The following is a 71,635-nucleotide window of genomic DNA, read 5'->3' as shown; positions in this document are numbered from 1 at the left end:
AACATACTTCATAACTCATGCAATCTACCAAAACACATCTAATGACCTACATATGGTAGAGCGAGTTAGAAGTGAGTTACCTTGATATCCTAGGCTTCTAAAAACACCCAAGGTTCAACCAAGAGTGAGCTTGTTCTTTCCCCTAGCTTTAGAGTTTTCTCCAACTTCTCTCACAAGACAAGAATCAAACATAAATGTTATGAACATTTTTAGGAAGCTTAGAAAGGAGTTTAAAACGTTTCTAAATGTCTGAATCTTTAAGAAATGAGTTGGTTTCGCTTAGGTTTCTAAAACCCCCACTAAACCCATATTTTGGATGCTATGGTGAAAAGAAGAGATTGAAGGCTTGAATTGAAGCTCTAAAGTTGAGGATTAAAATTCTTACCTTCAAGTTGCAAAACTAGGGTTTCAAGGCTACCGAGTTATCTTCTTTAAGGAATACAAGAGGAAGGAAGATGAGAGAAAGAGGAAGGAAGAATATAGGAGTGGAGAAAAATAGACAAAACTCTTCCACGTTAACATCATCATTCACTAAAAAGATTCAGCCTTTGGGAGAGTTTAGGGGTAAATTGCTTCCTTGGTCCTCTTAACTTTGGTCACCACTTAAAATACCTATTTTTAACACATATTGGGCCAAATCCAAGCCTAAATCAATATTCACTTGGTCCAAGCTTCTTATAAGTTTAATGGATTCATCTAAAACGCTCTCGTCTTAACCCAAAACTATTAAATCGGGATTCAGGGCATTACAACTCTCCCCTTCTAATTAAAATTTCATCCTTGAAATTTACCTGGATAGAAAATGTGAGGATACTGAAGTTGTATGTCCTCATCGATTTCTTAAGTTGCTTTCTCAATGCCATGGTTCCTCTAGAACACTTTCACCAAATGAATCCTCTTGTTCCTCAGCTCTTTCACATCTCTTGCTAGGATTCTGATTGGTTCTTCCTCATAGGTCATGTTTGGGCTCACTTTGATCTGCTTAAGGGGTATAACATGAGAATGGTCGAAACGGTATTTTCTAAGTATGAATACATGGAACATATTGTGGATGTGTTCCAGCTCTGGTGGTAAGACTAACCGATAAGCCACTGGTCCAACTCTCTCTAGTACCTCATAAGGTCCTATGAAGCGCGAGGTTAACTTTTCCTTGCAACTAAAACGAAAAGCTTTCTTCGATGAGAAAACCTTAAGGAACACTTTGTCCCCTACTGAGAACTCTATATCATTACGCTTCAGATCTACGCTTGATCTCTACCTATATGAGGCTTCTCTCAACCAGCTCTAAATTAGTTGAACTTTTTATTCAATTTCTCTGATCAAGTCTGGACCCACTATCTTACCCTCACTAAGCTCTATCCAACATAGTGGAGTTCTACACTTGTGCCCATACAATGCCTCATATGGAGTCATCTAGATGCTCGACTAAAAACTCTTTTTGTACGTGAACTCCACTAAAGGAATGTGGTCCTCCCTACTACCCTCAAAATCTATAATGGTGTACTTAAGCATGTCCTATAAGATATGAATAACACGTTCTGATTGGCCATCTGTCTAAGGGTATAAAGTAGTGTTGAAGTTTAGTTTGGTGCCTAAGGATTCATTAAGGGCTTTCTAGAAACTGCAAGTGAATCAAGGATCTCCATAAGATAGGATAAAAATTGATACTCTATGCAACCTCACTATCTTATAGATGCACAATTGAGCTAACCTCTCTAAGGTATCGTCCATCATAACTATGAGAAAAAGGGTTGATTTGGTCAAACGATCTATATGAACCAAACTGCATTGTGTCTCTGTCTGGTCATAAGTAACCCGATCATGAAGTTTATAGTTACTATGTCCCATTTCTATTGAGGAATATGAATGGGATGAAGTAAACATGAAGGAACTTGGTGTTTCATTTTAACTTACTGACACACTAGACATCTAGTGACAAACTCTAACATTTTCATTTCCATGCTCGACCACCAGTACAACTGTTGAAGCTCTTGATACATCTTATTACTACCTGGATGAACTGAGAATGGGTTGCAATGTGCTTCATGGAGAATTTTACTATGAAATTGAATGTCTACCGATACACACAATTGACCCCTAAATTACAACACATCCTTATCCTGTAACTCAAAGCCTGGTGCCTCACCTCGACGAACCTGCTTAACCTGAGCCTTTAGCTGATCATCTGAACTTTGTAGCCTCTTGGTCTAACCTACTAACTCTAGCTCGACTCGTAACTCGGCTAACAACCCACTTTTACCAATAAAGCTCAATTGTGTAAAGAGAGTTCGTAACTCTGACATTGACTTTCTGCTCAAGGCGTATACTACAACGTTTGTCTTACCCGGATGGTTGTCTATCACGCAATCATAGTTTTTGATTAACTCGAACCACCTATATTATTTCAAGTTTAACTTCTTCTATGTGAGTAGATACTTAAGACTCTTGTGATCAGTGAATATGTGACATTTATCACAAAAAATATAGTGTCACCAAATCTTAAAGCAAACATAATTACCGCTAGCTCAAGGTCATGAATAGGGTAATTACGCTCATGAGGTTTAACTTGGCAAGATGCATAAGCCACAACCTTGCCTTCCTGCATTAAGACACACCCAAAACCACTCAATGAAGCATCACTGAAAACTATGAGGTCTTTACCCGACTCTGGTTGGGTCAATACTAAGGCCTGAGTTAGGATGGTCTTTAATTGTTCGAACCTCTTTTATCGCTTCTCGTCCTATATAAAGGAAACTCTCTTCTAAAGTAACTTGGTCAACAGGGCAGCTATTATTGAAAAGCCATGAACGAATCAATGATAATACACTGCTAAACCTAGGAAACTGTGCACGTCCAATACATTCTTAGGTGGCTCCCACTCAATTATAGTCTGAATCTTCTAGGGGCAACTCGAATTCCATCTTTAGACAAGACATGACCTAGAAATGAAACCTCTGGTAACCAAAACTCACACTTCCCAAATTTAACATACAATTACTAGTCTCAAAGTGTCTTAAGGATGATGCGAAGATGCTGATCATGCTCCAGCTCTGATCAGGGGTATGTTGGGCTCGATCGATCAAGTGAAAATCGCCAACATGGGGTGAATTGGCTTTGATAGAGTTTGGTGGAAACTTGAACAAAAAAATAAAACTTTTAGCACAAATCGATTTATAGTGGTTCGACCTTCTCAATCAAAGTCTATATCCACTAGCTTAGCTTTCTACCACTAATGATTTCAACAAATTCACTAATTTGTTTGTACCTTTAAGGATAAGGTGTAACCTTACAACTTTATCTTTTCAATGGCTAAGATAGAACCACTCTAGTTTTTTTAAGGATAAATTATAATCACTCTTTTTTACGAGGTTTGATTTAGGTAAACAATAATACTTCACTAAGTATGTGTTTATAAAGATTTAAGCTCACAAATAATGAATACAAAGATATTTAATAAGGCTCAATACACTATACACAAGAGAAAATAGAAAAATAAGAATGAAAGATTCTTTTCTCTTGATATTTAAGCTTGGATAATTGTAGTGTAACATCCTCAATATCGGGTTAGTGATTTAAGTGTAAGATTTTTATTTCAATGACCAAACTAAATAAATTGAAAAGTGAAGGAATTAATTGAAAGATGTTGGTGTAGGATTGATTAATAAATGAAGAAGAAGTAAGAGGGTAAAAGGGTCATTGAGCAAATAAAATATGGGTATTATAATACCCATGTGAATGAATTGAAGAGATAAGTTCCGGATTACTCATCCCCCTTTTCTCTTCATCATCTTCCTCTTCAACGTGAAACCCAAGCTCAAGGTAAGAATCTGAACTTTGGTCATTTCTTTGATTTTTAGCTTGGAAATTGAAGTTTGGATTTTATATAAGCTAAAGGAAAGCTTATATGACATTAAAACAACAAGATAAATGTTTTAGAGATAGATTTGAAAAATGGGTTTTTAGATGAAATTTTGATATGGATGAGTTTTTGAAGTTTGAATAAGATTTTTGACTTGTCAAGAGGTTAATTAAGGAATATAGAGTGTTATAATTGATTAATAACATGTTTGGAATTTGGGTATGATTATTGGTTTTAAGAATTTGAATGAAGTATTGGAAATAATAAAGTGTTGAAATGATAGAAGTTAGTTAAAATGGTTGTAGCTAAGTTTGGTAGTATGAGAGAAATTGTGTATGAGAAAATTTAGTAAGAATGGAGGATTTTCGGATTTGAACAGTAAAATTTGCAGATTATGCGGAGGGAATCGATACCCCCTGGGGGGGAATCGATTCCCCCTAAAGGAAAAGTTGAGATTTGGTTCATTAAATTTGTTTAAGTTGTTAGAGGTTAATTGCAAGGTTTAGGATTTTGATAATTGTCTCGAAAATTATGTTCATGTAGATATCGAGCCTAAACGAGTTCCGGAACAAGGGACGAGTAAGATCGATCGAGGGAAAGGCAAAGAGATTTAGGTGAGTGCATATGCATATCATGATTATAGAAATACATTCAGGTCTAGACTTGTGATAAGTCTAGATTTTATATCTTGATACATGAATAATAATATGACTTCTAAGTGTACATTACTATGATCATATGTTATGTGTGTTATATGCATTGTTTTACCTGATTTATGTATTACATGAAAATGTGAAAACAATTATGCAACATGGAGTTATATGATTACATGAAAAGATGATATGAGCTATGTGATAAAGGTAAGAAGTTATATGTCTACGCGATATAAACTACGTGAAATGTAAAAGCCCATGTTATGTAGATGAGAACTGTAGGTATAGTTGGCATGCCAAGAGTAGAGGGTCTAAGCGGTCTTTCGGGACAAAAATTCTACGTGGTCCTTCGGGACGTATATGTATTCTTTGGAGCATGTATGATGTCTTTTGAGACATGTACTTGATCCTTGGTATATGTATATGATTCTTAAGGAATTTCTATGTGGTCCTTAGGGACATATTATATGGCACTACGTGGCACTTCGGTGCATCTCTACGCGGTCCTTTCGGACAAATTCTACGTGGCACTTCGGTGCAAATTTATATGAGCTGTGGTGACAGCATAGTGCACAACCTCACAGTACTCACATACCTCGGGTTCTCAATATTGTATCATGGGCTATTGAATCTATTGAACTTACGAAATTTATTATATGAATTTATGATGATTAAATTGAGAAGATTATTGATAAGGTACATTGTTATGTAGCTTACATTGTTTGCATAGATGTTTTCGTTACGTTTTATTTTATTATAGCATCATTGTTATATTTCATTGTTATTATTATTATGCCTCACTAAGTCTATGACTTAGCGTGTAAGCGATTTACACGTAGGTACGAAGAACCAAGATTAGCAGAAATAGAAGTGGCAAAAACAGCAACACTGTTAGAAGATCAGATCAGAAGTAATTACTAAAGTATGTATTTTGATTGTGTATAATATGTTGGTAAGTAAGAAATAAAATAAGTTGTTAGTACTAACGCTCTGATCGACTTTTCTAATATTTTGAACACATTTATGTAAATGTAAATGTATAGTAATGAACGGTTAAATTTTTACGAGTTTTATGTACGTTTTACGGAAGTACTGTAGCAGTACTGTAGCAGGGGAATCGATTCCCTATAGCAAGGTACCGATTCCCTATTTGCATTCTGGAAAATTTGTGTAATCGGTACTGTAGCAGGTTACTGTAGTAGTTACTATTCACGATACTGTAGCAGATTGTTGTTCATGTGTATTTTAATATACACAAATACGTTTTTGCCTTAAATTTTATAATAAACATAATTCAATAATATATTATAGTACTTTCTTAAAATAAGTTCAAATGTTTTGTTATTTTGTAAGGAAAAATGTTTTAAAAAGGCAATGTGACATCTCGGACTCGTATTCGAATCGGGTACGGGTTGGGGTGTTACATTTAATGGCATCAGAGCTAAGGTTTAGTCGATTCTCGGCATAAATCGGAGTCTAGAGTGTCGTATAATATATACATGCCAACAAATAGTGAAAACTTCTGATCTGATGGAATAGTAAGTATGTTGTTTTGCTAATAGAATTATATGGTTGTATTTTTATAGATGTCCAGACAAGGTAGTTCTAAGAATGAAGCGGGAGATGATAAACCCGCTGAAAGCAGTAATTCACCTATCCTGGCCAGGCATAGTAAAGAACAGACACCTTCAGGAGTGCCTGTAGCTGATCAAGATGTGTTCTTTAGAATATTAGATGCAGTATTGACGCGTTTCTAACCTCCTGCTCCATCAACTCCCAGAGTAAATGTAGCAAAGGAGTTGAGAGGATTAGGAGCTCCCGAATTTAAGGGAGAAGCCGAGAAAGGTTCGGTTGCAGCAGATCTTTGGCTGAATGATTTGAAAATCATGTTAGATGGTCTTCACTATTCTGAAGTAGAGAAGCTGGATGGAGTTGTGTCATTACTAAGGGGTCAAGCGAGGATATGGTGGATGAACGTCACTATGAGGATGTCAAGTGACCAGTTGATGTGGTCTCTGTTCTTGGAGGAATTTAAACACAAGTATATTGGAGATCAATTCATCAGACAAATGAAGCAGGAGTTTATGAATTTGAAGCAGATGAATCGCTCCGTATACGAATATGAATGTGAATTTAATAAGCTGAGTCGGTTTGCTTCAGAGCTTGTGGCTACAGAAAAAGATGCTTGTGAATGGTTTGTGGAGGGCTTGCGCCCTAGATTGAAAGAGATGCTGATAGTATTGAACTTGTCCTCATTCCAAGAGGTGATTAATCGTGCTAAAGCTCTTGAAAGATCTCAAAATGAGAGATTTGGGGACTCAAAAGTTCAAACATCTAAGAGGATAGGTGCTTTTTCAAGCACATCACTACCAAAAAGAGGAAGAGATTCAAGATTCTGACCTCAAGCTAGATCAGAATCAATTGCATCTTCTGCTAGAGGAGCAAGTCAGATGAGAGCTCTACAAACACAATCAGTGGGATCTGGTATTGGGAGATCCACTCCAGGTCAAGCAAGACAGTGTCAGCATTGTGGGAAAAATCATTTTGGAACATGTCGAATGGCTTCTGGAGTCTGTTTTCAATGCGGTGAAGCCAGACATTTCATTTGGGATTACCCATTAATGGTTGGTGAGCCTGCACCACCTGAAAGAAATGTTTCTGCCTCACAAAGAGGACGAGGAAGAGGTAGAGGAAGGAATCAATTTGAATCCTCTACACAACCTGAAATTCACTCCACTGCACGAGTATACAATTTAAAAACAAGTAATGATCCAAATATTATAGCATGTACTTTCCAACTGTATGATAAATTAGTATTGGTGTTGATTGATTCGGGTTCCAATTATTCTTATATTACCAGTAAATTAGTAAATAAATTGAGAATTCCATTAGAGGCTATGAGTAATGAGGTGATAGTAACTAACCCTTTAGGGCATAGTGCTCGGGTAAACCAGGTTTGTAAGGGGTGTCCTCTAAAGATTCAGGGAATTGAATTTCCTGCTAATATGATGGAACTACCTTTTGAGGAATTCGAAGTGATTCTGGGAATGGATTGGTTGTTTCGTTATTATGGAAATGTTGATTGTAGATTGAAAAAGGTAAACCTGAAGAGTCCAGAAGGGATAGAAGTAAATGTGATTAGTGAAAGAATTAATCCTTTAACAAATGTAATATCGGTAATGGCAGCAAAGAAGTTGATGCTACAAGGATGTCAAGGTTTTCTTGCAAATGTAGTAGATACAAGAGTTAAAGAGAAAGGGTTAGATGAGGTTCCGATAGTTGAAGAATTTCCTGATGTGTTCCTTGCTGAGTTACCAGGATTACCTCCAGATAGAGAGGTAGAGTTTCAAATTGAAGTTATGACGGGAACAGCTCCTATTGCAATGGCACCTTATCGTATGGCTACGAAAGAATTGCAGGAATTAAAGAAGCAATTGCAAGAGTTGCTAGAAAAGAGATTTATTAGACCAAGTGTCTCACCATGGGGAGCTCCGGTTTTGTTTGTCAAAAAGAAAGATGGTTCAATGCGTCTTTGCATTGATTATAGGCAACTCAATAAAGTGACCATCAAGAATAAGTATCCTCTTCCCCCAATTGATGATTTATTTGATCAGTTAAAGGAAGCTTCAGTGTTCTCGAAAATTGATTTACATTCAAGATAAGGATATTCCAAAGACGACATTTAGAACGAGATATGGTCACTATGAGTTTATCGTGATGCCATTTGGAGTTACGAATGCACCAGCTGCTTTCATGGACCTCATGAACAGGATTTTTCATCCCTATTTGGATCAGTTTGTTGTTGTCTTTATTGATGACATATTGGTGTACTCGAAATCCCAAGAAGAGCATGACACACATCTAAGGATCGTTTTGCAAATTCTAAGAGAAAAGAAGCTTTATGCCAAACTCTCCAAATGTGAATTCTAGTTGAAGGAAGTGACTTTCCTTATACATGTGATTTCTGCAGAAGGAATTCGAGTGGATCCCCAAAATATTAAAGCTATTTTAGAATGGAAAGTTCCAAATAATGTATCAGAAGTCTGGAGTTTTCTAGGGTTAGCTGGTTATTACCGAAGATTCGTTAAAAACTTTTCGATAATAGCATTACCCCTAACCAAGTTATTGAGGAAAGAGGTAAAATTTTCTTGGACTCAAGAATGTCAGGAAAGTTTTGAAAGACTAAAGAAGATTTTGACAGAAGCTCCTGTATTGGTTCAACCTGAATCCGGTAAGAATTTTGTGGTATATAGTGACGCATCCCATAATGTGTTGGGATGTGTGTTGATGCAAGATGGCAAGGTGGTAGCATATGCATCGAGGCAATTAAAACCGCACGAAAAGAATTATCCAATGCACGATCTAGAGATGGATGCAGTAGTGTTCGTACTTAAAATTTGGCGTCACTACTTGTATGGTGAAAAATATTATTTATATACAGATCACAAGAGTCTAAAGTACTTGATGACTCAGAAAGAGTTAAATTTAAGACAGAGAAGATGGGTGGAATTTCTCAAGGATTATGATGTTGTGATTAATTTTCATCCGGGAAAAGCAAATGTGGTAGCGGATGCCTTAAGCCGAAAGATGTTTGCAGCCTTAAGAGCTATGGATGCTAGACTATCATTAAGTGAAGATGGTGTTATCTGTGCCGAATTGACTCTTAAGTCATCATGGCTAGATAGAATTAAAGAATTGCAAGCTAGGGATGAAAAGTGTTCAAAGAAGCTACAACAAATAAGGAATGGAGAGTGTACAGATTATGAGATGAAAGCTGATGGGAACCTATATTATCAAGGGAGGCTAATAATTCCAAATGATGATGAGTTAAAGAATGATCTATTAATGGAAGCTCATTGTAGTCCATTAACGATGCACCCAGGAGGAAACAAAATGTATATGGACCTCAAGAGTCGATATTGGTGGTTTGAAATGAAGAAAGACATTACAGAATTTGTATCTAAGTGTTTGACTTGTCAACAAGTCAAAGCCGAGCATCAAGTTCCGTTAGGATTATTGCAACCGCTTTCTATTCCACAATGGAAGTGGGAAAATGTGACAATGGATTTTGTTACGGGGTTACCCTTGACTCCGAACAAAAGAGATTCAATTTGGGTAATTGTCGATCGTCTGACTAAGTCAGCGCATTTCCTTCTGGTTAGAACAGATTTCTCTATGGAAAAGTACGCAGAAATGTACATTAGAGAAATTATCAGATTGCATGGAGTGATCGTTTCTATAATTTCTGATCGAGATCATCGATTCACTTCGAGATTCTGGAAATCCCTACATGAAGCATTGGGAACTCGCCTAAACTTTAGTACAGCTTTTCATCCTCATACTGATGGACAATCTGAGCAAACGATCCAAATCCTAGAAGATATGTTGAGAGCTTGTGTAATTGAATTCAAGGGATCGTGGGAAATATATTTGCCACTTGCCGAATTTGCTTACAACAATAGTTACCGGTCCAGTATCAAGATGGCACCCTATGAGGCTTTATATGGAAGAAGATGTCGTACGCCATTAAACTGGTATGAACTCAAAGATCGAAGTGTTCTTGGTCCGGATTTGATTCAAGATGTGGAAGAGAAAGTTCGAGAAATTCAACATAATCTCAAAGTGGCATTTGATCGACAAAAGTCCTATTCTGATCTCAAAAGAAAAGAAATTGAATTTGAAGTTGGAGAAAAGGTTTTCTTAAAAGTTTATCTTTGGAAGAAAGTATTACGATTCGGTCAGAAAGGAAAATTGAGTCCTAGATTTATTGGGCCTTATGAGATTGTAAAGAGAGTAGGACCTGTGGCGTATCAGCTAGCTTTACCCCCTGAGATGGAAAAGATACATGATGTATTTCACGTTTCAATGCTTCGAAGATATAGATCTGATCCCTCTCATATCGTGACACCAGAAAAGATTGAGGTTCGACCTGACTTGACTTATGAGGAAGAACCTGTTCAAATATTAGCTCACGAAGTGAAACAACTAAGGAATAAGACTATTCCTTTGGTCAAAGTTCTATGGAGAAATCACAAAATAGAGGAAGCAACGTGGGAGCGTGAAGAAGATATGAGATATCAGTATCCTCATTTGTTCGTGCAATGAAAATTCGAGGACGAATTTTCTTAAGGGAGGGAGATTTGTAATATCCTCAATATCGGGTTAGTGATTTAAGTGTAAGATTTTTAATTCAATGACCAAACTAAATAAATTGAAAAGTGAAGGAATTAATTGAAAGATGTTGGTGTAGGATTGATTAATAAGTGAAGAAGAAGTAAGAGGGTAAAAGGGTCATTGAGCAAATAAAATATGGGTATTATAATACCCATGTGAATGAATTGAAGAGATAAGTTCCAGATTACTCATACCCCTTTTCTTTTCATCATCTTCCTCTTCAACGTGAAACCCAAGCTCAATGTAAGAATCCGAACATTGGTCGTTTCTTTGATTTTTAGTTTGGAAATTGAAGTTTGGATTTTATATAAGCTAAAGGAAAGCTTATATGACATTAAAACAACAAGATAAATGTTTTAGAGATAGATTTGAAAAATGGGTTTTTAGATGAAATTTTGATATGGATGAGTTTTTGAAGTTTGAATAAGATTTTTGACTTGTCAAGAGGTTAATTAAGGAATATAGAGTGTTAGAATTGATTAATAACATGTTTGGAATTTGGGTATGATTATTGGTTTTAAGAATTTGAATGAAGTATTGGAAATAATAAAGTGTTGAAATAATAGAAGTTAGTTAAAATGGTTGTAGCTAAGTTTGGTAGTATGGGAGAAATTGTGTATGAGAAAATTTAGTAAGAATGGAGGATTTTCGGATTTGAACAGTAAAATTTACAGATTATGCGGAGGGAACCGATACCCCCTGGGGGGAATCGATTCCCCCTAAAGGAAAAGTTGAGATTTGGTTCATTAAATTTGTTTAAGTTGTTAGAGGTTAATTGCAAGGTTTAGGATTTTGATAATTGTCTCGAAAATTATGTTCATGTAGATATCGAGCCTAAACGAGTTTCGGAACAAGGGACGAGTAAGATCGATCGAGGGAAAGGCAAAGAGATTTAGGTGAGTGCATATGCATATCATGATTATAGAAATACATTCAGGTCTAGACTTGTGATAAGTCTAGATTTTATATCTTGATACATGAATAATAATATGACTTCTAAGTGTACATTACTATGATCATATGTTATGTGTGTTATATGCATTGTTTTACCTGATTTATGTATTACATGAAAATGTGAAAACAATTATGCAACATGGAGTTATATGATTACATGAAAAGATGATATGAGCTATGTGATAAAGGTAAGAAGTTACAAGTCTACGCGATATAAACTACGTGAAATGTAAAAGCCCATGTTATGTAGATGAGAACTGTAGGTATAGTTGGCATGCCAAGAGTAGAGGGTCTAAGCGGTCTTTCGGGACAAAAATTCTACGTGGTCCTTCGGGACGTATATGTATTCTTTGGAGCATGTATGATGTCTTTTGAGACAAGTACTTGATTCTTGGTATAAGTATATGATTCTTAAGGAATTTCTATGTGGTCCTTAGGGACATATTATATGGCACTACGGTGCAATTCTACGTGGCACTTCGGTGCATCTCTACGCGGTCCTTTGGGACAAATTCTACGTGGCACTTCGGTGAAAATTTATATGAGCTGTGGTGACAGCATAGTGCACAACCTCACAGTACTCACATACCTCGGGTTCTCAGTATTGTATCATGGGCTATTGAATTTATTGAACTTACGGAATTTATCATATGAATTTATGATGATTAAATTGAGAAGATTATTGATAAGGTACATTGTTATGTAGCTTACATTGATTGCATAGATGTTTTCGTTACGTTTTATTTTATTATAGCATCATTGTTATATTTCATTGTTATTATTATTATGCCTCACTAAGTCTATGACTTAGTGTGTAAGTGATTTACACGTAGGTACGAAGAACCAAGATTAGCAGAAATAGAAGTGGTAAAAACAATAACACTGTTAGAAGATCAGATCAGAAGTAATTACTAAAATATGTATTTTGATTGTGTATAATATGTTGGTATGTAAGAAATATAATAAGTTGTTAGTACTAACGCTCTGATCGACTTTTCTAATATTTTGAATACATTTATGTAAATGTAAATGTATAGTAATGAACGATTAAATTTTTACGAGTTTTATGTACGTTTTACGGAAGTACTGTAGCAATACTGTAGCAGGGGAATCGATTCCCTGTAGCAGGGTACCGATTCCCTATTTGAATTCTGGAAAATTTGTGTAATCGGTACTGTAGCAGGTTACTGTAGTAGTTACTATTCACGATACTGTAGCAGATTGTTGTTCATGCGTATTTTAATGTACACAAATACGTTTTTGCCTAAAATTTTATAATAAACATAATTCAATAATTTATTATAGTAATTTCTTAAAATAAGTTCAAATGTTTTGTTATTTTGTAAGGAAAAATGTTTTACTATGATCAATGTGACATCTCGGACTCGTATTCGGATCGGGTACGGGTTGGGGTATTACATGTAGTAAACTTCTTTAAGTGCCATTAGATTGTTTTTGTAGTGTGGAATGAGTTGCTAGCCGTTTATGGCTGTTGGAGATGAGTTATAGTCGTTGGAAGCATTCATTTCTCAAAATTGTGGCTACTTGCACATAATATTTCAACACTTTAAGGAGAGTTTCAAAACTTTTATGCAAATTTCAAAACTACTGAGAAATTATCAAAACTTTTAAATACATGTTTTTTGGAAGCTTTGAAACTTTGATTAAAGTTTCAAAACTATTACTTAAAAATATGACCGTTGAAGAAAATCATACCATTAAAACTGTTTAAGGGGCAAAGTTTCAAAACTTTAGGTAAAGTTTCGAAACTCACTATTCATAAACAGTACCTATGCATGAATAGTGTCGTGAAAATTGCCAAATATTGATTGAATAATTTTTCATATTTTAAAAGCTTTAAACACTTTAAACATATTTTAATTAACTAAAAAAATTCATATATAAATCAATTTATAAAAACATATTTTTTAAGTTATTTTAGACTTTTAATTATTTTTGAAATATTTGATTAAGTTCAATTAAGTCCAAAATCATTTTATCATTCATTGTTATTTCAAAATATAGGTTCAACAGAGTACATTTGGATATTGTCTATGAACATCACTATGTACTGATCTAGGTAAGGGTGAAAGACTCGGTTCATTAGGTCATGAATGTTGTCGGGGTGTTGGTGAGTCCAAACAACATTAATAAGAACTCATAATGATCGTATCTCATATTGAAGGCTCTCATCAGCTGGTCGAATAGGTCATCTATCCTAGGAAGTGGGTAATGGTTCTTTATGATTAACTTGTTCAACTATCTGGATTTGATACATAGCCTCATTGACCCATCATTTTTCTTAACAAACAAGATCGACGCACCCTACAGAGAGATGCTCGATCAGATGGAGCCATTCTTTAACAACTCTTGAATTTGGGCCTTTAACTCCCTTAGTTCTGTTGATGTCATACGATGGAGGCAATGAATGCCGGAGCTGAACCAAACATTACATCGATACCAAACTCTAGTTCAGGATCAGGCGGTAAACATGGTAACTCCTCTAAAAGCACACCAGAGAAATCTCTTACTGTTTGGATATCCTTGAGTGTTGAAATTGAGATTCTAGTGTCGACCACATAAGCCAAGAAGGCCTCACAACCCCGGTCAATCATCTTCTAATCTTTTATAGCTGACATTATCCTCGAATGGTTAAAATTCTCGCTAATCATCACCAACTTGGTTCAATCGTATGTCCTAAGCTTAAGATGTCTGGCTTTACACTTTAAGCTAGTGTTGGGCTCGATTAGCTAATCCATACCTAAGATCATGTTGAACTCTCAAAAAGGTAACTCCATTAAGTCTGCTAGGAATGACTGACCCTTAATTTCTACTAGGCATCATATGTGAATTTTGTCTAATAGGACATCTAGACCTAGAGGGATCGATACTCGAACTCCTACCTCTAAGTCTTCTATTAGGATTTCTATCTCTTGGACTAGGTTAGAGTAAATGTAAGATTGGGTGAAATTAGGATATATCAAAACAATAACTAGAAGGAAAAATATTGTGAAAGTACCTGAGATCACATCGGTTGTATCACACTCCTCATGGGCTCTCACTGTGTACTGTCTGGAGGCTACTTTCGACTCTACATTAGTTACTGACATGGCTATCCCTATACTCTACTATCCAGATGTAGTACTATCGCCCCCTATCGACCCTCGACCTCTCTATATGGATGGTATTAACCTCTGAGTCATCGCTGGAGCCACTATCTAAGTCCCTGAACAATCTTGGAAAAAGTGATCTAAGGAGCCGCAATTGAAGCAACCCCTAGATCGCTGTTGGCATGCCCCTAGATGTCTTCTTTCATACTAAGAATAAACAAAATGAGTAAAAAATCTCACTAAGTCACTAACACTAACTCCAGAGACTAAGGTTAGATGTCTCATCCTAGACTCGGATCTACCCCTTCGATTCGAACTCTATCTAGTCCTCTTTGACTATACTGTTGGGGTCTCCACAAACCTTACTATCTTTGTCCTTTTTGGTCAGATTTTGAGATGGCTTCGCTGTCTTGGTAACCCTCCTAGATTGTCTCATAACCTTGGTTGACTGTGGGGCCCTCTTACTTAGGACTCTCTCTACCGCCTTCGCTTGTTGCGATAATTTGGCAAAGACCCTATGAGGGTCAGTTGTAAGGTACGAAAGAATGTCAAGGCACAAGCCCTCCCTAAATCTACGATAGCAGTGTTTTTTTGTATTTACTAACACTTGGGTGTATCTACTCACCCTGAGAAACTCTATCTTATACTCCATCATGGTACGATCCTCTTAAGTTAAGTGTAGGATCTGCTCCCTCAAGTCATCGGTGTAAGCCTCACCGATGTATTTCTATATGAAACCTGATAAGAACATCTCCCAAATTGGCTTTTCTAGCTCTAGTGTCAACTTTAGCGTCTCACATCATTTGATGACATCACCCTTGAGTAGGGCAGTGACACATTCAAGCTTACCCTCTAAGGTAAGATACATCTGTTTGAGGGTGTGGAGAATCTTCTTAAGCCACTGGTATGTTGCTATGGGATTGTCATCCCCTTAACCAAAGAACTTAATAGTTTTATATCTATGGAGCCTCTCGACTGGTACTCTTGGGCCACTACTACAGGTTAGGCTAGAGATACTGGTGGGATAGGTGGTGTAATTAGGGTACTAGGGATAACCCTAAAAATCTTTCTAAAGGTGAAAGTGAGGTCCTTAAAGAATATCACATTCTCGACCCCTATGTCTACGGGTACCTCCTGGTGGTCTGTATCTGAGACAAGCTCATTTATAGTGTCAGTTGCTAACGAGGCATAACTCTTATCTCTACCATCCTGACTAAAAGTTGGGTTGTTTTCCATGAGGTTTTCTCTAAAATTAGAAAGAAAATGAGGTTATTATCTTCATTAAAATCTTTAAAGTACTCTTAACTCTTTAGAGGCATGTACATTTATAGAAGCTAACTGAATCTAACCCTCGGGTCCTAAGACAGACTGAACTTGACGCTCTGATATCATTAAATGTAACACCCTAATCAAATCTGACCTAAAGATCATTGGATCATGATGTCACTCGGAACCACCAAAGTGGCTAACCTAAAATTTTCTTTTTAAATAAATTATAATACACCATTTAAAAGAAATCCATCAAAAATAAATAAAACGTAATAATTCAGTTTACTAATATGGGGGAGCTCCTAATATTTAAAATAACAAAATATTGAGTTTAATACAAAACAAAGTTACGAATGAATAACAATACGGTCTATAATAGTACATGCCCTCTAATAAAAATCAAGACTTGCTTTGAAGTCTCTACTGAGCTAGAACTGCTGGTGACGATAATGCTCTTCGACGAGTCTCCTAAGAAACTACGCACAGAAACACATTTTGAACGTTGAGCTTGTGAGTTCAGTACCTCACTAATAATTGTAGTATACTACATGCATTCACTAAATGTGCATGCTAAAGGCATAGGTATAAAGACATGAAAATATCGATCTAACATGTTGATATAACCATCATGATATGGTTGAGGGTTTTGCATCTCGGAGCTCACACACTCCTCTAGTTTTTCTAAAATGTCATTGGGTATTTGGGTGAGATCTAGAGCAGCATTGGAAACGTACACCTGACCAACTTACTCTATCGAGTCTTGGGGCAGCTGCGCCCAGCTGGCGACTGAAGTACCTTGGTACTAACTGGGATATCCAACTATAAGGTCATATATGCTAAAGTAACTCAGTTATACTGACTGTGTCCCGAGCGTTAAGTAACACTAGTTTTATATCGTCCTAGTTGTTATGAGGTATTATTATTCTCACTTGTAGTTTTATTTCATGATATTATGTTGTTATTGGGTCCCTCAATTCTATCCCTTAAACCTTTTGGTATCTTATCCAAAATTGTTCTTAGGTACCGATAATAAGCTTCTTAGTATAGATATTGGTCTCTGGGTATCAATACTCACATCTAGTTATCGATACTACTGACAAGTTAAATGTTGATAGCAAAGGGCTAGTATCGATACTCCTTCTTGAGTATCAATACTTCTGGTATGGGGTATCGATACTTTCCTGAGTACCGATATCAAATTTGGCTTTGATGTTTTAAAAAATGTCTAAGCATCGATACTCCTATTGAGGAGTATCAATACTCTCATGAGTATCAATACGAATTTGACTACTGATTTTTTGCTATGTGAACTCCATATCTATACCACCCTGTGAGTATAAATACCTCATCTACAGTATCGTTACCCATTGCATGAGTATCGATACTTCTATGCCCAAAACCCTTTATTTTTAACACCTAAAGAACAATATTGATAATGTTCTTCTAGTACTGATACTTGTGCCCATAAATACCTTGTTTTGAGCACGAAAATGCCTCCCCAATACTCTTAAACATCCTATTTAGGTCCTCAAACATTATTAAAGAGTTATGTATGAATATAGGGGTCATAAAGAGTCATAAACATGCTAGAAACACTAATTTTTGAATTCTACCATGACCATGCTTCATAACTCATACAACCTACCAAAACACATCTAATAACCTACATGTGGTAGAGTTGAGTTAGAAGTAAGTTACCTTGATATCATAGGTTGTTGGAAACACCCAAGGCTCAACCAAGAATGAGTTTCTTCTTTCCCCTAGCTTTAGAGTTTTCTCCAACTTCTCTCACTAGACAAGAATCAAGCATAAATATTACTAACGTTGTTGGGAAGCTTAAAAATGAGTTTAAAACGTTTCTGAAGGTTTGAATCTTTAAAAAACAAGCTGATTTCACTTAAGTTTTTATACCCCCACTAAACCCATATTTCGGATTCTATGATGAAAATAAGAGATTGAGGACTTGAATTGAAGCTCTGAAGTTGAAGATTAAGATTATTACCTTTAAGTTGTCAAATTAGGGTTGTAATGCTATCAAGTTATCACCTTTGAAGAATACAAGAGGAAAGAATTATGAGAGAAAGATGAAGGGAAAAAATAAAGAGGGAAGAAAAAAAGACAAAGCTCTTCCACGTTGACATCATCCTTTATTAAAAGAATTCATCCTTGGGAGAGTTTAGGGGTAAATTGCTTTCTTGGTCCTCCTAACTTTAGTCACCACTTATAAATACCCTTTTTTAACACATGTTGGACCAAACACAAACCCAAATAAATGTTCACTTGGCCCAAGCTTCTCTATAAGGTTAATGGATTCATCTAAATTGCCCTTGGGTCAACATGAAACTACTAACTCGGGATTTGGGGCGTTACAATGTGCTACTTTTCAAAATGAGATCATTAAATATTTTATAATAAAAAATAATTTGTCAAATTTGAAATTATGAGGGAGTTTTTTTAACCAAAATTCATCATGAATACTGATTAAAAATATTATCAAAATCTTCATTTACAACTTTCTCTACCATTTTCCCAAGATTCAAATGAAAAATTTATTTTTCCTCTGAACGAAAATATCGTTATAGCACAAATATTATAAATGGACAAGCGTAAATGACATTCATGTATAGCCCCTAAATTTTGTGACCCTATGACGGATCACATTTTACACTTGTCATTGGACGAACCCGTGATAAGACCAAGAGCAGATGCATATGGGGCCAAATACATACCTATTATTTTATATTAGTCAAAATATAATATAATATATTAATAAAAGAAAAAATATAAAATAGTACTAAAAATTTGAATCCCCATCTATAATTTTTTTTTATCGGCGTGCTATTATTATGGTAGTGACGAGATTGGATCGCTCTAGTCTGGGAACTATTACACATGGCGACTCAATTGATAAAATATTGTTTGATTCCCCTTTGTGAGGATGTTAATTCAATATTTAGACTTATAAGATAATTAGTCTTCACTCTATGCATGAACAAAAAAAAATTACGGTGATTTACACTTAGATGATTTCATTAATCTATATCGATTCAGATAACTTGAATTAGAATTGTAAAATCAATAAGGAATTTATATCTTAAAATTAAATTCAGTAAATTTATCGAACTCATCCTAATGTAGCGGTCAAAATACTAAAATATGAGCTCATTAAAAGAAAAGGAAAACCTCAACCTTAGTTTACACAGTATACTATAAGAATAAACTTTTAAGTATACAACGCGTATTTCCATAAGTTGACTTTTGTCGGCCAACAAGAACGCATATAACACCCCAACACGTTGCAGCTCCACACCCGTTGCATGCATCACATGCGAATACGAAATTAATCGAATATCGACTCAATTAAAAGTTAATGAAACTTTGACGTAATAATTAAATACGTGCTTAAATATATAGAAGTAATGTGAAAATAACGTACTTGTGTTAAAACTTTTTATTACTGCAACAATATGAACGAGACTTTTCATAAAGTGGAATTTTATATTACAATAATTTGTACTACATGATAACGTTCCCCCCCCCCCCCAAGCTAAACAACGTAGGGTGAAGTAATTTTGTGCATGAGAATTATGAAATGGAGAAGAAGAAGAAGAAGGAATCTACAAAAAGATGTGATCTTTTCCATTGATGTTAGGGTGCCCTCCAGGCATGCTGCTTGAGTTATAAAAAAGATAAGCCTTGTTTTGATTCATCCTCTCTGCAAGCTTGCTGGAAAGATAAACGCCCACAAGAGAAGGCAAAAGTCAGGAACAAAGAATTTTATTACCATTTGCTATATCTAACACGGTAATTTGATATAAATATATTTTAAAAAAAAAGGAAGACAGGACATGGGAGCTTACTAGCACTATACCAGATGTTTGTAGGGCAGCTCACTGCATTAAATACTTCATAGAAAGAACACAAGCTGTCGTTGAGCCCAGAAGAATTGTGAAATTTCTGTCTTTGGTCCTCCAACTCCTGAAAAAGATGTCTTGTCAACTTCTGCACAATGTACGTACGTATGTATGTATATATGTATGTATGTACGTATTTATGTATGTATTTATTTATATACTGACCTGATGGTGAGAGAAGACAATGGGGGCCTGGGCCTGGGCCTGGTGAAGAAAAAGAGCAGGCGAGGGTGAGACATCCAGAAGAGGATAGTTATCAGATGGGGCAAAGGTGGCGGTTGTTGAATCAACAAAAGCTGAAGCCTGAGTGGTGCTTTCTTTCATACATGGCAGCACTGCTGTTGTTGATACTTCACTGTTCACTCCCTAAAGAAATATTATACATGTCAGAGACAAAGATTTCACCAGCTTTTGTAATAAATTAATGGCTTTTAGCTTCTTCTTTTTCCCTTTTTACCTCTGGTTTCACCGTTAAAGCTTCCAGGTCTAGTCCGAAGTCATGGAACATGGGACTCACAGAAGCAAGCTTCATTGACAGAAACTAAAAAAACAAAAACAAAAATTAAAAAATATTGCTTATTTGAACCTTATACTATAGGAAAGAAGAGAGAACAGTTAAAGAGTGGTTTGTAACTGAATACCTCTACTTGATTTTGCAAGGACTGGACATAGTTGATAATTTCATCCAACATAAGTGCCTTTCCAGTTACCTATGTTCATACAGAAAACCAGACATGAAAGCTTGTTTGAATTTGTTTTATATCACAGTTAAGACAAATGAACTGAACTGCCTACCTTTTCACACCCTGGAACCAGACATTGTAATACCTTCATCCTCTCACTGATCTTCTTTCTCCTTACCTGCAAATCCATTTGCAGAAATCATCAATAATAATAATAATAATAACTAAAAGGCCTTTAATGCCTGATGAGCTAACTCGGTCGTTTAACCAAGGAGTGACTCAGGGTTGGTTCGAACGCTTAAAATAAGTGACTAACTATGGTTTTAGTACCCTTTCTGCTAGGCTGTGACTGTCGGTTGCTTGGCCCCTCCTTGCTCTTACATGAATGAAACCTGTTGGAGGATCTTGAGGAGATTTCTTTTCGATTTCCATCCCATTACTGCACTTGTTTTTCCCTCCTTTTGCATCCTGATCGAAATAAAGAAAACGAAAATAAGAAAAGCTCCAGATTTTTACTTTGAAACCACCATGCATATATACCTTGGATTTAGCAGAATTCAAGGCAGTCCCATTTCTGGTCCTCCGTTTCCTGTTTCTGACAAGGCTGACTTGGTCTCCGTTTTTAAGCTTACCCACCACCACGGCGGAATCGCCACCGCCGGTGGTTTGTTTTTTACCGACCGATGCCTCGTTATCACTCTGAGAAACAACGCAGCTGCTCTCATGGTCATGGCGGAAAAGGAGATGTGGTGAGTCAGAGTTGAAGCGGTTTCCATCGTCCATGGTAAAGGAAGAAGGTTTGGAGGGGAAGTAAGTGGAGTCAAGAAGAAAAGGGTATGAAAAAGCTGCCATAAGAGAGAAAGTGATGGGAGAGGCACAGAGACTGAGATGAAAGCTGATGAAAGTGGGTCTACGAGGAGAAACAAAGATGCCATGGCTTTATATAAACACCATGAGGTGGAGAGAGAGAGAGAATCAAAGAAGAAAGGGGTCGTTAAATTTTTCAAGTAAAAATCTTTGGTTCAACTCCTCATGCAAAAGTCTGTCCATTTTGACTGGTCTTATCTCTCTCCTCCTTCAAATGAATCCATGTTAATTATTTAATGACTTAACTTCACAGGTGGTACTCGAAACTCTGACACTCTTATAAATTGATCCCTAAACTTTAAAATATTCTATATCGATCCTCAAATTATCACTATTATTCCATTTTGATCATTCTGTTAACATTTCATTACCTCTACTTATTTTTGAAGGTCCTAAGAATTATATATGTCACTTAAAAAATTTAAATTTTTTAAAAAGTTTCGGGAGTTAAACTTGTGAATTTCTAAAAATTAATATCGTGTTTTTGAAGGTTTGAGAATTTTTAAAAGATTACGGGATCAATTTCTAAGAATTAATTATACGTTAATAGATTTATTAATAGTTTGAGAACTGATATAAAATAATTTAAAGTGATTAAATAAGTATATTAAACTATATTATAAATAAATATTTAATTCTGTATTTAAATAAAATTATACACCCTTTATTGGCCCATATTAGTTCTTGAAGAATACAGTAAGCCCAAAATCAATTCTTGAATGGGGAACAACTAATCATCGGCCCATTCTTATTGTATTTTTTATATTCAATAATTTCATCTTCCCTGCTTTGGACCCTTAAATTGGATTTGGATACTCATAATATGTTTATGGATAGCTTTTCACGTCGTTCGAGTCTGATTTCCAGTTTGTCAATGGTCTTTCAGTAGCTTGATTATCTTTTGTGGTTCGTTTACTGATGCGATCAGATCTGTTTGTATTTATATTCGTTCGAATTTCGTGGTTAGATTTTAATCTTTCCTTATATGGTCTTTATGTGACCTTAACTTGCTAATTTTTTAATGATTATAGAAAATTGTCCTAATTATATGCTTAACTTTTTTTTATTATGATATTAAATGTTCATTGTAATTGGGGTATTTTTTTAATTTTTAATAAAATTATAAATTTTTATATAAAAATATTAAAAAATATTTATTTCACTAAAATTAAAGTTTAGTTATTTTTAAAAATAGGCATGCAGATTACATTAACCATAGAAGGCATCTTGTAAAATAATATCAGATACACATTCAAGATAGTCATAATTAAAATATAACGGTGAGTAACTAGTGTCAACATGATGAACAAGAACGTGAATGATTGAGGCAACGACATATAGAGATGGATTGTTTTTACGTTCTCGATCATCAGACATAAAAACGGAAAATATGAAGAGTCTCCAAAGTGCACGAATAAAAAACTAATCCTCCTTTATTATTATCCTATCCGACACATATATCCGAAAGCTAATGAAATACCATATACAAATGTACAAAGAAACCAACAAAACTTGTAGAACCGCGAACCAATAATAATAATGGAATAAACTTGTCCAAGAGTTCAAAGGCACAAATAATCACAATATTCTATGTTAGGGAATGAGTCAAGAAAAAAAATATTATCATACATACAATAAAATATAATCGGAAACAAAAAAAATCAAACAATTATCAACTAAATGGTTAGAAATTATATATATATATATATATATATATATATATATATATATATATATATATATATATATATATATATATATATATATATATATATATATTCGTGCAAGATATGGGAAAAAGTGCCACAATAATGTATTGTGGGAATTTTTTTCACAATAACATTCCAACATTATTTTTTCATCTAGGTTTTTTTTACAGTACACGTCTAAAGATCCCGAGATTACTTGGCGTATTCAGGCCAACGGGTTACATGCAAAATGCTCATGAATTATTCGGCGTCTTCAAGTAAAATATGGTAGAGAAGACAAGGAGATTTCTCGGCGTTTTTAACATTAATTCCAACAGTTTCACGTGATTTCTCTGCATGGCATGGAAAACAGCAATTACTGCTACTGCATGGGGGACTGGTAACGAAGCAACATGCGTGGTGCCATATATTATAAAATTATTTTATATTTTTTATATTTTTATTTGTTAATATAATTTTTTATATTTTTATTAATAATTTATATTTATCTTTAAATTTTTATAAATTTGTATCCTTCTAAAATTTTAGAAATATACTAATATTATATAATATAAAAATTTATAAATTAAGTTCATAACATTTATATACATATTATTAGTGTGATGAGTAACATATATTAATAACATAATTTTGATTAGTCATATTATACTTATTTGATCATGTCTATGTTCCTCTTGTCCAAACCTAATTTACTTGAATTAAAAAATTAATGAATAAATCATAAAACCGGTTTTATTTTAAAGAGTATAAAAAAAACAAATACACAGCCACGTCAACTGCCTTTCCTTTTAATCTTTAACCGTCACCACTCACAAACTTTCTCTTACCTTTTCCTTCCTTCCATTTTCTCCTCTTTTTACCTTAGATCCCTTTTATTTTATACTAGAAAATAAGCACATTTATTCCATATGAAAATAAATATGTGTATTTAATTTAAAATGTATATAATTGAATCAGAATCAAAATCAAAGTGTTATGTACACAACTAAACTAAAATTAAAATTTACGTATATAATTATATGCTCAATCCCAATTTATATAGTTTTTGCATTTATCAATTTATATAAAATAATTTTATTTTACTCCTAAAGTAAATACGATAAAACCTAATTTATTTAATATCATAATCTAACATCATGGATTCAAGATTTTAATGACTTCAGGCGTTAAATACAAACAAAAGAATGCCAAAGCGAATTAAAATGTCATTATTTTCATATTTATCATTACTAATCAATATATTAATTTCAGAATTGTCATTGCTAATCAATATATTAAACCCCACCGGAATTTCCAAGGCCCTGTGATATTACATGTAGATTCGTTAATAATAATTAGTAATATCATTGAAGAATAAATGAATAATTGATGCTTTTAAAAAGGAAGAAAAATAATTTAAAATATGTTGGAAAGATATCAAAATCAAATCAAATCACCCAAAACTAGTTTTATTAAAAAAAGGTATAGAAAGCATATGAATGGTGGTTAAATTATATTGAAATGAACTTTTTAATTATTAAAGTTTTAGATGTTATAAAATAATTATTAAATGTATTAAATTATTATAAAATGATGATCAGTCGTTATAAAATAATAATAAAATTTTATAAGTTTAAAAATTATTTTGTAACGATAACCTAAATTCTCGCATTAAAAATACAAAAATTAAAGTTGGAGGTATTACCGGTAAAATTTTCGAGATAATGTTCTCGAATTTTTTATTTAACGATATAACGTACTCTCAAGATTAATGGCTCAAATAGGGTGAATTGCACAGTGTTGGCCGTAGGTCGCCATGCCTTCCGGGCGACCTACGGCGTGGCAGCTTCCCAGCATAGGTCGCCATGCACTCCGGGCGACCTTGTAGGTCGCCATGCACTCCTGGCGACCTTGTAGGTCGCCATGCACTCCTCCTGCTCCTCGCGTGATTCCTCTTGCCCTCGGATGCCCTCGCATAGCTCGCTCGAATGGCCTCGGTCGGATGCCCTCGGTCGGATGCCTTCGGATGCCCAACGTGTTGGAACGTGCATGACACATGCAATCTCTCTCATAGCTCGCCGGGAAGACATGGCGACCTAGTAGGCCGCCCGGATGGCATGGCGACCTACGACCAACACTGTAGATTTCACCCTATTTGAACAATTAATCTGAGGAGTGCATTATCTCGTGAATTAATTTATTCGAGAACGTTATCTCGAGAGTTTAGCCGGTATTACCGATGACATTTCTTAAGAATTTGCAATGTATATAAAATAAAGAATATATATTAAACCCGACCTGAACCCTGGGTCCTACACAATGATTTTGGGAATTATGATTGGTTGATAATTTCACAATCCCAATAAAAAAACAAATTAAATATGGAAAAAAATAAAGAAAATCATTTTTCATTTATTTTCTGTGATGAAAATAACATAATATTTGCTGCTCTGACGGAGAAGCGAATAGCTGAATGCCACGTAGAATATTTGAGAAGAGGGTGAGTTTTCCTTTTTTTTCTTGGGTAAAATATACAAATACTTTACAAAATGATCCCTTAACTATATGATGTTATTTTATTGAGTATCTTGATTATTAAAAGTTATAAAATGGTCATTTAACTATTATTATGTTCCAAAATAATCATTTTTTTATTAAAAAATAATGAAAATTTTGAGCTGAATGTTAATTTGTTATCTGAGATATGATAGTAATTTGAGACAACAGATTAACATCTAGTTCAAATTATTGTTAGTTTTTAACAGAAAAAGATGAATTTGAAATATAATAAATAGTTGGTGATGATTGTTGTTAATTTGAAAACATGACACATGTCACTTAACAGAGTTTTCTAATGATTATTATGGTCGTGCATCTAAAATAGTAACGTTTATAATATTAGGTATCTGGATGAATAAAAAAATTATATATTATTTTTTAAAAAATATATAATTTAAGCCTTATTTTCTAATTAAGCCTAAAATATAAATACACTAAACACAACTCATTTCCCGTCATCTTAAAGCATCGGCTCCGGTCTATTACCCAAACCCAACCGTAACGCCGTTATAGCCACCAATTAAAGCGGTCGCGTTTTAAGGATTTTATTTTATTTTCTGTTTTTTCTTTAATAATTGTTGGGTTTTTTTTCCCCATTTATTCAAAGCCAACTAACAACAACACGACACAACACCTTCTCTGTCTCTCCCTTTCTATCTCTTTCCAAAACGCAGCGGTGAGCGGCCGGCGAGAAACCAAATCTCGCCGGAACTTCGCTCTCTCGATCGAAGGAATTTTTCGTTTCTTTTTTCTTTCACCTCCTCGGAATCAAGCTGCCACAAAGAGAACGAATATATTATTATTATTATTATTTATGAGTTTGTTGTGTGATTTTGCAATTACTGTGTTATAGAAGAAAACAAAGAAAAAAGAGAGGAAATAGTCTTCTCTCTCATGTGGTGAGTAATGGCTTACAATGGAAGGAAAAAGATGCTGAGATCCCTTCCTCTATCTTCTTCCTTTATGCTATAATTTTTTTTCTTTTCTCTCTCTCAAATTTGATCTGTCTTTTGAATATTTAAATTCCCGTTGAGCATCAACATAATAAAGGTGCCAGACAGAATTTTCAGGTTTTTGATTCATAAGGTCAGGCTTAGTTTCTGTTTTATTTAGGTCAAACTTAATACAATTTTGAGTTTTATTTTTAATTTTTTTACCTCAATTTTGCTAGTAAAGTTTTGAAATTTAAACCTCTTCCTTTCACAATTTTATTCCCTGGTATGATCAGGAGTTTTTGTGGAATATTGTTATTAATAAGCGGGAAAAAGGTAATTTAGTAGAAAATAGTTTATTTTTGAGAAATTCAAAGCTGGGTTTAGCTGATCTGGTATTTAACAACTTGTTTTTTAGGGTTCAAGTTGCATAAGTTTTTTTTTTCATTTCAAATTTCGTTTAGAAAAGCGTGGGGGCAAAAGGAAGTATGATTTTAATATTGTGAATTTATTTATTTTTAAATGTAAAATTCAGCTTTTCCTGTGTTTTGAAACCTAATATTGATGATTTTCTTTTAAATTTTTTCTTACATTTTCTTGGAAACCAAACGTTAAACTTTGTTTGGTTGTTGGTAGGTAAGTGGCTTACTGGTTTTCCTTTTCATGGCACATCTCGTTTCAACCTATTTGAATTATTAAATAGAAAAAAAAAACTCCCGTTATGTTCCCTTAAAAATCTCAATTTCTGAAGAAAGCAGCTAGCTTTTGTGTCAATATTCACTCCTTTCAATGATATTTGATAGATGAAAAGGAATTCCATTTAGAATTGGAATTAATGCATTAATTTATTAATATTTCTTCTGAATTTCTACTTCCCCTTTCATTTGTGCTGTTATTCTTGTTTATTGAAAAAAATAACTTACAAGATTAGCAGTTTTCTGATTATGAATTGGTGATTGTTGAATGCTTTAGGGTATGGCGATTACCTTGGAACGGAGCCTCAAGTGACAAATTTTGAGCTTATAGTTTTTGAGATTCTACGGTGTTGAAGCTGAAAAATGCCATTTGAGATCATGGATCAAAAGAATGCATCTGCATCATCCCACTTTTCGGATGACGTTCGTTTCCCACATGAGGTACTCTTGGGCATTTACAACCAATTTTATTATTTAATTTGTATTTTGCGATTATTGGACCTTTTTTGTTTTTTTTGTTTAAAGGCTTTTGCAGGGTTCCTGAATTTGCTCCTTTAAATATGATTTGTGACCGATTTTCCCCCTGAAACTTTTAAGCCCCCATTATAAAAAAACAAATTTTCCCATGTTGCTTTAATATCAACTTCTGTTGGGCAGAAACAAATTGGATTTTGGAAGCCAAATACCCTGTCTGATAACCAAGGTGAGAACAGTGCTATGGACGACTGAAGTTCTGGTTCTGTTTGCTGTTAATCGGTTTATTTAAATGCATCTACCATTTAGAGCTTAAGAGGGAACTTTTAGCTTTGCCTTCATTAAAATTAATAAAGATTGATTCGGTCTCTTGACTATTGTGAGAAACTGTGGCCCCTAACTTTGTGATGTCTCATGCAATGTATTTAAGAACCATAGTTAAACCTTTACGATTCAGTGAATAATCCAAGAGATTGATCAGTTTATTTAAATTCATTGACCAATTAAACTGGTTGTCAGTTTCTGATCAGTAGGATTGGACCATTAGAGGGAACTTTTAACTTTTGTCAATGTCATCATTAAACTTAATGAAGATCAATATGGTCTCTTGATTACTGTTAGAAACTGTGGCTCCTAAGTGATGACACGTGGAAAATATTTAAGAACCACAGTTGGCTTTTACAATTGAGTGAATATTCCAAAAGATTGAACTACTCACTGTGTGGTTCCAACAGCTGCGTTTTTCTGTATCAAAAGGATTCCCGAGTTCATCAATCAGAATGTTAAGTGTATTTATGATTGTATTTTCAATTCAAGTTGTATCATGGAAATGTGGGGTATATCTTCTTTGAAGCATTTGTCAAAAGAATGCAGCAATATGCTTAAATTATTTTTTATGAAGACTTGACTACTGATGGTTCTTCTGAAGCACTAAATTCCCGTTTGGGAAATTTGTTATCTATATCGGTGAAATTCTGTTCAATTGTGCTAAATTAGTAAATGTTAGTTGAGTGAGACTGTGAGAGTGCTTCGTGGCCTATTGTTTTCAGAATTGATTGAAACATATTTATAAAATTAAGAGCCAAAAGCTGGTGTCCATTTTAGTATTTTTTCCAGCTTCTGTAAAGTGCTTAATTTACCGACACCCTTCACCTGTCTGCTAATAGTTTTTGGAAAATGAGTTTGTCTTGTGAGATAGCAATTAACATTGATTAATTTAGTACCCATATTTGGCATATTCTTTTTAAATATATGTTTCTTGCTTTATGGAATTTTTGTTGGTGTCACATGTGATTATTTGGAAATCATTTGAAATTTTTTGTTCTTACAAATGTTAAATACCTTATAAAGGTAAATGTAGTTTGCATTTAATGTATTACCTAGAAATCTCAGATCTTTTGAATGAAATATTATGGGCTATTTTTATGCAAAATTTGTTCATGGTTATCTTCCTGTCTTTAAAAAAAGCTTCTGGTCTTTGCAGACAAGAGGATTCATTCACCTCCACCAAATCTGGTTAGAGATCAAGAAGGAAAGTTTGACACCAGTTGGAATGGAATTACCAACTTATCTGAGCCTTCATGGAATTCTGTGAATCATCATCCAAAATCACTATCAAATATGCATATGCAACCAGTGGTGAACTTTAATAGAAACAGCTGCAATGCCAATGTGATCCAGCATGAAAGTAGTCTGTTTTCAAGTTCGCTGTCTGAAATATTTAGTAGAAAATGTAAGTATTTTTGTATATGTCTATCAAAAACTATGACAGTTTTCAGTATGTGCATACATGAATTCAATGTTTGCATTGGTTCTTCTCTGCTTCTCTAGTATCAGATGCTTTATTTGATATTATATTGCTGGCTTGACCGATGACTGTTATTTCCCACCACAAACATTACTCCAAAAGAAAGTATGAAACTGTTTTATTAAAACTCATGCCATCTTCATCCATTGTGTTAATCTTTTCTCATATATATTTAAATATTTCTTATTTTCTCTGCCAGAGGTTCAGCCAACTCATTAGACCAATTATCAATCTGATGGATTCAAATTTGAGTTAATATCTGTTTTTCTAAGTACCGTATAATTGATAAATTTTCATCTGCAGTTTTGTTTGATTTTATCTTTATGCAGTGAGATTATTGGGGAATGATATATCTTATCAGCATTCCAGTAAAGCTGCTTCACACCATGAAGAGGAACCTTTCAAATCTGTGGAAGAAATTGAGGCACAGACTATTGGAAATCTCCTCCCTGATGAACATGATCTCTTCTCTGGAGTGATTGGTGAATTGGGACTTAATACTGATGCCAGTAAAGATGAGTTGGAAGATTTTGACCTATTCAGCAGTGGCGGAGGAATGGAATTAGAAGGAGATGATCGCGGATCCATGGGTCCAAGGAATTCAGATCTCATCGGAGTACTCAACAGTCAAGGGGATTCCAATGGCTCAATTGTTGGTGAACGCCCATATGGTGAACTTCCTTCTAGGACACTTTTTGTAAGGAACATTAATAGCAATGTTGAAGACTCAGAGTTAAAGACTCTTTTTGAGGTTGTGTTTGCTTTCCGTTGTGGTACTGTTTATTGAGACTTTGTGCTTGAAAATTTTCCTCCATCCACTCCATTTGAATTGCTGCATGTTCCACTAAGTTAAATTGACTAACCCTTTTCCTTATCTCAGCAATATGGAGATATTCAAACTCTTTATACTGCCTGCAAGCATCGTGGGTTTGTTATGATCACTTATTATGATATAAGGGCGGCCAGAAATGCAATGAGGGCTCTGCAAAATAAGCCATTGAGGCGTAGGGAACTTGATATACATTATTCAATTCCAAAGGTGCGGCTTTAACCGTTTTGTTCTGGATGGTTACGTTTTCCATTTTGTTATTACTCTCACTGCTTTTACTACCTTTGTCTTGTCAAATTGTTGATGCATCTTCATGCAAACATTGCTTCTTTATTTATTTATTTATTTATATATTCAGTGTTGTAATTTTATGACCTCAGGACAATGCATGTGAGAAAGATGTAGATCAAGGGATGCTGGTGGTTTTCAACCCTGATTCCTCTGTTTCAACTGACGAGCTTCAACGAATATTTGGTGCTCTGGGGGAAATTAAAGAAGTAAGAAATTTATTCTTTCAGCTTCTGAATTCCCTTATGCTTGTGTTGATATATGTCTAATTGATGTTAATTTGCATGGCAGATCCGTGATGCTCCAAACAAGAATAATCACAAAGTCATCGAGTTTTATGATGTTAGAGCCGCAGAAGCTGCTCTTAATGCTCTGAATAGGAGTAACAGTGCTGGGAAACAGGTTAAACTTGAACCAAGCCGTCTGGGTGGTGTTAGGCGGTAATCTCATCAACTTTTGTTGCTTTCTTTCAACTTCTAATAAAACTGTTTTTGATCTTAGCTTCTGAAGGAATCTGGAACATTTGTAATTTCCCCTTTTTTTGATCCTTGAAATTGAAAATCTTCTATTACTTTTTAAGTGATGGCTCTGTCACTGCACTGCTTCTGCCTTTACCACGAGTATGGAGTTGGTCAATGATACAATACTTTTATGGATGCCTAATATCCTCTTTGCATTTAAGTCTTATTTTCTTCCTTATCGTGTTTTTTGTGGCCTTCGTAAATTGTAGTAAAATGAAGTTCTGTTTGCAGTTTTATTCAGCAGCCTGATCAGGATCAAGATGAACCTAATCTTTGTGGGAGCCCTTTTGATGAGTTATCATCAGGACACATTGGTATGGTTTGCCTGTAAATTCTACCATCTGACCAATTCGTTATAAGATGTTGTTTCTGTTCATTCATACATCTCGATTCCTTATGACTTTCTACAGGAGAAATTGCATCAGGTGGCAAGGATAATGGATCTTCCCAGGTGTTACGTTCAGTTGTCCAGTCACCTGTGAATACGTTTGTCAAACCTCATCGAAGTTCTACTGTTCCTATTAACCTAGCCTCTCCAGCAAGAGTGGCACCTATAGGCAACAAAATAAGTCCTCTGGAGACCAACCATTCTACGGATGATCTGAAATATGCTAACCAAGGGGTACCAGGTTTCCATCCTCATTCCTTCCCTGACTACCATGACAGGTTAGCCAATGGTATTGCACTCAACTCCCCACGCACCATAACAAACATGGCTAGTAGTGCTGGTTCAATGGCTGAAGGACTTGACAATAGGCATGCTCGAGGAGCAAGTTCAAATGGACACCTGATTGAACCTAATGCTGGGGGTAAGTTCAGCTGATTTGTATATCGACATCAATGAAACATGTTTTCCTGCATCTTTATTGCATTCTGTCATGGGACTCATGAGGAACTTTCATTATTTAGTATGTTAATATTATTGATAAATTTTACAATTCATTATGTTAAAAATTTCAGGTAAATTTTAACTCTTTTTTCTATTCTTGTATTGGATTGTTTCTTATGCTTTAGGCTTCCTTTCTCCACAACCTTTTGTTGCTAATAAGTTCTCTCTAGTTTTTGGGACATCAGGAAATGGAAGCTTGTCAGTTAATGGGAATAATTACATGTGGAAGACCAACAACTCACATCAGCAGCATCCGTCAAGTGCCATGGTTTGGCCAAATTCGCCATCATTTGTCAATGGTGTTCATAGTTATCGCCTTCCTCACATGCCTGCGTTTCCTAGGGCTCCCCCTGCAATGTTCAATGTAGGATCACCTGTACACTACCATATTGGCTCAGCACCACCCAATTCTGCACCATGGGACAGGAGGAATCCTTATGCCGCGGAGTCTCCTGATACTTCAGGTTTTCACCTAGGATCTCTTGGAAGTGTGGGTTTTCATGGTACTTCACCATCGTATCCTGTGGATATTGCTTCCCACAACATTTTTTCTCATGTTGGTGGTGTGGATTTGATGAAAAATGGAGGGGTACACTCTCCGCAGCAGTTGTGCCACCTTTACCCTGGCAGGAACCCTATGATTTCAATGCCGACATCTCTTGATTCTCCTAATGAACGTGTTAGGAACTTCTCTCAACGTAGAAATGATCTGAATTCTAGTAATGCCGATAAGAAACAATATGAACTTGACATTGACCGCATCATATGTGGGGATGACAGCAGAACAACGCTAATGATTAAAAACATACCCAACAAGTATGTGAGCTGGTTCTCTTGCAGATTCCTGTCTATTTTTTTTTTTAATTTCTTGTGTCTTGATTTGTTTGCTTTCCTATTAAACTGATTTTGTTTCATAGTATCCTTTTATGGTTGAAACTTTCTTATTTCCAAACAATATTGCTTGATGAATTACCTTATTAAAACCCATAGACATCGTGATGATGATTTGTTGTACTTTGCTTTTAGAATTTCATTATTGTTCAAAAAGTAGTAATTGTTGATGAACCACCACTTTTGCATGTTGTATATATTGGGACTAATTGACAGATTGTTCCGGATTCATTCAATTTGGCATATCTTGTAATGTAGTTGAAGTAATTTACTAGAGGTGTTTGTGCACTTAAATAATTTATTTGGTGTTGTGCTCGTTCTTCTGATTTGTTGATTGCATCCAGTAGTAAGTTCATTTATTGTAGTAAATATTCCTCTTCTCTTTCGTGTCTTCCCTTCTTTCACATGATTATCTCCTTACAAGAAGTAAAATGGTGATTTTTGCAGGTACACTTCAAAGATGCTTCTGGCAGCCATTGATGAGCACTGTCGAGGAACTTATGATTTTATTTATTTGCCAATTGACTTCAAGGCAAGTTAACTTAATTGGTTAACCAACAGTTTTCCTACCGTGATAAACTGACTGATTCTCGGACATGCTACATGTACTTATAGTTTGATGTGTTACTAACCCTATATTTTATCAATGTTATCTGCAGAACAAATGCAATGTGGGTTATGCGTTCATCAACATGATCGATCCACAACAGATCATTCCTTTCCATAAGGTTTAATACATGGATTATATGTCACACTATTATCTGTTATTTATACAGATACTATCATTTGCATGCCAAATCATGTGTTTAACTATTATTTCGATAGATTGAAGCTAATCTGGTTAAACCGATATTTCTCTCTAGGCATTCAATGGCAAAAAATGGGAAAAGTTCAACAGTGAAAAGGTGGCAACTCTTGCTTATGCTAGGATCCAAGGAAAGGCTGCTCTTATTGCTCATTTCCAGAATTCAAGCTTGATGAATGAGGATAAACGTTGCCGCCCTATTCTCTTTCATACTGATGGCCCAAATGCTGGTGATCAGGTAAAGTCATCTTGATACGGCATAAACTAGCTGAATGCATTTCCATTTTTCTTGTTTCCTGAAATTCATAATGTGGTTTTACTTTTGTGGCCTTTCCTTATTATTATATTAGCAATGGAGAAGGATGTTTCTCGGTCTTTACGTCGTACTTTGTTTGTTTATTTAGGAGCCCTTTCCTATGGGAACTAATATTCGATCAAGACCAGGGAGACCTCGAACAACTGGCATCGAGGAGAACTACCGCCAAAGTAGTTATTCTACTTTAGGTAATGGGGAGGAATTTTCCAATGGGGCAGACTCATTGGGTTCTTTGAAGGATTCTGATTGAGCAGTCTGCTTATCTATCTCCAACTTTCAGAGTACTAAAACTTTATCTACCCTGCTCTGTGTAATTGAGTTTGGCTTGATGACTTTTTTTTTTGGCCATAGAGAAGCAGTTTTGTGAACCAAGTTGCATGACTGAAACTAAGTGGTAATTTTTTTCTTCTTCAATAGCCCGTTTATGGGGGCTTCAAATTTTGCGTAGTCTATGACCGAATTGTATCTCGATGTATGGAAGTTCCTGGGCTTATGCATGACTCGAGGGACCCTTTCTTCTTGTATCAGTTTTGTATCCGAAGTTATGTGATTACATTTTTGTCCCCTAGGTCTCGGAATCCCTTCGAGTCCTGCATCAGTCTAGGTGGGGGTTGTTCAAAGAAAGGGAAGGAGACGACATTTATAAGTATTGAAGTCATGGAATTTTGAACCTCTTGTTTATCTTTTTGTAATGACATTCATTCTTTTTTTCTTCTTGTTTTGACTCATTGTTTATATCCTTGTTGCTTTATATTACAGTGTCTGTAACAGACAACTTGGTTAGATATTGCTCTGTGGTGGATTCTATCGAACATCAGAACTCGGTTTGAGACATCTAGCAGATTGTTGTTCGATAAATTTTTGTTCAAATTAAAAGGAGTGAATTATTGTCACAACTCAAATATGGTGGCATGAATTGCTCTTCTATGCAGGGATATTCCATGCATTAACAAAATATATTGTTAAAATTTTGTTAAGTTATTAATCATATAAGCTTAATTTTATTTTTTTGGGGTAAGACGTGCATTACTCCTTTTTCACCTGCAAACCCAAAGCATTAGCGAGCTTTTCTAATTACTTTCATTAATCTTGCTATATATAGCTTAGCCCGACCCTACCTTCTACATTTAAACCTATGAGGTAATTTAATCAAGTAAAACAAAAACTAAATTCTCTCATTAACCCTTAACCTTACCATTAATCTCACTAATTTGATCTGCTTAAAGTTCATATATATTAAGAGAATAATGAAGTATTTCAATAATATATATACACACACACATACATTTGTATTTCTGTATGTAATTCTTTTGTTTATTTGTAAGTTGTAGTATTTTTTGTGGGGGGGGGGGAAATGATGAATTTAAAATTGTATCATGAATTTCATTAAAATACATTTTAAAAATAGATAATAATAGTTTTGACTTATATATCATAGAAAGAAATAGAAAAAAGAGAAGAAAAAAAGGTCTATAAATAAACTTGATAGACTATGGCTTTCAGCATTGTCAAGCTATCTTCAACCCTCGTTCACACTTAGTCTTTTAATCAGCTCTTACAAAAATCCATAGCCGCACCACAAAATCCCCTTTCTCCACTCGCTTTTTCCTTCATTTTCTACTTGATTTCACTTCCAATATTACTTTAATTCCCATGCTTGTTGCTTTAGTTAAGCTGAGAAAACTATATATATGAATACACTCTTTGGTTTGCTGGTTTTTTGCATGATACATAGAGAAAGACCATAACCAGAAAGGGAAAACCTCCCAAAGGCAAAGTGGATCGGCGACAGGGAAAGCGGCCATTTCGATATTCCGGTCATGAACCGGAACCGAAAGAAGAAGAAGATGATGAAGAAGGCGATATATTTCCGGTGTATTCAGCTAGGTCTCAACAAGACATGAATGCCATGGTTCAAGCCCTAGCTCAAGTTATTGGAAACAATAGCAATAACTCACTTGTTCAACCTCATGATGATCATGATCCCAACTCCATTACACAACAAAACCAATCTCATCATCAACAAGCTCAAGATCAAGGTATGTCTTGATTTCATGTGTATATAATTTTTGTTTTTTATTTCTCAATTTATTATCAAATTGGAACACTTTTGAATTCAACGACATTTATATGATTACTAAAAGATAAAAGAGAAAAAAAAAAAGAAACATTTTCAATGACTTATACAAGTATGAACCAAGGGTGTTAGAATACGATTACATCTTTTGAAAATTTTAAATTCTCATAATATCTTATTTATATTTTATACTGATGGTATAATTTTACACTCTTGAAGTTTTAATATAATTTAATAAATTCGCATCGGTTCATATGGACATATATATCATTGACCTTTTGAGTTCTTCCTTTGCGGCCTTGTTCAGATCACAGCCGTTATTCATGTTCCAACTTAGCACGTTATCTTTGGTTTTTTTCCCATTTTTCATTACAGAACACGTCAAAACCCATATTGGTTGAAGTCTGAATACGATGTATTTTTTTTATGTGAAGGGAATGCGAGGAGAAGACACTATAGAGGTGTAAGGCAAAGGCCATGGGGAAAATGGGCGGCTGAGATTCGTGACCCGATAAAGGCAGCTCGTGTTTGGCTCGGAACGTTCGAAACAGCTGAAGCAGCCGCCTTGGCCTACGATGAAGCAGCACTTAGGTTTAAAGGAAGCAAAGCGAAGCTTAACTTCCCCGAAAGAGTTCAAGCAAGATCCGAATCCGGTTATTTCACAACTCGTCAAGAAATCGAACCGACGGCGGCACCACCTCTTTCTCAACCAACGTATCCCAATATTTCTCAGTACGCGCAGCTCCTCGGCGGTGGCTCAGCCACTCATTTCAACTATGCTATGCCAAGCGCCGCCTACGGATCCTGGCTGGGATTTAATTCCCAGTCTTCATCTTCGTCTTCCACAACGTTAACGTTTCAACAACATCAACAACAAGAGTATTTGGGTGGATTTTCATTGCAGTTCGATGGTTCATCTCCAACTTCGGATCATCCCCAGAACACTAGAGATTATGATCATTACTATTCAAGAGAATAAACTACTTGCGTGCATTTCGTTTTCCTTATATTAATGCTTGTTTTTTAAAACCCTTGTATGGACTCTTTTTTTTTACCTTCAAGTTTTTACCAATTCCAGAATAATTGGTTTGATCATGAAATTTTATATGTTTCTCTTATATTATTCCAAGCTCCCTTTATGAACTAGGTTAACTTTGAACCAAACATGCAAGAATATTGGGGTGAGAATATGTCACCACTTTGAGACATGCAAATGGATTCAAATTGCATGGACATATACTCAAATCATAATGAACTAGAGACAATATATATATATATATATATATATATATATATATATATATTCACTACAGAAATTAAGATTTTTAATGACCATTTAATTATGACGCAAAAAAATTTCTTCACGGAAAGTATATTATTTATGACGAAAATTATTTTTGTCATTTTTGAAATGAGTGACAACTTTGAAGCTCATCACAAGTAATTCGTAACTAATAGTGTTTTATTGTGAGCAAAACAAATTGTCATTAACAATTGGTCACTAATAGAATTTGTTGAATTGACACCAACTTATTTTTCCCGGAAAAAATTGTAATAGTTACAATATATTACGTAATCATTGTTACTATTCATAATTGTGATAAAAATATTTTGTTACTGGTCTTAGTTGATGATTTGTGATGATAATTATTTTTGTTACTGGTCTTAGTTGATGATTTGTGACGATAATAATTTTTATCACTATTGAAGTGAATAGTTGTGTCATACTTTTATTTAGTCATTAATAAAATGCTTAACTTGACATCACATTTTTAAACAAGAAACGATGTAATAGTTATAACATATTAAGTGGTCACTATTATTATTCATAATTGTAACAATAACATTTTTTTACTAGTAAGTTTACCATTTTATAATGGTATACTTACTCACAAGTAACACTACAAGAGTAAAGGTTTTTACTTGCAAATTGATAGTGACCATTAGTATTTTTGTCATAAAAATTAAACTTTTGGTGAAAAAAAAATTGTACCACGCTATCAATAAAAATAAGTGTAATATGTTTTTATTTCTTCACTGTTATAGTAATAACTATGATGATTATATTTTTCTCACAATTAAATTCTCACTATAAGTGTAACATCCGCAATACCGGGTTAGTGACCAAATTGTAAAGTTTCAGAATTTGGTGACTAAAGTAGAAGAATGAAAGAATTCAATGATGATTTGAATATATATTGAAGGTTATTTGGTAATTATTAAAGGAAATTAAGGGTATTATGGTCATTTGACCAGAAAGATTTTTTATAATTTTTTTAAGGGTAATAAGCACGTATGAAGAAGAGTCCAGAGCATTCTTCAGTCTTCTTCTTCCTCCTCTCCACCGTGAAGCTTGGTATAAGGTAAGTGAGTCTTTAGTTGGTTAATTCTTTCGTTTTAAAGCTTGTTTTGATTCTTGGGATATTAAGAAAGATTAAGGAAAGCTTTAGGGGGCTTAAACCTCAAAGATTAACAAGTTATGAGAAATTAAGAAAAATGAGTTTTTAAGTGAATTTTTGATATGGAAGGAGTTAATAGATTGTGAAGTTGAATTTGACTTGTCAAGGATTAAATTAAGAGGTAGGAAGTGTTAGAATTGGAATTAGAACACATTGGAAATTTGGTATGATTTTTGAATCTTATATGGAAGATAGAATTTTGAGGTTTAAGATGAAATAAATGAATATAGATTGGTTTAAGTATGTGTACTAGAGTTAAGGATGAAAAGGGGATGATATATGAAGTGTTTGAGAGGAAATGAAGTAATTTTCGGGTTGAAAATATGATTTCTGGGCAAGGGGAATCTGTACCCATTCAAGGGGAACCGATACCCCTTCAAACGAACAAGAATTTCCAGTATGTCATAGGGGAACCGATACCCCCATGGGGGGGAACCGATTCCCCCTAAAGGAAAATTGGGGATATAGATTTAATAAGTTCGTTTAAATTGATAGTATCCAATTACAAGGTGTAGGTATCTAATGATGGTCTCGAAATGTACATTTATGTAGATTCTACGCATAAAGCAATTCCGGAACGTTTAGCAAGTAAGATCGATCAAGGGAAAGATAAGAGATTGGATTTGGCTAGTGAGGCCAGGTGAGTGCATATTAGTTAGTTTATGGTGCTAAATGGAAACAAGACTTGCGACAAGTCTATTTCCTATGTTAGAATGCATGAATATATGATTATACGTATATGAATGACATGAATTGTATGTATGCATGAATATATGTGTTGACATGCTTTTGAATGTAATGTTATGAGAAGTATGTGCTATATAAGGTATATATATACATATGTGAAACTGAACTATGTGACGGCATGAGAAAGATATGAGCCATATGACATGATATAGGTGAACATGAGAAAGCAAAGTATGAGATATAAACTATGTGATCATAGTAAAATATAATTATATTTTTATATGATAAGTGAAATAAACTGGATAATATTGATCTATAGGATGAAGTGAAAATAGTACACCAACTAGGGGATTTGAACATAAATGATAAGATGAACGTATAAGATAAGCTAGATGGGAAAGATTCATAGGTTTAAATAAAACTATAACACATGGGTTGAATGATAGAAATTTGTGAAGTTATATGAGAAGATTATAAGAGCTATAAGAAATTTAATTAAGTAACAGATTAGATTATATATAGAAATAATAGAAGTGAGATATGTTTATAAGTCTGCCCTAGATGAATACGAAATATAAGAGTGCTATATGATTTATATTAGGATAATCTTGAGGATATATATATATATATAGATAGATATGAAATGAAATGAAATGAGTTATATGAATACCCAATTATGTGATGAAATGGTGAATTACCTGAACATGTGAATATATATGTTTAAGAGAAGGCATACGATTAAGATATAAGCAATGTGACTATAAGTATATATGCTTTAAGTGATATGACTTATAAGTATTTCTATTATAATGTTACATGATATGTTATGTATGTTAAAGGAATTATGTGATGGTATAAGAATTGATAGGAAATATATATGTGAAAACAAGTATATGATACGAGACAAAACTGATGACTATAAGCTACGTGAAAGTGTTCTAGGTGTTTCGATATATTATATGAAGTATATGATCTTATGTGAACAAGATATGATAAGTATGTTTATATGAATAAAGGTGATTGGGTGAGAAATGATAAAAATTATATGAAAACATGACATATGTGACATGTGAATTATATGGAAATGATCTACGGGTAAGTGAACTACGTTACTATGTGATCATATGAAAAGAAGCTATGTGATACGTGATATGTGAAAGTGAATTACAAGTTTATGTGTATATTTGAAATGAAATAAATGATAACGCCCATGTTATGTGTCATGAGAGCTAGGGGTATAGTTGGCATGCCAAGAGTCGATGGTTTATTCGGTTCTTTAGGACATATGTATATCCTTTGGAACCTGTGTGAAGTCTTGAAAGACACATACTTGATCCATAGTATATGTATATGATTCTTAAGGAATTCTATGTGGTCCTTATGGACATCATTCTACGGGCACTACGGTGCAATTCTACGGGCACTTCGGTGCAATTCTACGGGGCACTTCGGTGCATTTATACGAGCTGTGGTGACAGCATAGTGCACAACCTCTATAGACTCACATATCGATAGTTCTCACATATATACATGGGCTAATCCAGAGATATGAACAAATATAAGTTAGTGGTATGATAAATGCTATAGAAATTATATGATGTTGTGTGTATAGTGTTTGATTGAAAAAGTATGTGATTATATGATAACATGTGAATGATGAATTATGTGTATGTATGAATTTACTGCGATTAATCTGATATGATTCTATACGATATGAAAAATGCCTGGAATTGCTATAACATGATAGAACAGAACATGCATGTATCAATATATGTTTTAAAGTGCATTATAAGTGGTTATGCCTCACTAAGTCTTCGACTTAGCGTGTGATTGTTTCACACGTAGGTTTCGAGAAGAGTAAGGAGTGATGCGGAGCAAGACAGGTCAGTTTTCCTTACCAAAAGATCAGATCAGAAATATTTGATAAAGTATGTTTTTGGTTATGTATAAAGTGTTGGCATGTAATAAGTCATTAAGTACGAGCACTCTGATAAAGTCTGTATTTTGTTTTAAATAAAGTTTTAAATTTCCCGGGATTTTTCTTAAGAGTCAAGGTTTGAAAAGTCAATGTGACACTTCGGACTCGTATCAGGGTCGGATACGGGTTGGGGGGTGTTACATTTAATGGTATCGGAGCTATGGTTTAGCCGATTCTCGGCATAAACCGAAGTCCAAAAGGTCATAAAAGGTGTACATGCCAACATAGATTGAAAAATTTCTGATCTGATAGTGTAAGGAATACGTTGTCTTGCTAATAAAATAAGAATAGTTTAACACAGTAGAAGTCCGATCGTGATAATTTCGAAGTAAGTGAAAGGTGATATTCCTGATTGTGATAGCTATTCACTTGCCCTGGCCAGGCAGGATGAAGAGCGGACACCTCAGGAAATGCCTAGTAAGATCAAAAGTTGATTTCAGAAAGCTGAAATCATATCTGAATAATGATAGAAAATTTTCATCGTTTGGAATCGGAAAAACGATGTAGAGTAGTTTTGCTATTATGTGAATAAGATAGAATATGGTGAACGGGTGTCACCATAAGAATGTTAAAAAGATCTAATGACGTGATGATTACGTATAGAAGAACTCAAGGATAAGTGCATCAGTGACAAGTGTATAAGATGTATATGTCAGAGCTTATGAGTTCGAAATGAAGGAATAACATTGTGTATAAGCCAGAGCGTTTATATGATAAGGATTTGCAGTTAAGACGGAAAAGTTAGCGTTAGCTAACAAGAATATGCGATGGAAATGTACTGGAATTATAAGATATAAAATATTGTCAGGATATGATAACCAGATCTGCAATGGATCTGGATACAGTTGCATATTTGGATCATAATAATGAGGTATAGTAAAGGAAAAGGAAGTAAGAATTGGTATCTTTAAATAAAGCTGAGGATTGATAAGAAGAGTTTGAGAATGTGTATATCGATGATCAGATTATAAGACACAGGAAGTCAGAATGTTGAGTTTGAGCAAAAGAAATTTCAGGATGTATGAGAATAGAGGTGAAATTGATAAGTTGAGTAGTGAATTTTTTTAAGATAATTTCGATTTGACAGGATGTATGTGTTTGGTTGATTAGGGTTTGTACCCTAGATTGAACATATATTATTGACTAGCTGTCAGAGTAAAAGGGATAGAATAATAGGATTGAAGGAAAAGATAAAGTTGAGTTAATTGATTATGATGTGAATTTGAATATGGTTGTATATTCTGAGCAGATAGCTATGATGTAGAAACTGAGATAAGTGTTTGCATGGAATCTTCAGGAAGAAAAATACAAGTATAAGAATGATAAAGAATGAAGTTATGTATAAGAAATGGGATATTAAAGTAATGAGGATGCAATGAAGATTGGTACATAAAGATGAGTATAAGTAATAAGACAAGAGTATGTGAACATGAAAGGAAATATATGATTAATGTATAAGGAATAAGGAATAAAGAAATGAAAGGGATTGATTTAAAGGATCATATACGATAAATATGGAAGTACAGAGGACAATTTTTGATATGGAAATAAGACCAGTGTGCAAGGTGATGTGAAAATATTGTTTGACTCCTTAAAGTATATGTTTAATCACATTGAAGAAGATTTAAAGTTGAGTTTTGGTCAAATGATGACGAAATACAAGTTTGGTATGGTTATAAGGTAATTAAAGATTGATAAAGAATTTGATTGATTAAGTATTTTGAGTGATAAGAACTGATGCTATTGGTTATATGATAAGTAACATGATAAGGATGTATAAAGGAAAAAGGTAGTTGAAGAACTAAGAGAAAGAAGGATTAAGTAAAAGAAGTAACATAAGAACATTAGAAGATATGTTCTTACTAAGTTGTTTAGTGAAAAATTCGAGGACGAATTTTTTTTAAAGGAGGGGAGATTTGTAACATCCGCAATACCGGGTTAGTGACCAAATTGTAAAGTTTCAGAATTTGGTGACTAAAGTAGAAGAATGAAAGAATTCAATGATTATTTGAATATATATTGAAGGTTATTTGGTAATTATTAAAGGAAATTAAGGGTATTATGGTCATTTGACCAGAAAGATTTTTTATAATTTTTTTAAGGGTAATAAGCACGTATGAAGAAGAGTCCAGAGCATTCTTCAGTCTTCTTCTTCCTCCTCTCCACCGTGAAGCTTGGTATAAGGTAAGTGAGTCTTTAGTTGGTTAATTCTTTCGTTTTAAAGCTTGTTTTGATTCTTGGGATATTAAGAAAGATTAAGGAAAGCTTTAGGGGGCTTAAACCTCAAAGATTAACAAGTTATGAGAAATTAAGAAAAATGAGTTTTTAAGTGAATTTTTGATATGGAAGGAGTTAATAGATTGTGAAGTTGAATTTGACTTGTCAAGGATTAAATTAAGAGGTAGGAAGTGTTAGAATTGGAATTAGAACACATTGGAAATTTGGTATGATTTTTGAATCTTATATGGAAGATAGAATTTTGAGGTTTAAGATGAAATAAATGAATATAGATTGTTTAAGTATGTGTACTAGAGTTAAGGATGAAAAGGGGATGATATATGAAGTGTTTGAGAGGAAATGAAGTAATTTTCGGGTTGAAAATATGATTTCTGGGCAAGGGGAATCGGTACCCATTCAAGGGGAACCGATACCCCTTCAAACGAACAAGAATTTCCAGTATGTCATAGGGGAACCGATACCCCCATGGGGGGGAACCGATTCCCCCTAAAGGAAAATTGGGGATATAGATTTAATAAGTTCGTTTAAATTGATAGTATCCAATTACAAGGTGTAGGTATCTAATGATGGTCTCGAAATGTACATTTATGTAGATTCTACGCATAAAGCAATTCCGGAACGTTTAGCAAGTAAGATCGATCAAGGGAAAGATAAGAGATTGGATTTGGCTAGTGAGGCCAGGTGAGTGCATATTAGTTAGTTTATGGTGCTAAATGGAAACAAGACTTGCGACAAGTCTATTTCCTATGTTAGAATGCATGAATATATGATTATACGTATATGAATGACATGAATTGTATGTATGCATGAATATATGTGTTGACATGCTTTTGAATGTAATGTTATGAGAAGTATGTGCTATATAAGGTATATATATATACATATGTGAAACTGAACTATGTGACGGCATGAGAAAGATATGAGCCATATGACATGATATAGGTGAACATGAGAAAGCAAAGTATGAGATATAAACTATGTGATCATAGTAAAATATAATTATATTTTTATATGATAAGTGAAATAAACTGGATAATTTTGATCTATAGGATGAAGTGAAAATAGTACACCAACTAGGGGATTTGAACATAAATGATAAGATGAACGTATAAGATAAGCTAGATGGGAAAGATTCATAGGTTTAAATAAAACTATAACACATGGGTTGAATGATAGAAATTTGTGAAGTTATATGAGAAGATTATAAGAGCTATAAGAAATTTAATTAAGTAACAGATTAGATTATATATAGAAATAATAGAAGTGAGATATGTTTATAAGTCTGCCCTAGATGAATACGAAATATAAGAGTGCTATATGATTTATATTAGGATAATCTTGAGGATATATATATATATAGATAGATATGAAATGAAATGAAATGAGTTATATGAATACCCAATTATGTGATGAAATGGTGAATTACCTGAACATGTGAATATATATGTTTAAGAGAAGGCATACGATTAAGATATAAGCAATGTGACTATAAGTATATATGCTTTAAGTGATATGACTTATAAGTATTTCTATTATAATGTTACATGATATGTTATGTATGTTAAAGGAATTATGTGATGGTATAAGAATTGATAGGAAATATATATGTGAAAACAAGTATATGATACGAGACAAAACTGATGACTATAAGCTACGTGAAAGTGTTCTAGGTGTTTCGATATATTATATGAAGTATATGATCTTATGTGAACAAGATATGATAAGTATGTTTATATGAATAAAGGTGATTGGGTGAGAAATGATAAAAATTATATGAAAACATGACATATGTGACATGTGAATTATATAGAAATGATCTACGGGTAAGTGAACTACGTGACTATGTGATCATATAAAAAGAAGCTATGTGATACGTGATATGTGAAAGTGAATTACAAGTTTATGTGTATATTTGAAATGAAATAAATGATAACGCCCATGTTATGTGTCATGAGAGCTAGGGGTATAGTTGGCATGCCAAGAGTCGAGGGTTTATTCGGTTCTTTAGGACATATGTATATCCTTTGGAACCTGTGTGAAGTCTTGAAAGACACATACTTGATCCATAGTATATGTATATGATTCTTAAGGAATTCTACGTGGTCCTTATGGACATCATTCTACGGGCACTACGGTGCAATTCTACGGGCACTTCGGTGCAATTCTACGGGGCACTTCGGTGCATTTATACGAGCTGTGGTGACAGCATAGTGCACAACCTCTATAGACTCACATATCGATAGTTCTCACATATATACATGGGCTAATCCAGAGATATGAACAAATATAAGTTAGTGGTATGATAAATGCTATAGAAATTATATGATGTTGTGTGTATAGTGTTTGATTGAAAAAGTATGTGATTATATGATAACATGTGAATGATGAATTATGTGTATGTATGAATTTACTGCGATTAATCTGATATGATTCTATACGATATGAAAAATGCCTGGAATTGCTATAACATGATAGAACAGAACATGCATGTATCAATATATGTTTTAAAGTGCATTATAAGTGGTTATGCCTCACTAAGTCTTCGACTTAGCGTGTGATTGTTTCACACGTAGGTTTCGAGAAGAGTAAGGAGTGATGCGGAGCAAGACAGGTCAGTTTTCCTTACCAAAAGATCAGATCAGAAATATTTGATAAAGTATGTTTTTGGTTATGTATAAAGTGTTGGCATGTAATAAGTCATTAAGTACGAGCACTCTGATAAAGTCTGTATTTTGTTTTAAATAAAGTTTTAAATTTCCCGGGATTTTTCTTAAGAGTCAAGGTTTGAAAAGTCAATGTGACACTTCGGACTCGTATCAGGGTCGGATACGGGTTGGGGGGTGTTACAATAAGTATATAATGTGATACAAATTTCACACCATTAGAATATGCAAATTGGCACAATTCTTTTCTTGGCGAGAAATGATATGATAGTGACACTATAAGTACTTTCTTTTTTTAATTTAGGACTTTTATTACAAGGGAATAATACATTGTCAGATATTTTTATTTTTTAAATATATTTTAAGAACAATTGATATTATTTTATATTTAAATCTTAATATTTATATGATTTTTTAAAAAATAAACTTAATTATTTTTTATATTTATCTTCCACAAACGTGTTTCATATGAGAAATCATAAAAAATTAATTATTTTATTATAATAATAATTAATATTATATATATATATTAAAATAAATAAAATTAATTTCAATAATAGTTTAACATAAATGTTATTTTTTTGTCAATAACATACATTTTTTTCTCAGCATAGTGGCTAGGCGTTGCACTCTTTCCCTAGAGGTCCCATGTTCGATTATCTTAAAAGTCATGTATTATATTAATTTAGCAAAAAGTAACATATTAAACCATCAACCATATGGTCTAGCCAGATGAAACACTAGACCCCTTAAGCAAATTGAGTTGGGAGGGTCACTCATGCTAATTGCAATGCAAATTCCTAAAGAATATGTATACAACTAAAAATGTAATATCTACTATAATTGATTGCATAATAAATTTTTTAATTAATTTAGTTATGTAGTTGTGATAAAATATTTTCACTAATAAGGGTGATATTAGTGTCTAAATTTTCGTCGTTGTTATTAATATTTTTGTGTCAAAAAATGTAATCACTAATATAATAGTGACGGAGTTATTATTAATAGTATCGAATATTTGGTCACTAAAAACACTTGCCGTGACAACATTGGTGGTCACAAAATATACTTTCAGCCTCAAATAAATTAATCACAATTACTATTGATAATAGCATCAAACATTTGGTCACTAAAAATACTTAGTGTGACAATATTGATGGTCACAAAATATATCTTTAGTTTTTAAAAAATCGTCACAATGTATATTGATAATTGTGTCGAATAGGTGGTCACCAAGAAAAACAAAACAAACAATTGTGACAAGTTTTAGAATAATTGTAACTAATGTAATAGTGATGAAGTTATTAGTGACGATAAGTGACTACTTGGAAACTTTATCACTATGCATTTTAGTGTCTAAATTTAGTGTTTTTAGTGACCATTTGCATTGTCACTAAAGGTGCAGTTTCTTATAGTGAATTTTCATACTTGAATATAAATACAGTAGACAAAATAGACCATCATTTGATTAACGTAATGACTTGATTACTTATGATAAAATTATCTAAAGAATGATATCATATAATCATATCAATGAATTTAGGACAAGTGCACATAGACATCAATCTAATCAAAACAAGTACATTTAAATTATAATAACCATGTTAATATAGATGCATGCTTTTTCATTTGTTACTTATTATTATTAATATTACAAACAAAATTTTGTATCTTATGTTTTATTCATTTTTAAGAAAATTCTTTTTAAAAGTAGATGTAATATTGTTATATTATGATAGTTAAAGTAGTTGGTTTGTGACCGTTTTAGCTACTCAAAATAGAGATACATTATTATTTTTATTAAATAAAGATATATAATGTTTTCAAAATAAATGTCAAGATTTGAACTCACGGGACAATATGAAAATCTTTAACCACTCGACTAATTAATGGATCTCGAAAGGATATTATCATTAATGTTAAGTTTATGATTGAATTTAGTGTAGCAAGTTAATTAAATACCAAACATAGTTAGATGTTTAGAAAAGTATTTTTATTATAAATTATTTTAAAATTAACTTTATCATTTAAGTTTATTGTAAAATATATTATAGAGATGATCCTCCTACTTCAATAGTAAATTTAACTGCTAAATGTTGTTTATTAGATTTAATATTTTATTCTATTAAATAAACTAATAATTAAGGGTGTATCGTTGTCTAATTATACATAAAACTAAAATGATTCTCATATGGAGTTGTAGAATTCACGTGCGCAAATGGTAGCTCAGTTTAGAAGAAAAGAAGAAGATAGTTTGAAGTAGAACAACATAAATTTCTAAAGCTTGTCGTCAAAGTAAAGCCAAAGTTCTGTCGGTTAAACTAAAGCTCATCATTTTCTAAATGTTGTTCTTTTATTTATTTCTTCATCCTAATTATTCCCAAATTCTTTTTGCTTTTCGGCACCGTCCGTTTGAAAAAGAGAAAGAAAGTGAAAGTTGTGCAATGAAATCAAGAAATAAGCACTTGGCAAGCTTTTTTCCCTTCAAAAATGGAGGGAAACTTTACCATCTTCTTTGATGCAACGAACCAACGGTCTACCTCAATTAATTTTAGGTTTAATTAGAAAATAAGTGCTCAAACTGTATGTCTTTCTCAAATAAGTGTCCAAACTTTCTTTTTTCCAATTTATCCAGGTGCCTAACGTTACAAACGTTATCACTTTAGGTGCTCCGACTGTAACGTCCGTTAAGTGACATGTCACATTCTAGTAATTTTGAGATATTTTTAAAATTAAGAATTATTATATTTTAAAAATAATCATAATTTCTCTTAAATTACAAAAAAGCCCCACAACCCTAAAAATCCTAAATTCCTAACCCTAATTCACTGATGTCATTCTTGCCAGCCATGACCACCATGCCGACAAGTCCTTGTTATTTTCCTAGTCAGACGTAGTCATTCTTGCCGACGATTGACTGTTGGGATCGCGTGGGGTCACGGTTTGCAACGTCGGGGTACACAAGTCGATTGGTCGTCAACTGACTTCTGTTCAGGTGGATTTTCATGGGGTTATCACTCATTGGATTGAGGAGAGGTCAGGTGGAGGTTCATCGAAAACAAAGGGCGGCGATCGGTGTATGTTTAAGGGTTGGAATTAGGGTTTTTAAAGTTTTGGAATTTTTTAAAAGTTTTTCAAAAGTTTTTAGTTTTTTAAATGTAATAATAATTTTAAACAAAATTTTTAAAATTACAAGAACATAACACATGTCCTTTAATAGTAAAATTTAACGGCTGCTACGGCCGAGGCATTTGCATGAATCAAAAAAATAATTTGGATACCTATTTAAGAAAAACGGTATAATTTGGATTATTTTCTAATTAAGCCTTAATTTTATTAATATTACATAAAAATAATTTTTTATGGCCTTCTCGGTAATTGAACTTTTAAATTTGTTTTATGACTATCATCTGATTGAATTGCATTATTCTTTTAGTAAGAGATTAAAGTAATGAATAAAATAATAGTACAAACATTAACCCAATAAAAGTATTTCTTCAAATATCAAATAGACATCGAACCTAAAATCTATGGAAATAGAGAGATAATAAGAGGATAAACTCATTAAATAATCTTAATAATCGAAAAAGATTTTATTTACTGTAATAAATTTGGGTTCGAACAACTGTATTATATATATTTTTAAATTAATCATTAATATCCGATTTATTGACTGACTAATTTAGATCAGGTATTGCAGAGGCGAAGACGATTTTCTCAATTCAGTTTTCTCCATTCGCAAACGTTAAAATTTGAACTCTTGACTTTGCTTAAGGGACATAGTGTCTCATCCCACTAGACCAACTAGTTGTTGTTATTGTATTATATATTTGAGGAACAACAAACTCCACGGCGCAATTGCGCGTGCGAGAGAAATGAAAATGGAGCCTTCGGGGAGAGACACAACCAAATGCTGGGCGGTTGAATTCTCCACTGTCAAACTTTACGGCCACTCAACTTCAACTCTTGTTCAACTATCAACCTAATTATATTCAATGATCAAAACTTTAAGGATCGATGATGTATTTGGTCATTCAGTTATTATTTTGTTTTCATTTTGGTCACTAAATTATCCTTTTTTACATTTATACCATTGATGTTATACTTCCATTTTATATAAAAAATAAAAGATATAATAATAATTTAATGACCAAATAGACAAGTTAGCGAGTAGCTTGAAATACAATCCCAAAAGTGGGTGAATTGATTCCAGAAGCATTGAAGTACAAATAAGTGGGGTGGGGGGTGGAAACATGTTGTAGATGGAGTGAATGTCAACAAAAATTATGACAGTCCAGCTTTATGTCACTGTTGTTGTTGTCGGGGGACGCATTTCTGAGTTATAGTCACCACATCTTACTGCGCTTGAAAAAGTCATAAAATTCATGTCAAGCAAACCTTCGTGCCATACAATCTCAAGTTCCAATGCCCAGCCTGGTCGTTGACCTTTTTGTAAATTCACTCTATATAATATGTATGTAAGTAAATAAACAAAGAGATTCCTCTCCAACAAATCAAACATCAAGAGGATATGTTAATATAAATAAGATTACAATTATGCTTATTCATATTATACATATATATTTTTTGTCCAGAAGAACTTTATTTTTCATCTACGTATCTCATTCATTCATTTATATTCTAAATTGAACTTTTATTATTCATTTATTCAAAACTTTGCTGATTTAAGGTAACTGAAGAACTAAATCCGACACCTTGACATACATTTGTTTGTCCAAACCCCTTGTCCTAGAATACCACCCAAAATCATAGAACATTACAGGAATTATAGATGAAGATGAAACAAAAGAAATGATCCCATCCAAACCTAACCCAACAAGACAGTAAGTATTTTCATGTGGGACCGAAGTCACTTTTCGGCCCTCGATTCCATGAACAAAGTTTTCATGTACCCCCTCTTCACTTGCCACAGGCAACAACAAATTGTTTTCAATAAGCCTTCCCGCCTAGCAAGGAGCTATCACCTCTATATACATATAATCATCTTCAATCCACCATATCCCTTTCAAAGTGAAGGAAATTGTACAGAAAAAAATGCTACAATTATTATTAGAAGTAAACGTGATCAGAAAATGTAGCATGTTCATCATATCCCATCAACATACTGTGTTTCATGTAGTGCTATTGTGCAATACACTCACATCGCAGCGGACTTCCAAGGTGTTACAAGCTATTGCTATCATTTGATTTGATTGGATTATAATAAAAGTTCAAAATGATATTCAATTAGGGAAACGAGTGATCGGCGTGGGTGTAACATGTACCACAAAATTATACATCCGGGGTTCCCTGATCTTTCGTCTGGTAAAGTGTTTCTAAACATTCTTTTGCTCGATGAACCTTTGACTGCAGGTAAAAGCTCCCATTCTTGGCATTCTGCTCGAATAAGTTGTCGTATTTCTGTGTGTAGTTCATGGAAAAACTATCAAAACTTCATAAAAAGAATGGTATAATATCTCAGAGGATAATAGGTAAAAGTATCTAGCAAACCTTCAAGATTTCCTCCCATGATGAATGCTCTGTCACCCCTAGAATCTGCCTTGCCTCTGGTTCAGCCATAATTTTGCTTCCTCTCCTGATGTTCTGCATTGTTTCTTGAGCAACACCAGATTTTGAGGCATCTGCAATGAAGCACAAAGAAGGAATGGTCAATTCGAGGATTTAGAACATAGTATACAAATTTTGTAAATATGATAATTATTTTTTATTTAGAACAATAAACAGAAAAGCTGCAAGCCTTGACACATATAAAAGACATACTTGCAAGAGCCTGACGGTATGCCTGGAATACAGCCCTTCCCAATATGCCAGAGCCCATAACAATCAAGTTCGCAAGAATTCTTGCAGCCTATACAAAAACATGAACAATTAACTGTCTGTCTGATAGCATTTTTCTGTTATTTTAGTTACTAAGATTTCCCCATTTCCTCGAGTGTGAATAAACAAAGCACATACCATACTACATAATAGAGCCATAAGCCATTGAATGTAAACAAATTTAGGGGGGAAAATACAACAGTTACATGTACTGTCATAAGGATTTCGACAAGCTATTTCAATAGATGACTAAATTTAGGGCCAAAACTACAAGAATTATATATACCATCACAAGTATTTCAACAAACTATTTAATCATCTTGAATAATGTGGTAAACTGGTCCAAGCTATCAAAATGAAAACATAAAAGGAAAGCGTAGTCCATCCTAAAGGAAACATGATATGCAATTAAATCCTATCGTAACCAAGTCCCTAAATCAACACTACTAGCTTGATGCCAAGAATGCATAACTATAAAAATGTTCTCGAGGTGAGATTTGACAAGAAAACTAACATCTTTGCATCCATAATTCCGTATTACCATGGATTGCTTCTAAACATGAATTATTCACGACATAACTCAAGCAAGCATTATCAATATGCAAACATAAGAATCCGCAGATATTCCAGTGTCATGTATGAGGAGCCGACAAAATTACCAACATCGAACAACATTCTCTTGTTGCCTTCCAAAAAAAAAAATAAATAACGTTCACAGGATACACATGAAGGACATGAACAAGTGCTTCCCAACACATCACATAACTTTTTTTTACTTGCCTAACATTCTTTGCATAATGAGTAAGGCTTTTCACGCAAATTAGTATCAAAAGGAAGCAACCTAGATTGTTTAAAATTACTAGACCTCGTTATTGCCTTCACATGCCTCTGAAAATGACATATTTCAGTGAAATATTAATAAGAAAATCAATAAAGTACACAATTTCAACAACAAAAATAGGAAACGTAAAAATCAGGGTTCAGGTCCATTTACCATTGATGAAGTTTTAAGTTTACTGTTGACGATAATTCGGTAACCCCAAAGACTAAAACTGAATCACCTTTGGGCAAATCCCACAATTCCAGTAGAACAAATCAAAGCGAGAAACAATACCAAATCCAGTGCTATGAACAAAACGGTGTCGTTCTCGATGTTGAAAGCAGATCAGAAGAACAAAAGGCAAAGAAAAAGTAAATCAAAAAGAAGAATCAGAGATTTGAACTAGCGGTGTTCGAAATGAAACCCTAGAGGCAATAAACTGAGCAGAAAGGGCATAGGTTAAAACGTGTCACCGCCTCTATGGCCCAAGACGCCCACCAGGGTCGGTTTTCCCCATTATCCCATCCCATGCGGAAATATTAATCAGCTCAATAGGCCGAAACAGATTTTAATTTGTAATCTACAGTTATTGCTCCAATAAATCTGGAACTCATCATATGAAAATAAATTTTAAATAGTTTAAGATATGTGACTCAATATTTTATTTATTTTTAATGACATTCGTGATCTCGAAGTGATGGGTTTTATTAAAAATTAATTTTTTATTTTTATTTTTATCAAATAATTTGAAAGTAAAAAAAAAACATATTAAATTTGTTACGTCGATATGATATGTTTGTTTTGAATTTTAAAAAAATACCCGTTGTGCAACAGGTAGTTTTTGAAATTTAAAAAATAAACCGTTGAAACTTATCACGTAGAGATGACGATTTTAATCAATTTTATTTTAAAAATATAAAATAAATAATAAATAAAAAAAATATTAAAAAACTTAAATAAATAAGTTTATTACAAATTAATAAAAATTTGATTTATATTTTCTTAGTTCTTGACGATGCCGATGGATCGTCGAATATAATAGCACGGGACTTGTCGAGTACGTCAGGGTCTCGCCTTGATCGTCTTCGTCTTCATCTTTGTTTGCATATTGAATAGGAGGTGTACTGAACATCACTCTACTTTAAGATGAACCTCTGAAATACGATGATGGACTTATGATATTTGATGCCATCATTATCGTCATTGACTCAACTTGACTATGTTGTTGATCATATATAATATGATCTCATTCACCCTCACATGCATATTCAGTCGAAGATGCTTGAGTGTTTTGCATTTCATCACATGAACCTCCAACTTAATTTGGCTGAGTCCTTGTTGAAGCAAGATATGGAGGATAAAAAACAAAACTCGTCTAAGATGTAAAATAATCGATAGAAGCAGAAGCAGAAGACGAAGATAATTTCTTCTTGGCCTTTGTGAATTTGGCCTCTCATCGCTCCCATTTTTCCCTCTCTTACGATGTTGTTAAATATGATTTTTTATTTGCTTCATAATTTCGGAGATAAGGAGAAATGTTGAAATCAAGGTCGGCGGGTGTAATCTCATAACGCATAGGGACCGAGAAATGACATTGATTCCATTGCTCCATGTAATCAGCTTGTTTCCTCAACCAATTGTGGGTATGCTTCCCACACTTATCAATTTTATGGAACGCGTCTATATTAATAATTTGCGTAGGAATCAGTTGATCAGACCTAAACTGTCGCAACACTGTATTTGTCGCGTGAATCTCAACGATTGCAAAGTGTAATAGAGGTGTTACGACATACCACAACTCCGACCCTTCAAAAACACCCTATGGCAATACCCGATGGATCTCATCATCATAATGCGATATCCAAGAAAACTGTAAACATTAATAATAAAAGTTAGTATAAATAAAATGAACATTTTAATTAAATTTTAGTAATTTAAAAAAATAATATTTATCACATGTCGACCAACGATATTGATTCTCATTCGTATATCTTGTTTAGCTACACCCGATAACTTCGTCTCGATAATTTTGTCATCATCTAGATAATAAAAAAAGTCAAAAGTAAAAAAATATAAAAAATTAAATTTAAAAATTTACTAAAAAATAATGGTAAAAAATTACCTTGCAGCGAGAGGAAACTCAACCTGGGTGGTTGTAATTAGAGTAAAAAACGAGAACCGATACCACACCCAAGATTGTAACAGGACTAAACAACCTGCTACATCCGCTTTTTGACCATTTGGACAATTGAAGCCTTGTAAAGTTTCCGATATAAAAAAAGTCGATATCGCCGAGCCCTAACTAGTGTTGCGACACACATAAAAATTCTCCAATATCAGAAGATACTGAATGTGAGCCAAATTACCAGATTTATCCAGTAACAATATCCCTCCAATCAATTGGAGCAGATATACTCAGGTTTCAAAAATCACCTCAACCTCGGTAGAGTCATTTGTTACATTAAATTTGGACTCCGACCATGTGATATGTATCCAGTACTCTTATAAGACCTTTGATGGTAATTTTTTCCCCAAAACTTGGTAAACAATTCTGAATTGGTCGAAATTGTTGTGCCTCACTACAGTCACACTGTTAATCGAAACACCGAGTTGGTAAATGATATCTTACAACGTAATTGTTGATTCACTACTCGAAAAATGGAAAATATGCATCTCTGACCTCCAACGTTCAATGAGAGCCATAATCAATGCTGAATTCACCTTAAAATCGCACAAAAACGTAGCTGGATATAGCCTAGATTGTTACAAATATATAATAATCCGCTTATGCGGATCTCGGAGACCCATTCCTCTTTGACAAATGATCCGTTCTCCATTCGATATGAGCTCGAGCGAAGAAATATAGATCTCATCGAGATGCAACATTTCATTGCGGGTTGACATTTTCTGAAATTTGAATATTTTTCGAATTTTTTCTTAGCAAAATACAATAAAAAACCTAAACCCAAAACTCCTATTTATAACCCCAAATCCATCAGCCATAAAAGACTAGTTTTTTTTTTCAAAAATCTCACCAAACTCGTCACCTCGAGGTAACGAGTTACATAGTGACTGTATCAATCTGCCCATCGTGCAACGACTAGAAGCGACTATTTTTTTTAAATTTAAGACAAACTCGTCATCTTGAGGTGACGAGATTTATAGTTTTTTATTTTAAAATAACTTAGTAATTTAAAAAAATTAATATCTAAAAGGACTCATCATCTCGATGTGAGGAGTTCCTATAAAAAAATTAAAATATTGACTCACATAGGTCCCATATACGTGAAACCATTAAAAAATATTTTTTTTAAAACTCGTCAGCTCGAAGTAACAAGTCCCATATTTACTGTAACAAATGCCATAAATTACAAATTAAAATATGTTACAACATTTTGAGCTAATTTATTTTTTCGCTTGGGATATTGGAAAAACCCACCAGGGTAAGTATGGGAGGTTTTTCTGCCCAATAGGGCACTTATGTTTTTTATTTAGCCCAATTGGGCACTCGATTTTTTATTGGGGAAATGCATCACTTCGAGGTGATGAGTACGATGAGATATAATATTTTAATAGACTCGGATGAGTGGGCTCCATGTGAGCATTAGTTTATTGTAATTAATATGACTCATCACCTATAGAGCTGACGAGTCCATTTAAAAATATTTTTTTAAAAGTTGTAAAAAAATTTAAATTTAAAACTTAAAATTAAAATTAAAAAAAATAAAATAATTCGTCTTTTCGAGGTGATGAGTTTCTTTAAATTAAAAAAATAGCCGTTGGTCAAGGCAATAGCAACGGTTACTTGGGATTGGGACAATATGAAACTCGTCACCTCGATGTAGGATCCACTCATTCATGTCTATTAGAATATTATATCTCATTGAACTCGTCACCTCGAGTGCCCTAATGGGCCAAAAAAACCCAGTATGAGATTTGTTCTCGGCCCACTAAATTTTTTTATCACTGAGATTGAGGACTATGTTGAACTTGTTGATGTCCTAGAAGCTTTAAAGCATCCTGGTTGGAGGCGAGCTGTCCATGAAGAGTATGAGGCTCTTCAAAGGAATTGTACCTGGGAATTACAAGCCTTTCCACCTAACTGAAGACCTGTTGGGTGCAATTGGCTTTTTAAGGTCAAACGTAAGCCTAATGGTTCTATTTAAAGGCTGAAAGCTCACCTAGTTGCTAAAGGATACTCACAAAAAGTTGGAAGTGATTTTCATGAGACCTTTAGCCCGGTTGTCCGCACTGTTACCATTGGGATTGTGCTTGTTGTTGCTGTCTTAAACAACTGGGGTATTCGTCAGATTGACATCAACAACGCTTTCTTAAATGACGAACTTAGAGAAGAAATTTACATGATACAATCGCCTGGTTTTGAATGCTCTAGTCCTATGGGAGATTCGTTGGTTTGTAAACTTAAGAAAACCCCTTATGGGCTGCAGCAAGCACCGAGAGCCTAATTTGATACACTCAAATCCTTTCTAATTAATCATATGGGTTTTGTAGTAGCCAGAGCTGATTCTTCCTTGTTCAGTAAGCATGACAGTGAGGGTGCGTTTGGTTCACGGAATGTAAGATTACCAGTGGGAATAAAAGATTACCATATAATAGGATTACTGGGAATGTTGTATTTTGTGTTTGGTTGGTTTAGCATGAATGTAAGATTTTTGGTTAAAGGAATAAAAGATTATTAGAATGTATATTTGACCAAATTGTCCTTATTATATATTTGTATAATATTACAAATTGTAAAATATTTTATATATTTTCTTTAAAAATTAAATTCATAATATTTATATAATTTTTTTTACAAAATTAAAAATATAAAAAAGGTTTAATGAAATGATAAAAAAAAATTTTAACCCCTGAACTTCATATAAAATTTTAATTATAGATTTTTTTTTTTTTGTAAATCTAAAATAATTTAAGGATAAATTTGTAATTTAACCTTCGTAGAATTTTTATTATTCAATGACAGAAGAATGATATTTTTGAAAAAAAATAAAAATTTAAGGGCATTTTAGTCCAAAACACCGGTAATGTCACAATACCTAAGGGAAGGTAGGTAATGACATTCTCGGTAATATACCCCAAAAAATCTACTATTGGTAATAAAACATTACCGGGAATGAGATTTCTGACCAACCAAACATGGAAATGTGGGATTTTCATCCCATGGGAATCCCACAATCCTTGAACCAAACACCCCCTGAAGGTTGTGTTATGCTGATGGTCTATGCTGAAACTCAAATTTTCTAACAATAACAATAATCCATTAACCACTAAAATAGTTTGATTCATACTTATTTTTCTACAATCTTAAACATGATATCAGATGTATTATTTATGTCCATGTGCTTGCTAATAACTTGATTTTCAAGAGAAAAGCGTGTTCATTAGAAACTTCAAACCCTTTTCAATTGTGAGCGGAAAAGAAACAAATTCAATCAAAATTTGCTAATAATCTGATAGCATGGCCAGATTGGAGCAAGAAGGCGACGGGGCGTTTAGAGGACTTACAGGAGACCCTCAAAGAGGAAGGGTGCATTTCTCTGGTTTAGTTCGAGTATAAGAGTTCTTTCTTTTCTTTATTTATCAGATTTCTTCTTCTTCTTCTTTTATCTCCAACCAAAGAAACACGACCCTTTAATATTATTTTTCTTCACATTCCACGTCTCTAATCCCAATTTATATAGATAATGACAATTTTGTACACTTAAAATCACGGATAACTTACATATTTAATACTTAAACTATCGATTTCGATCTGTTTTAGTATTTAAATTTTTATTTTTTTAAAATCATACATAATATTTAGTTTTTTGTTTCATTTTAGTACCCGTTAAAAACTTAATGTTAAATTTTGATTTTTTTTAAGTTTAAGTACTAAAACGAATCAAAATTGATAGTTTAGATACTAAATGTGTTAAAGTTTTAACGGCGGAGTACTAAAATAAAAAATAAACATTAGATATGATTTTGAAAAGATTAAAAGTTTTAGTACTAAAATAAATCAAAACTGATAGTTTAAGTGTTAAACATATAATTTTTCCTAAAATGATTGATTTCATCCAACGCCTGCTCCAAGTTTCAATATTTTATTTTCCAAGCGTTTAACCGACATGGAAAAGATGATTGCGGGGGAAATTCATTAAGACGCTTTTATCCGGGATGGGCACGGGTCGAGTTAGATTAGGTTTTCGATCAATTTTATTTGATTCAAAAATTATATATATATTTATATATTAAATTTGATCTGATTTGAAAAATGTATACTTCTCATTAATTTGAATTTGATTCGATTTTCTGCGATAAAAACAAAATTTGATCTGACATGTTCTAAAATATTATTTTTATTCAATAAAAATAGAGATTTAATTAAAAATTGGAGAGATATTATTGTAATTGTCCGTAAATATATAATGTAAAATTATATTTTTTTAAATTAAGTCAAATCGAATATTTTTCACTCTAACTTAGATATGACTCGACTTAAATATAATTTTAAAAATCTAATTAAATCAAATCAAATCAGAATCCATCAAATTTGAGTCTTGTTCCTACGAGTAAAACGCGGAGTAAATACTTTTGGTAAGTCCTCTTTAAATATTATTAATGACTTGCCATTGTCAGTTTGGTCATTGTCAACATCGATGATACGACCACTCACTTTGATTAAATCAAGATAACGCTATCTTTCGATATACCTGCTATACTCGCAATAGTTTCCGTTATGACTGTAATAACATCCGTTATGATCGCAATCACGGAAAACGAAACATGACAAAAAAATGCGACCGTGATTTGAATACTTGCTTCCAGCTGCTACGTTATATACATCTTGTACATGTTCTTCATCTCCTAATGTTATTCTATATTCTTTTTGAGTTGTAATCCGTAAACTTCATAATGAATTTAGAAGACATGACATGGTTTGGTTTGATTCAAGGGGTTGAAATCACAGGGCAATGGAGAGTTACAATCAAGGATGGCTAGTTTTGGTTATGGTTTTGGTGACACTAAGTTTACCATATTCACAGGCCTTTTGGGGCAATGAAAATAAGATTCAAAATTCTGTTTTCATGTCACCCAAGTTTGTGGGATCGGTGGAAAATAGGTTCTACTACAATGTCGACTTTCCGAAAGGTCATATTGCCGTGAAAAGTTTCAATGCAGAAGTGGTCGATGAGGCAGGGCATCCTGTTCCGCTGCACGAGACGTATCCGCATCATTGGGTTGTTGGTAGATACTTTGTTCTTAGAGGCGTCGAAATATCAGAGTTTGATGACCATGCAAAACTTAACAGCTCGGATTACATTTCTGGGAGAAACAGTGGGATTTGTCCGGATCTTGGCCAGTTCTTTGGCCTCGAGTCTGAGACACGGAAAACCGCAACTCATGTTCCCGATCCATACGGAATAGAATTCTGTAATCCTGCTGAGATTCCTTCCGGGTTTGAGGAGCAATGGATGCTTAATGTTCACACAATCGATACAAGGGGAGTGGAGGACAAGTTGGGATTTACCGAATGCCGTTGTGATCTGTACGATGTCACGGTCAATGAATATGGAAGACCTCTGAGGCCAGACTACAAAGGGGGCTTGTTTTGTTGTTACAATCACACGCAATGCAAGGTAGAACATGGATTCGAGGGTGTTAGAAGAACGCTTTACCTTCGATACACTGTGAAGTGGGTTGATTTGGATAGCTCCGTCTTGCCTTTTAAAGTTTATATATTTGACATTACCGATACTTGGAAAAGGACCCGAAACTCAACTGGGATTACTGAAGAGCACTTGTGCAAGGTAGATGAATTGTTTACGTGCTGCAGCAAAATTCATTTTTGTCAAACTGAATTTCTTCTCAAATATTGTCATTGAATATCTTTGATGCATGTGGAATGAGATTGAACCTTGCCATGCGACCGGATTGGCTGATGATGGATGTGTTGACAAAAAAAGTATAAGCCTTGACGTGCCATTTGGTGGTTATCTCGTATATGGTGTGGCACACCAACATTCAGGGGCCATTGGTTCTGCTCTTTATAGAGAGGTATGTACAATGTATGCATGTATGCAATCTGATGATGATGATGATGAGCTGTGCCTGTTTGCATTTTGGTGAATTCAGGATTGCCAAGTTATAAGTTCTTCGTTTCCGACTTACGGGGAGGGAGAAGAACCGGGAAACGAAGCCGGTTATATTGTTGGAATAACTACATGCTATCCTCTACCGGGAGCCATCGAGATATCTAAAGGGGAGACTTTGACTTTGGAATCAAATTACAGTAGCATCAAACGTCATACGGGAGTAATGGGGCTGTTCTACATTTTGGTTGCGGACCAATTGCCCAAGCCAAGGCACACCCTATGCACTGTCATTCAAGTAAGACTCCAACTCTCAAATGATCATACATAAGTCACAACTATGTTTTTCTTACGCATGTGATGCAATTTTATGTACGATTTCGTCGCAAGGAAACTTCTTGATTCTGAACAACTTCAATTAAACCTATATGTTTTTTTTAAATGAAACAATCATCTGATGCAGACACAGGATACTATTACACTATTACCAATCCTTTGGGCCGTGGTAGCGATGAGCGGTGCGGTAGCTGTTATTGCCGTCTCCATTCATTAACAACTTAAGCGTGAGGGAGACGGCTATGAAGCAATTGGCATGTGAATGTGTTTAAATAAGCTCTACACCGTGTTGCATGTGAGAGTTCCAGTAACTTTGTTGTGAAGTTACAAGTGAAGGGAGAGGAGTTTGTCAAACCTAGAATCTAATGTCAATTGATACGATATTAAGGTGGTGTTTTTTTCCTAGTACATGCTTGGTTTATGCCTACGGGTTTAAGTGAAATAATGTTTATAAACTATTCGTTTATTAAGCTAAATAAATGAATATTAAATAAAATTTTATGTTTATTTAATAAAAAGCGAATACGAATATAGATGTGTTTAGTTTGTTTATGTTCACGAACAAACTTGTTTATTGACTCGTTTATAAATTCAGTTATGGAATCATTTATAAGCTCATCTGTTCGACTGCCCTTTTACTTTTATGTTTTTACATTTTAAATATTGGCGAAGATAGAATATAATGTGAACTTTGGAGTTTAAAGTATGAGATTTAAGGAATTTAAGGACTAGTGACATAATTGAGTCATTTTTACTTTGACGGGCAAATAAAAGGATAAAAATTTAGTGTTGATTGTTGAATATTAAACAAATGTTAAAAGAATATATTTGTGAACGTTAAATAAATATATTTGTGAAATAAACGAACGAATACAAATACCTTGAAAATAAATAAAAGTACGATACTAAAATTTTAAACAAACATGAATCGAATCGTTAAGAACAAACAAACGAAAAAAATATAACTTTATTCGATCAAACTCAATTTATTTACACTCCTATTCATATCTAACTATCATCAATTTTGCACCTAAGTATTATCAGGTAAGGACATTAACAATAACGGTCTAATTCTGAGAAGATATAGTCCTTAAAATTTACATAATTATCATTTTGGCTCAAACATTTTTGGGTGAATTATTATTATCCAACTGATTACTAAATGTTTTTATTTTACTCACACAACTACAATAATCTTCAATTTTATAATGTTTTCAATTATTTCTATTTTAGCTGTCCTTTCTTAAATTGTTGATGATTCTGGTATTTTAATTGTTATGATAACACATTTAATTCTCGACACTTATACATAATATTTTCTTTTAAACATGGCAACGAGATTTTATTAATAGTGAAAGAAATCAGAATTTTATTTTAACAATGGTAACAAGATTTTATTAATAATGTAAGAAATCAAAATTACAACGCATCAAAATATAAAAAGAAAATTGGAGACAACAGTCACTAAAATATTCATACAAAAATAAAATATTAAACCTAAAGATACAAAGAAAAATAAAATCTTCCATTGAGAATGATGACCAACATCAAAAGAACCCAGTAACCTTCGTAAAACTCCTTATATATGTCAAATGAGATGCTTTATGAAATGATAAAGGAATGGTGAGCGAACCAAACAATCTGGCATGCTGTTTCGCTATACAATTATGATTATAACGGTAAACACACCTTTTACCAAAGAGGAGATCTAACTATACGTGACCATCGACAAACAATCGAAAATAAATGTCGTAATAGTTTTTTGCAAGCACCAAAATGATAGCAAAGGTATGCGAAAAACGTACTAAAACTATAATGATCATGCCACAAGAGCAGAGAAAAACGTATGTCACAAGAACAGAGAAAACATGTTACGATGATAAAGACATAGTATAAAAAAATAAGAGAATTAATAATCACTGACGATTGATAACCAATACTAAAATTGATGTCGTTATCGACTAAACAAAACAAAAATCAAAGAGAAAAAAATACGACCCACAAAAATTTCAAAATACATATCATTTTTTCGAGTATTTTTAGCTAGAGATTCATTACATGAGTCTTTAGTTTCAAAACTCCTGGGGAATACCAAATTAATTGAGTTTGATAATGCTTCAAAATGGCACCAAATTCAACCTTAAATCCTTGAATCTATTCCTACACATCAGACCCATGTTAACAACTTTAAGCTAATTTTAAACACAAAGATACACTTTAAGCCCTTTAAGAAGCATCACAAAACATGCTAAACTACATGCACACTATCAAACAACAAGATGAAGCCTCAAATTACTCTCTCCAACTTCTTTGGATGCTTCAACATGTTAACTTTAATGTTAATATGTGAAAACCAAATTCGGAGATGCAAGAAGAATCATGGAAGGAATTGAGAGTCTCATCATTTATGGTGTTGTTATAATATCGGAATGATGATTATCGACAAACAAATAAACACGACCGAAAAGGAAAAACAAAAAACATCAGGATTTATGTGGTAAACCCAAAAAGGAAAAACCACGGGCAGATGAGAAGAATTTTACTAATATGAAGGAGGAAAATACATGATGATTTCGGTGAAATAAAAGAACTTGATATCTAACACTGATCCTTAGTATCTATGTATAGTGATAGATACTTGATTACAAAGGAAAACTAAATAAAGTAGAAATCTACTTTAATAAAGTTTTATACTTTTAATCAAATTGAGTTTCCTACTTTCCTAATATTTATATATTAATTAATTTGTGCCACTTTAAATTCGAGTCAAACTCTAACAAATCTCTACCTTGACACGAATTCTGAAAGTGAAAAGGTTTCGAGACAAAATACCCAAGTTCGATGTGACACCCAAACTCAACAAAAACAATTATTCATTTCAACGAACAAGTTCTCCACCTCTTCCACAACACCTCTCAAAGGGGTAATCTTTAGTAATGGACACAGACCGAGTCCAAGCTTTTTCTAGTCTTGGATTTAGTCTTCACATCGATATGATTATCATAAGTGTCAACTTTTCTCACAAATGTTTCACCACGAGCAATATAATGCACAACACGATCCTGATCATCAATGATAGTTTTATCTTCAAATTCATTATATTCATGAAATTGAACTTTTTTCTACTTCACATAACCATTCTTACCACGGTTATTTTGTTCAACAACGTTATTTGACACGGTGGATGAAACACCAACTGCATTATCTAAAACTGTTGAACCCTATAGAACATAAAACTTGGTAGTATTTTTCTGCCCTTTCAACACAAGAGAGTCCTTGTAAATTTTCATAGCTCAACCTTCACTGGAGAATTTGTATTCTACTCAAATCTGGAACATGTCTCCCATTACCAAGTGTTCGAACAATCCCATCGAACATCTTAATCTTGATTGTGCAAATACCTGTGACTTTACAAGGGACATTATTTTCCAAAAATACATCACCTTTAGATACAACTTCATACATCGCAAAAATAGTCACGATTAGGACTCATATGAAAACTACTACTAGAGTCAAGTATCCACTCATCACTTGTTATAAATTTGTCGTCAGCCGCAACTAGGAGTTCTCCGTCATCGTACTCCTCTACTATACCGACCTCACCAGATTTCCCAGAGTTCTGCTCTTCAACTTCTCTTTTGATTTTATTTTGCAACTTGTAACACTCCGATTTAACATGACATTTCTTTTTACAAAAGTGACAAGTTTTTCCTTGTTGGAAGATTTTGATCTACCCCATCCAATATTATCAGAAGAATGCTCGCCTTTTCTCCCACTGTTTGGGCTAGTCGATTCATGCATCACGAGACCATCTACTTGGGGCTCAGAACCAGATACAAGATGTTTCATCTTGTCAAATGAGTGCAAGTTATTGTAAACTTCTTCAAGAGTGAGTGTTTCGTGACTGTACAAGATTGTATCTCTGAAAGACTAGTAGGAAGGAGGCAACGAACATAGGAGGATCAGTCAACTTAAGTGAATAATGATGCTACTTTAGGTGTAACTTGTTGGTCAGGTGCTATTGAATGCGGTTTCCTTGAATGCAGTTAGGTGGTCTTCAAGAGACGAACCTTCCGCCAACTTAAGTGAATAAAGACGCTGCTTTAGGTTCAACTTGCTGATCAATGATTTATGCATGCAAAGTTGCTCTAATTTCGCCCACACAGATTCAACTGTTTTTTTCTTTCAACACATCCTGCAAAATTTGATTTGATAATTGTAAACGAATCTGATAAAGAGCTTTACGATCCTTACACTTTTCTTCATTTGTCAATTGTGTTTCCGACTTCTCATCAAATCATTCTATTTCATCATCGATATCTAATTGTGCAAGAACATCTTGAATCTTTACCTGCCATAGCAAGAACCTGGTGTTTCGATCCAACAACAGAATATCAATCTTCATTGTTGCTATAATCTTGAACCCGAAGCTCTGATATCAGTTTGGTATAATATCGGAATGATGATTATCGATAAACAAATAAACACGATCGAAAAAGAAAAACAAAGAACACCAGAATTTACGTGGAAAACCCAAAAGGGAAAAATCACGGGCAGATGAGAAGAATTTTACTAATATGAAGAAAATACAAGATGAATTTTTTTATAAAAAAAACTTGATATCTAACCTTGACTCTTAGTATCTATTTAGAGGAATACATACTTGATTACAAAGGAAAACTAAATAAAATAGAAATCTACTTTAATAAAATTTTCTACTTTTAATCAAATTGGTTTCTTACTTTTTCAATATTTATATATTAATTAATTTGTGACACTTTAAATTCGAGCCAAATTCTAACAGTGTTGATAAGCTTAGAGAACGAGAAAGAAGTACTTGGATGAAAGGATAACTACATAAAGTTGAAGTCTTTAATAAAAACTCTAAGCTTTGAAAATGGAGGAAAATGAGAGCGACAACGAAGAAAAAAGACGAAGGAACAAGGAAGTATTAGTCTTTTTTGCTTCGTCAATGGATACAGCCATTTGCTTCCACACACAACGTCTTTTTATCCACGCAAACTTCGACATAAACAAATAAAAATCCTTGTAAACTAACGTCACCGCTTATGTCTTTATTTTTCTATTGTTGCCCAAAACGCGTTATCCTCGAATTTATCAACTTTTAAATTACGGTGAAATTCCCATTCCCACCCCTTTGAGTAATACCACTTTCATATTAACGTTCACATAGAAGTAATCGACTATGAACACAGAAAAACACGTGGCAAAATCCTATATGCACTCTCTGTCTGCATGTCTCCTATATAATAATAATCATATGCACATATGGTATATAATATGCATATATGGAAATTTCAATTCTACTATAAAAGCGTGTGAAATCTGTGCAAATCAAGATAGTGGAGCTTTCCAGACAACAAGTATTCTCAGAACGTTCATCTCCTTCGTTCTTCCCTTTTCTTTTCTCAAGATTAGAAGCTGTTTCTTTTGGGTTCTTTGGGTTATTTTTCTTTTCATTTGGACTGCTTTCATCCATGTATTTGATTATTGCCAGACTCTATTTTTCCTCCCCAGGTTGCACTTGTAGTTGGCTAAAATCTTTGGGATTTTCTTTGTTCTGATCAAGATTGAATAGCTTTTTATATCTTCATCAAGCATCCTAGCGTCAAGGAGTTCCATTTTCTCAGAATATATTGTTTATACATAGTCTTAATCAGTTCTCTGATAATTTATTCCATCCCATAAGGTCAGCTCTTTTATTAATCTACTTACTTTATGTGGTCTAATCCGTGAAATATATAAAGTTCGCTTAGAAGAGATTATATGGTTGACTCAAGTTGTTCTAATGACAGTGAAATGGCAAATAACAATGATGCATGGTGGCTTTTGTTTGAACTTTTGCTGATACTGAATTTACCATATTCACAAGCTTTTGGGGGAAATGGAAATAAGATCAACACTGCTGTTTTTCTATCACCTGAGTTCGTGCTCGGACCGGGATCGGTGGAGAATAGGTTCTATTACAATGTCGACTTTCCAAAAGGTCATATCGCCTTGAAAAGTTTCAATGCAGAAGTGATCGATGAGGCCGGGAATCCTGTTCCGCTGCACGAGACATATCTGCATCATTGGGTTGTTGCCAGATACTTTGTTCGTAAAGGCGTCGAAATATCGGAGTTTGATGATCATGCTAAACTTAACAAGTCGGATTATATTTCCGGAAGAAACAGTGGGATTTGTCAGGATGAATCGGTTGGCCAGTTCTTTGGCCTCGGGTCCGAGACACGGAAAACCGCAACTTATATTCCCAATCCATACGGAATAGAAGTCGGTAATCCTGCTGAGATCCCTGCAGGGTTTGAGGAGCAATGGATGCTTAACATTCACGCAATCGATACAAGGGGTGCGGAAGACAAGTTGGGATGTACCGAATGTCGTTGTGATCTATACAACATTACGGTCGATGAATATGGCAGAACTCTGAGACCAGACTACAAAGGGGGTTTGTTATGTTGTTACGATCGCACGCAATGCAAGGTGAAACAAGGATTCAAGGGTGTTCGAAGAACACTTTACCTTCGATACACTGTGAAGTGGGTTGATATGGATAGCTCCGTCTTGCCTGTTAAAATTTATATATTTGACATTACTGATACTTGGAAAAGGACCCGAAGTTCAACCGGGATTAATGCGGAACACCAGTGCAAGGTAGGTAATCGTCTATGTGCTGCAACAGAATTTATATTCTGTCAAATTGAATTTCTTATCAAATATTGTCATTGAATATCTTTGATGCAGGTGGAATATGATATTGAACCTTGCCATTCAACCGGATTGGCTGACGATGGATGCAACGACAATAAAAGGATAAGCCTTGACATGCCATTTGGCGGTTATCTCATATATGGCGTGGCACACCAACATTCAGGGGGCACCGGTTCTGCTCTCTATAGAGAGGTATATATGTATGCATGAATGTATGTAGGTATGCAATATGATGATGATGAGCTTAGCCTATATGCATTTTGGTCAATTCAGGATGGCCAAGTTTTGTGTTCTTCATTACCGACTTATGGGGAGGGAGAAGAACCAGGAAATGAAGCCGGTTACATTGTAGGAATGACCACCTGCTATCCTCAACCGGGAGGGATCAAGATATCTCGAGGGGAGACTTTGATTTTGGAGTCGAATTACAGTAGCATCAAACATCATACCGGAGTCATGGGGCTGTTCTACATTTTGGTTGCAGACCAAGTGCCCAAGCCAATGCACACCCTGCACACTGTTATTCAAGTAAGATTCCAACTCTCAAATGATTATTCATAATTAACAACTATATTTACTTATGAATGTTAGGCAACTTGCTGTATGATTTCGTTGCAAAGAGGCTTCTTGATTCTTAACAACTTCTATTAAACGTATGATGTTTTGAATGAAACAACCACCTGTTGTAGGCACAGGATAGTATTACGCTGATAACAATCCTTTGGGTGGTGGTAGTTATCATCGGTGCGGTAGCTGTTATCGCTGTCGTCGTTCGTCATCGATTTAAGCACGGGGGAGAAGATGGCTATGAGGCAATTGGGATATGAATGTTCTTTAATGAGTGCTATGGCCCGTATTGCATCTAGGAATTACAGTACTAAGGCAGTAGCTTTGCTGTCAAGTTAGCGAGAATATACATATATATATATATATATATATATATATGAACATGACATCATATGATGTAATAGATTATGGAAGCCATTTTGGTAGATAAATATGCAAGATAGTAACTCATCAGCTAGCTTTGAATAATGTTGATGAGGCCATGTTGATGGTGTAGGGTTCTTGGGTTTCTATACTAATCAAGAATTTAAATTATAGTTACACTTACATTTTTAGTTATATTGTATTTATTGCGACTATATACATAATAATATTATTGTTGTGATCATTGAAGTCTTATTTTTCTTTTGATTTACACGGTTTCAAATTAAATATAGTTTTATATATAATATTATTTTTTTAATATTTTTAAAGTGTTTATAATTTTTTATATTCTTTTATTTATATGAAAATATACATAATCGCATTTTCATCGTTAAATTTAATTCTAAATATTATAAATTTTAATTTATAATGACAAGTTGTCCTTTTAAGTTTCATTTAATTGAATCATCAAATGATCTTAATAGTTAAAGAAATCATTATTTTCTTTAGAAGTCTCAAGTTTAAGCAGTTATACTATGTGTTTTGTCAATAACTATCGGGTTATTAAAAATATTCATTTAGTTAAAATTAAAAATAAATAAAAATATATCAAATAAATGACATAAATTTAAATTGTCATAAGACACTCAATCAAATGTCATTTAACAATCACATAAAATGTAAATTACTTCCGCATTGTGCAAATAATTGATTTGTTTTCTATTTTTTTGGTAGCATTTTAGTATCCAATGTTTCATTTTAGAGTAAAAAGTCTTTTAACTGAATAAAAATTATTAGCCGACTAACTTGATAATATTTCATACATATGTAACAAATCCACGTGCAATGTCATTTTAGTAAAATATATTTTTAGAATAAACTATAATTATAATTAATTACATATATATTTATAAAAATACATTTAAAATATTTTTAAAATATTTTTTTTAATAATATGACATCACATATGAACCTATCACGTTAAAAAAAATATTAACTGTAAAAATATTTTACTTTAAAATAATACGTTGGGGCTTGAAAGAAAAGGCAAATTGACATTACTATACCTTAATAAAACTCGTTTGATTCCTCAATGGACACAGCCATTTGCTTCCACACATGACGTCTTTATATCCACGCGAACTTTAACATACAAAATAAAGTGTAAATTATATATTTAGTATGTAAACTAATAATATTGGTTTGTTTTAGTATTTAAATTTTTATTTTTTTAAAATTATATGTAATATTTATTTTTATTTCATTTTAGTATTTTTGTTTAAAATTTAACGTTAAGTTTTGAAAAAAATAAAAATTTAGATACTAAAACGTACCAAAAATAATAATTTAAGTACTAAATGCGTTAAGTTATTGACAGTATGTACTAAAATAAAAAGAAAATTAAACATTAAATATAAGCAATTGGAATATGAATGAGCTATGGCCCCTTATTGCATCTAGGAATTCCAGTAAGAGACTTATTTTATAATCACAGGTTGCACTTTTGAGTTTCATTTATTGAAAACTCAACTCCGCTTTTTCTCTTATTCTATTTATTATTCGTTTAATTTTTATAATTTACTCATTAAACTTCGGCATTTGGCATTGTTTCTACTTTGATTACTCTAATTTATTTTATTATTTTCATGTGATTTGACAGTTTTATTTTTATTATATTAATAAATATAGATTAAATTAAAAAATATATATTAAATTAAATTTTTTAAAAATCTAAAATCATCTATTATAAACCCAATGTTTACACAACTGAATTAAAACTGTCAAGGGCGTTGATGACGTCCAATAAAAGGTCAAACTCACTACCCAGTAATTAAGATAAACCACTAGACCTAGCTAGGAGTTACAACTAAATTAAAGATAATTTTACTGATCACAGAAATGGTTTACGAATGATCTTAGTTTAATAAATTTTCTTAAAAACAATTACTGATTATAAATCCAAAAATAAATTCCTGCTGCAATTTAAAGAGATTGAAAGTAAAAATCTAACCTCACACAATATGAAATCGAGACTACTCTTATGATAGCCAAACTGATTATACATCTGAATAATTTGAAAATAAAAACAGAAACACAGTGAGCTACAAAATCAGTGTGCCCTCCAAATACAAATAATAATTCAAATATTTCATGCATAAAATAAAATTAATAAAATAATCAAGTAATGATATAATTGAATATTTATTACCAAAAAGCATGCAAAATTTCTCACAACTTTACCTATCATCATAGACGAGCATAATGAAAAACACTACATGCAGAGAGGAACCTAAGATCACCAAAGTGAATCCAGAACAAAAAACATAAATCAGGATGGGGATGTTACCCTCCGAAGAGAAGCCTAAGTTAACCTCAATGGAAGAACTCATCATAAATCAGAAATATGACAGGAATGTTACCCTCCGTAGAGGATTCCATGCAGAATCAGGATGGGATATAATCCCATGTACAATCAAGGCAGGATATATTCACATGCAGAATCAGGAAGGAATTATGCCCTCCGTAGAGGATCCCATGCAGAATCAGAAATGCATCAATGCACATATATAAAATGGTGCAGCGGTGATAAGAAATCAGTCATAACTCAAA

The 71,635-nt window shown here is 33.6% G+C and overlaps 7 protein-coding genes across 11 annotated transcripts; 5 read left to right on the top strand and 2 right to left on the bottom strand.

The window, feature by feature from the left end:
- Positions 1-19,655: 19,655 nt before the first annotated feature.
- LOC120215860 (transcription factor bHLH137-like) lies at positions 19,656-21,504 on the bottom strand. The gene is made up of 8 exons (XM_039213395.1): positions 21,157-21,504; positions 20,947-21,084; positions 20,729-20,794; positions 20,575-20,643; positions 20,391-20,474; positions 20,099-20,299; positions 19,880-19,997; positions 19,656-19,745 (listed from the first exon to the last, which is right to left on the bottom strand). The coding sequence occupies exons 1-8, from the start codon at positions 21,466-21,468 to the stop codon at positions 19,726-19,728; spliced, it is 1,008 nt and encodes a 335-aa protein (XP_039069326.1). The 5' UTR covers positions 21,469-21,504; the 3' UTR covers positions 19,656-19,725.
- Positions 21,505-26,366: 4,862 nt separating this feature from the next.
- Positions 26,367-49,404, top strand: LOC120215923 (protein MEI2-like 1). Of its 4 annotated transcripts, XR_005525000.1 has the most exons (16): positions 27,445-27,798; positions 28,015-28,060; positions 29,315-29,563; positions 29,968-30,389; positions 30,519-30,677; positions 30,848-30,964; positions 31,047-31,195; positions 31,508-31,590; positions 31,687-32,085; positions 32,336-32,981; positions 33,504-33,588; positions 33,716-33,784; positions 33,920-34,099; positions 34,266-34,571; positions 41,448-41,454; positions 49,391-49,404. XR_005525000.1 is itself a non-coding variant. In XM_039213451.1 (15 exons), the coding sequence occupies exons 2-15, from the start codon at positions 27,721-27,723 to the stop codon at positions 34,425-34,427; spliced, it is 2,844 nt and encodes a 947-aa protein (XP_039069382.1). In that variant the 5' UTR covers positions 26,367-26,629; positions 27,635-27,720; the 3' UTR covers positions 34,428-34,888. The 4 variants fall into 4 exon arrangements, 3 of the variants coding, with proteins under 3 accessions (XP_039069382.1, XP_039069383.1, XP_039069384.1); XM_039213451.1 differs by lacking the exons at positions 41,448-41,454; positions 49,391-49,404 and adding an exon at positions 26,367-26,629 and having other exon boundaries at positions 27,635-27,798; positions 34,266-34,888; XM_039213452.1 differs by lacking the exons at positions 41,448-41,454; positions 49,391-49,404 and adding an exon at positions 26,586-26,629 and having other exon boundaries at positions 27,689-27,798; positions 34,266-34,888.
- On the top strand, positions 36,046-37,233 carry LOC120215925 (ethylene-responsive transcription factor ERF114-like). Its single transcript, XM_039213454.1, has 2 exons — positions 36,046-36,216; positions 36,689-37,233. The coding sequence occupies exons 1-2, from the start codon at positions 36,078-36,080 to the stop codon at positions 37,231-37,233; spliced, it is 684 nt and encodes a 227-aa protein (XP_039069385.1). The 5' UTR covers positions 36,046-36,077.
- Positions 49,405-51,378: 1,974 nt separating the features above from the next.
- Positions 51,379-53,284, bottom strand: LOC120215729 (mitochondrial import inner membrane translocase subunit PAM16 like 2-like). The gene is made up of 4 exons (XM_039213321.1): positions 53,112-53,284; positions 52,061-52,148; positions 51,791-51,921; positions 51,379-51,700 (listed from the first exon to the last, which is right to left on the bottom strand). Exons 1-4 carry the CDS (start codon positions 53,112-53,114, stop codon positions 51,572-51,574), a joined length of 351 nt encoding a protein of 116 aa, XP_039069252.1. The 5' UTR covers positions 53,115-53,284; the 3' UTR covers positions 51,379-51,571.
- A 6,570-nt stretch (positions 53,285-59,854) lies between these two features.
- Positions 59,855-60,823, top strand: LOC120215921. Its single transcript, XM_039213449.1, has one exon. The coding sequence runs from the start codon at positions 59,912-59,914 to the stop codon at positions 60,821-60,823; it is 912 nt and encodes a 303-aa protein (XP_039069380.1). The 5' UTR covers positions 59,855-59,911.
- On the top strand, positions 60,820-61,687 carry LOC120215922. Its single transcript, XM_039213450.1, has 3 exons — positions 60,820-60,995; positions 61,074-61,328; positions 61,494-61,687. The coding sequence occupies exons 1-3, from the start codon at positions 60,837-60,839 to the stop codon at positions 61,581-61,583; spliced, it is 504 nt and encodes a 167-aa protein (XP_039069381.1). The 5' UTR covers positions 60,820-60,836; the 3' UTR covers positions 61,584-61,687.
- A 5,030-nt stretch (positions 61,688-66,717) lies between these two features.
- Positions 66,718-68,985, top strand: LOC120215920. Of its 2 annotated transcripts, none has more exons than XM_039213448.1 (5): positions 66,718-66,751; positions 67,180-68,038; positions 68,129-68,287; positions 68,369-68,623; positions 68,791-68,985. In XM_039213448.1, the coding sequence occupies exons 2-5, from the start codon at positions 67,187-67,189 to the stop codon at positions 68,920-68,922; spliced, it is 1,398 nt and encodes a 465-aa protein (XP_039069379.1). In that variant the 5' UTR covers positions 66,718-66,751; positions 67,180-67,186; the 3' UTR covers positions 68,923-68,985. The 2 variants fall into 2 exon arrangements, with proteins under 2 accessions (XP_039069379.1, XP_039069378.1); XM_039213447.1 differs by having other exon boundaries at positions 68,785-68,985.
- Positions 68,986-71,635: the final 2,650 nt, after the last annotated feature.

This window comes from Hibiscus syriacus, unplaced genomic scaffold, assembly GCF_006381635.1.
Source record: "Hibiscus syriacus cultivar Baekdansim isolate YM2019G1 unplaced genomic scaffold, ASM638163v2 tig00110156_pilon, whole genome shotgun sequence".
NCBI lineage: Eukaryota > Viridiplantae > Streptophyta > Magnoliopsida > Malvales > Malvaceae > Hibiscus > Hibiscus syriacus.
Note: the sequence above shows the minus strand (reverse complement) of the source record. Positions and strands in the feature narration are given on the sequence as shown.

What these genes read in the sequence shown, in the direction of transcription:
- LOC120215921 (XM_039213449.1), top strand. Translation starts at nt 59,912, where the DNA reads ATGGAGAGTTACAATCAAGGATGGCTAGTTTTGGTTATGGTTTTGGTG.
- LOC120215922 (XM_039213450.1), top strand. Translation starts at nt 60,837, where the DNA reads ATGTGGAATGAGATTGAACCTTGCCATGCGACCGGATTGGCTGATGAT. An exon ending in GTTCTGCTCTTTATAGAGAG is followed by an intron (nt 60,996 to 61,073) that starts GTATGTACAATG and finishes TGGTGAATTCAG; the next exon opens with GATTGCCAAGTTATAAGTTC. An exon ending in CCCTATGCACTGTCATTCAA is followed by an intron (nt 61,329 to 61,493) that starts GTAAGACTCCAA and finishes CATCTGATGCAG; the next exon opens with ACACAGGATACTATTACACT.
- LOC120215920 (XM_039213447.1), top strand. Translation starts at nt 67,187, where the DNA reads ATGGCAAATAACAATGATGCATGGTGGCTTTTGTTTGAACTTTTGCTG. An exon ending in ATGCGGAACACCAGTGCAAG is followed by an intron (nt 68,039 to 68,128) that starts GTAGGTAATCGT and finishes TCTTTGATGCAG; the next exon opens with GTGGAATATGATATTGAACC. An exon ending in GTTCTGCTCTCTATAGAGAG is followed by an intron (nt 68,288 to 68,368) that starts GTATATATGTAT and finishes TGGTCAATTCAG; the next exon opens with GATGGCCAAGTTTTGTGTTC.
- LOC120215925 (XM_039213454.1), top strand. Translation starts at nt 36,078, where the DNA reads ATGAATGCCATGGTTCAAGCCCTAGCTCAAGTTATTGGAAACAATAGC. An exon ending in TCAACAAGCTCAAGATCAAG is followed by an intron (nt 36,217 to 36,688) that starts GTATGTCTTGAT and finishes TTTTATGTGAAG; the next exon opens with GGAATGCGAGGAGAAGACAC.
- LOC120215923 (XM_039213451.1), top strand. Translation starts at nt 27,721, where the DNA reads ATGCCATTTGAGATCATGGATCAAAAGAATGCATCTGCATCATCCCAC. An exon ending in ACGTTCGTTTCCCACATGAG is followed by an intron (nt 27,799 to 28,014) that starts GTACTCTTGGGC and finishes TCTGTTGGGCAG; the next exon opens with AAACAAATTGGATTTTGGAA. An exon ending in TACCCTGTCTGATAACCAAG is followed by an intron (nt 28,061 to 29,314) that starts GTGAGAACAGTG and finishes TGGTCTTTGCAG; the next exon opens with ACAAGAGGATTCATTCACCT.
- LOC120215729 (XM_039213321.1), bottom strand. An exon ending in ATACCGTCAGGCTCTTGCAA is followed by an intron (nt 51,922 to 52,060) that starts GTATGTCTTTTA and finishes GCTTCATTGCAG; the next exon opens with ATGCCTCAAAATCTGGTGTT. An exon ending in CATGGGAGGAAATCTTGAAG is followed by an intron (nt 51,701 to 51,790) that starts GTTTGCTAGATA and finishes AACTACACACAG; the next exon opens with AAATACGACAACTTATTCGA.
- LOC120215860 (XM_039213395.1), bottom strand. Translation starts at nt 21,468, where the DNA reads ATGGCAGCTTTTTCATACCCTTTTCTTCTTGACTCCACTTACTTCCCC. An exon ending in TGGTTCCAGGGTGTGAAAAG is followed by an intron (nt 20,644 to 20,728) that starts GTAGGCAGTTCA and finishes GTATGAACATAG; the next exon opens with GTAACTGGAAAGGCACTTAT. An exon ending in CTTTAACGGTGAAACCAGAG is followed by an intron (nt 20,300 to 20,390) that starts GTAAAAAGGGAA and finishes ATATTTCTTTAG; the next exon opens with GGAGTGAACAGTGAAGTATC.